Source organism: Chenopodium quinoa, unplaced genomic scaffold (genome assembly GCF_001683475.1).
Source record: "Chenopodium quinoa cultivar QQ74 unplaced genomic scaffold, ASM168347v1, whole genome shotgun sequence".
Lineage (NCBI taxonomy): Eukaryota > Viridiplantae > Streptophyta > Magnoliopsida > Caryophyllales > Amaranthaceae > Chenopodium > Chenopodium quinoa.
Genome location: NW_018743199.1, coordinates 5,234,588 through 5,305,812, shown reverse-complemented (window position 1 = coordinate 5,305,812; position 71,225 = coordinate 5,234,588). Strand labels below are relative to the sequence as shown.

General features: G+C 36.4%; 5 protein-coding genes and 1 long non-coding RNA gene across 15 annotated transcripts; 2 read left to right on the top strand and 4 right to left on the bottom strand.

Moving 5' to 3' along the window:
* Positions 1-2,172: 2,172 nt before the first annotated feature.
* On the bottom strand, positions 2,173-5,158 carry LOC110733675. The gene is made up of 3 exons (XR_002513661.1): positions 3,452-5,158; positions 2,797-3,024; positions 2,173-2,688 (listed from the first exon to the last, which is right to left on the bottom strand). It is a non-coding gene; the product is annotated as an uncharacterized LOC110733675 (long non-coding RNA).
* A 1,063-nt stretch (positions 5,159-6,221) lies between these two features.
* LOC110733673 (double-stranded RNA-binding protein 3-like) lies at positions 6,222-10,723 on the bottom strand. 7 transcript variants are annotated; one of them, XM_021913756.1, is made up of 7 exons: positions 10,520-10,723; positions 9,196-9,262; positions 8,492-8,614; positions 8,062-8,160; positions 7,241-7,530; positions 6,761-6,971; positions 6,222-6,653 (listed from the first exon to the last, which is right to left on the bottom strand). In XM_021913756.1, exons 3-7 carry the CDS (start codon positions 8,559-8,561, stop codon positions 6,538-6,540), a joined length of 786 nt encoding a protein of 261 aa, XP_021769448.1. In that variant the 5' UTR covers positions 8,562-8,614; positions 9,196-9,262; positions 10,520-10,723; the 3' UTR covers positions 6,222-6,537. The 7 variants fall into 7 exon arrangements, with proteins under 7 accessions (XP_021769448.1, XP_021769449.1, XP_021769450.1 ...); XM_021913757.1 differs by having other exon boundaries at positions 8,492-8,576; XM_021913758.1 differs by having other exon boundaries at positions 8,492-8,537.
* Positions 10,724-17,590: 6,867 nt separating this feature from the next.
* Positions 17,591-19,261, top strand: LOC110733672. The gene is made up of 6 exons (XM_021913754.1): positions 17,591-17,957; positions 18,045-18,204; positions 18,307-18,435; positions 18,511-18,654; positions 18,769-18,969; positions 19,069-19,261. The coding sequence occupies exons 1-6, from the start codon at positions 17,911-17,913 to the stop codon at positions 19,180-19,182; spliced, it is 795 nt and encodes a 264-aa protein (XP_021769446.1). The 5' UTR covers positions 17,591-17,910; the 3' UTR covers positions 19,183-19,261.
* A 128-nt stretch (positions 19,262-19,389) lies between these two features.
* On the bottom strand, positions 19,390-23,831 carry LOC110733671 (protein FAR1-RELATED SEQUENCE 7-like). 4 transcript variants are annotated; one of them, XM_021913750.1, is made up of 7 exons: positions 23,338-23,831; positions 21,706-22,813; positions 20,459-21,461; positions 20,291-20,380; positions 20,132-20,215; positions 19,983-20,048; positions 19,390-19,895 (listed from the first exon to the last, which is right to left on the bottom strand). In XM_021913750.1, exons 1-7 carry the CDS (start codon positions 23,570-23,572, stop codon positions 19,413-19,415), a joined length of 3,069 nt encoding a protein of 1,022 aa, XP_021769442.1. In that variant the 5' UTR covers positions 23,573-23,831; the 3' UTR covers positions 19,390-19,412. The 4 variants fall into 4 exon arrangements, with proteins under 4 accessions (XP_021769442.1, XP_021769443.1, XP_021769444.1 ...); XM_021913751.1 differs by lacking the exon at positions 19,983-20,048; XM_021913752.1 differs by lacking the exon at positions 20,291-20,380.
* A 3,238-nt stretch (positions 23,832-27,069) lies between these two features.
* Positions 27,070-50,556, top strand: LOC110733670 (formin-like protein 6). The gene is made up of 17 exons (XM_021913749.1): positions 27,070-27,483; positions 29,699-30,399; positions 30,704-30,925; positions 31,068-33,022; positions 33,119-33,248; positions 33,880-33,951; positions 34,309-34,407; positions 34,595-34,636; positions 34,869-34,949; positions 35,031-35,081; positions 35,211-35,292; positions 35,371-35,465; positions 39,227-39,298; positions 47,202-47,318; positions 48,902-48,970; positions 49,705-49,771; positions 49,942-50,556. The coding sequence occupies exons 1-17, from the start codon at positions 27,411-27,413 to the stop codon at positions 50,130-50,132; spliced, it is 4,119 nt and encodes a 1,372-aa protein (XP_021769441.1). The 5' UTR covers positions 27,070-27,410; the 3' UTR covers positions 50,133-50,556.
* Positions 50,557-56,740: 6,184 nt separating this feature from the next.
* On the bottom strand, positions 56,741-60,713 carry LOC110733669 (probable WRKY transcription factor 40). The gene is made up of 4 exons (XM_021913748.1): positions 60,402-60,713; positions 59,889-60,221; positions 59,450-59,566; positions 56,741-57,273 (listed from the first exon to the last, which is right to left on the bottom strand). Exons 1-4 carry the CDS (start codon positions 60,504-60,506, stop codon positions 56,929-56,931), a joined length of 900 nt encoding a protein of 299 aa, XP_021769440.1. The 5' UTR covers positions 60,507-60,713; the 3' UTR covers positions 56,741-56,928.
* Positions 60,714-71,225: the final 10,512 nt, after the last annotated feature.

Below are 71,225 nucleotides of genomic sequence, written 5' to 3'. Positions count from 1 at the left end.
CACGGGGCCCGGTGGCGAAAAAGTCTTGAGGCCCTAGGGGATACATCTCAGGGCTATATAATGCCGTTTGGAACCATATATGACCATTATTTGTTGTCATAAATGTCCGTGGTAGGCTTGAGTACACGAAATCGATAAAAGTTGTGAACGAGAAAATTGACCGTTTTAAGGCAAATTGGATGGTTCCACCCACCTAATTGTACTCCCGGAGGATATTAGGGACCACGGTAAATGTATCGGCAATTTTAATTTCCGGGCGAAAAAAGGACAAAAAATTCCAAAATTAAAGGCTATTATCCACGCTTTTTGAGTTATTTCGGAGGTTACTGGATCCGGTGGCGAAAAGTTTTGAGGCCCAGAAGCTGAAGGAATAATAGAGAGAACACAGTTCCACACAAATATTTTATATTTATATGGAACTTTGAGCTTCCAGAAGGATTTCGGCTGAAGGAGAAAGAAAGAGTGACTTTGATTGGATTTGTGACAGAAAAGTATGTTGTTTTGGTTGTGAAAACTCCAAACTTATGAAAAAGCCATCTGAGCTGATCTGGAAATAAAATAGGGTCAATTATTGAAAGAAGGGTACTCAAAATTAGAGTGATGATATGATTGGGAAGTAGATACTTTATATCATCAATATACCAATTTCCATTTCTTATAATGTTGGAAACTCTCCAATTACATTTAGATTGTGGAATATCTGAATCAATGACCTGATATAAAGGAGCTGACCCCACCCCAATAATGATACCAAAGAGAGGTATCCTCTCCATTTCCAATTCTGATAATGACACCCTTAAAAAGAAGATCTCTCCCCTTAAGAATATCCCTCCACATTGAAGATTGAGAAGCATTAGGGATACAATCTTGAAGGTGACTTCTTCTAGCATATTTATCTTTTAAGATTTTAACCTAAAGCTTATCAGGATTTGTCAGATAAATTCACCCCAATTCGGCCATGAAAGAAAGATTCCACTATTTTAAAGACCTAAGACCTAACCCCCCTAGGGCAGTGGGAAAAATGATATTGTTCCATTTGGTTCTAGGAGTGTATCTGATTGAATCAGATCTATTCCAAAGGAACCTTTTACACTGTTTTTCAAGATCTTGAAGGATGGAGCAAGGGAGAAGACTGGTTTGCATAACATGAATAGGATATGAACTTAACACAGATTTTATAAAAGTACATCTACTAGCCATGTTTAAAAGTTTTGTCTGCCACCTCCTTTATTTTATCTAAGGTTTTAGTCATTAGTTCCCAATAGTCACCTTTCTTTAACTTATTTGGACTAATGTTAATACCTAGATACTTCCCAAAAGAACAGCTAGACTTAAAATTACTCAAGACAGCTAACTAGTGTCTAACATTATAATCCATTTTTGGAGGGAAAATAATGCTAGATTTCAAATCAGACACCAAACTCTTCCAAAATGTGCATCATATTGGTGAGGTTATTAACATTCCCAGTCCCAAATAAAAACACATCATCAGCATAGAAAAGGTGGGAAAGACTATGATTTTTAAAGATCTTCAAAGGCTTCCAAACCCCCTTATGAACACTTTCCTTAATTAATAAAGATAATCTTTCCATGCACATAACAAAAAGATGAGAAGATAGGAGATCTCCTTGTCTTATACCTCTAGAAGGATGAAACTCTTTTGTTATCTCCCCATTCCAAAGAACAGAAATAGAAGTGGAGGAAACACAGTGCATAATAAGCTTTATGGTAGAAACAGGAAACTCAAAGCACCTAAGAGTGTCAGCAATGAAAGACCATTCTAGACAATCATAAGCTTTGGCTAAATCCAACTTAAGAGCCATGATGTGTTTATTTTTCCTACACTTATGAAATAAATGAGCAACCTCTTTAATAAGTATGATGTTATCTTCCATACATCTGTTTTGAATGAAGCTAGATTAGAAAGGACTAATGACTCTATGTAAAATAAGAGATTATTTTAGTGACAAGCTTGTAAATGGTATTACACAGGCCAATAGGCCTAAAATCATTCATGCAAACAGGACTGTCTTTCTTTGGAATAAGGGAGATGGTAGAAGAATTAAAGATAGACAATAAAATCATGGATTGAACCACCCAAGTCATTCCAAAAGTGCTGATAAAAAAGAGGTTGTATACCATCTGGACCTCGACTTTTAATGGGATCCATCCTGAACAAGAAATGATTTATAGATAATAGTTGATTGGCTGATAAAGAAACTTTAATATCTAAACATACTCACAAATAAAATCAAACAATCAGGTTGTAATCATTATGCAAGTTGTATAGAGTAAGGCTTGTTGGCACTCAGACCAACCCAACCAGAAAACAATTACTCCATATTTGGGAAAAGAATTACTTATTGAAGAAATGTCAATGTAATATGAACAACAGACAAACAAGTTAGACCACCAAAAGAGTAATTCACCGGATGTTGTGCCGCAAGCTCCAGATTCTCAAGCTCATTTTGCTTAAACATTCACCAAAATCAACTTACTTCACCAATAATCAATTGTGGGATCAATAAATAATCACCAAAATCAACTTACTTCACCAATAATCAATTGTCGGATATCATTGTCATTCCATCTTAAGAATTCATATCTGTTAAGCTCAATATCATCTTCCTTCCAGTCGCTCATTTGTTTGGACTTGAGAAGTTGATGAAGCTTGCCATATACAAACGCCTGCAAAAATAAAATCATTCTTCACATTTAACAGCATAAATAGAAATTAAAACCATGTTTAAACTTCAAAAAATTGAGCTGTTTGTTTAACAAGAAAGCAGAAATTACCTCGACAACCGGGAAGCAACATGTGTTGTATCTTTGGTCATTAGAAACGATCTTTTCAGCATTCTCAAAAATCTTGTTGAGCATCACTTGCGCCCAACAAATCTTTTCAAAGCTGACCAAATTTTCTACCGCCAAGAATTAAAAGGAGGCTCCAAAGCCATCCGTTGGTGCATTTACAAAAAAACTCATTAAGTAGAAACTTAATAGCTTCCTAAAAATTTCTTCATCCTGCTTACCGTAGACACCCATTTGTTAATTTACAAATTGTTTCACGTAATTTGTTAATTTACGAACTATTTCATGTTATTTGTTAATTGGCGGATAACTTATATATAATTGTTATTATCATGTTCCTTGATTATATTTATTGTTATTGCTTGATCACGCCTTTTATGCATGTTTAAAGGGAATTTGTACTTGTAATCACGCTTATATAAGATGATTAATAATCTTGTTTAGGGTTAATTTGATTATAATTCAAGTGATTGCCAATAATAGGATTTATTTGTGCATTAAATTCAACAAACATAGATTAAATAGGTTTAGGGTAAACCTATTGATTGCATGTTAGTCAGAAAGCGCACATGAATACGATTAGAATAAAGTAGAGGCCTATTATTAGACAGGTTCAATCTCTTTTAGGTTGGATTTGTACCTTCATCCCCGAGATACCAGTTATGGTTCCAGACATATTGAAGTTGACAATCTCCTGGATCGTTAGAGGTGTAACCTTCACCTCGTGAACGGTTTACAAGTTCCTAAAACTTGTTGGCGAGTCTTTTGCTCTAGTTTCCTTCCCTTTGGACGCCACCATGCTTAAGTGTATGATCACAGTGGGGTTCAAGCTAGGGATAATGCTTGAAATATTCCCTACACTTGCTTTCAACTGTCAACTGAAGTAAATAAAAAACAGTTGTAATACGCCCAGACCTACAGCTTTTAACTTTACCCCCTTGTTGGAACTTAGTCGTTGTCGGGGTTTTTTCTTTCTTGCTTTTCGCTACCTCAATGCTAGATTTATATCGCTGGTATAACTCATCATACCAGGTTTGAGTTTGCATATAGGTTTTTTCCTCAGTAAAGCATTCACCGGTTTCACGCAAACCGGCGATCTTTACTATATCACCAAGACTGAATGATATGGTCTTATCTTTAACTTTAAAACAATTGTTGTCTTTATCATAGGTTTGCAAAAACCTACATACAAGAAAATTTGATGTTTTTTTTTTCTTTAAGATTTAGCAACTTATAAAATTGAGAATCTAACATCAAAATTTTCTTCTTGGTGTCTAATTCTAAGTCTGTAATGACTGTTATAGAGCATCGGCAATCGAATTTCACCATCCTTTTTGAATTTAATTTCACCATCCTGAAAACACATATTGTCTAAGTAGGATTATGTTTGACGGAAATTGTCTAACAGAGTAAAATCAGCAATTGCATGCATATGAAAATCAGTCAAGATAATTTTATAATGAAAAACAACACGACTAAAAATGCTAAGGTGACAATTCAAAAAGATTACTAATGTACAAGTTCTTACAGATATTGTCTAATTAGGATTATGTTTGAGGGAAATTGTCAAAAACTTGTAACATAACAAACTCAGCAAACATCTTTTTTTTTTATCTGGGTATTCCCAGAATCAACACAATCAGAGTTGGGAATTTGATCAAGCACAAAGTTATTTATTGGATTTTATTTTAAACTGAAAGAGATTTCTCTTTCAATTTTAACCGTAATTTTAATCTGTCTCTAGTAAGTTTCGCATTATTACTAAATCAAATTTCTAAAACCTTGAAAATACAAATCAAATTTCTGAAATGTAACTCGATCCAAATGTGTTCAAGTAAATTCGAAGAACAATTCAGAAGCATAATTAAGCTCAATTAAACACAAAATTCAAGTAAAAAACAAAATAATTTAAAACCCCCAATTCAATTACATTTTCGAACCCTAATTACAAGTAATTTGATTTGATTTGCAAATATCAAACAGACAACAAGCTTTGCATGCAAAGAAAGAAATATAGCAAAATTAGGATTAACATTCATGGGAAAGCACTTGATTATTGAGCAATTGGGGCTAAATAAATTAGAGCAAACTTACTGTTTGCAAGGAGGAAACCGTGAAGGGGCAGCGGCGCAGCGAAGAGTACGAGAGGAGAGGAGAGACTCAGGGAGGTTGATGATGGTGAGGTGGTGGTGATGAAAGTTCAGAGCAGCCACAAAGAGAAGAGAATTGGGGGGTCTGATGGAATTCGTGGGTTTGGGGGAATTGGGGATTTTTGGTTTTCTTTCCTTTTTATTTTTAAGTTTTGTTATTTTTATTTATTTTATTTAGTTTTATTTCTTTTTATTTTCTATTATTTAGCTTGTATATAAATACCCTTTTGGGGTTATTTTCTCTTAACTTTCAATCAAAAATTATTTTACCCTAAATTAGATTAGTCTAGCCTCTTTTATTTTCTCACTCTGTTAGTCCACTAAGACCGGTATAGAGTAAGGCAGTACAACACTAGCACTAGCTAGGGATGTCAGTGGGGCGGGTCTAGTAGGAGACCCGCCCCATCCCCATCCCCACCCCGATGGGGCGGGGATGGGTCTAGCTTTGGCGGGTCGCGGGGCGGGGATGGGTCTAAAATCCATACCCGCCCCGCCCCGCCCCGCCTGAGCCACTTCATACCCGACCCATACCCGCATTATACCCGATCCATATTTATATATTAAAATACTTTGTATATATATACAGCAAAAAAAATAATAATAATAAAAAAAAATAAAACACTGATTTAACTAATGAAGTTTCCAGATTTCTTGAGAAAAAAAAAAAAACCCACCTAACTTCTCATTTAGTCATTTTCATTTTCAAGAATCAAACCCCAGCCGACTCTATCACTCTCCTTTCTACTCTCTCCTCTCACTGTACTTCCTCTCGCCGCCGAATCAATCACCAACTCTGAATCTCGCTGCTGAGTTGTGCGCCGATCAACTCTCCGACCAACAATCTGATCTGCACTTCTTCCTATTCGGTACTCTCTCAGTCTCTCTAACTCTCTCTGTTTTTTTTCCCCAATTATTTTTTCCCTTACAAATTGTTGGATGAAAAATAAGTTGACTAATCAACTAAGAAATTAAGAAACCATATAGATTTTGGATGATTAAAACTACAAGTTTGATTTTTGTATAGTTAATTTGATTTGCGTCTGTTTTAGGTAACAAAATAATTTTTTTTGATGAAAATTAATTCGGCTAATTAACTGAATAATATGCTATGATATTTGATTACTTGTTTTTTTTTAGTTTGACATTTTTTTAAGCTATCATAGTGGTAAATCAAATGCTAAAACTGTAAGTCTATAAGCTTGAAATAGCTAGGGTTTATGCCTAGCACGAACCTGCATGTACTCACAAACTATAAGCTTGTTATGTTTAAAAGATACCATATTCACATTATATAATTACTTGGGTTCTTCTACACTGAAAATATATTTCTTCAATTACAAGACATGGAAGGTCATCTAATCGTTACTAAGCTATAAAAAAAACTTTCTTCTTTTTTCCTTTCTTGTTAGTCATTTTCCTCTTATCACACTTTCTTTTTGAACCACAAGCTGATGTATCGACAGGAAGTGGCACAGGTTGAGAGCATGTCACTAGTCCTGGCTTTCTGAACTCGTGTTTGGTTGGAACATGAGATCTTTCTCGGGACACAATCGCCACACCAGTTTCACCCGTACCTTCAAAGTCTCGTTCTTGAAATGGGGTCAATTGCATGTAAAGAGTAATCAACTGCAGAAATAGATTTAGCCTTGGATTTTACAATCTCTGACAGGTGCACTCCTTCTCCGGAATTATCTGCACAATTTGGAAGCAAGTAAAATATAGATTGGTGCATCACTGTTGCAAACTCAAATGTGTATGTGTGCGGGGAGAAGATAAAATGTGTAAAATATAGAAGATACCTAAAATAGATAAAATAGCAGCACGTGCAACTAGCTGCTCAGCCTCTTTCTTATTCGCAGTAGGTTGACCAACATATTTCACTCCATTAAAAACCAGAGATGAGACAAAAACAGGAACAATGCTCTCAACCCTAACAGTGTCATGAGTGGGCCTTTCTTTGTTCATCCTTACAGCGAATTCATGGAGTATAGACTTGCAAAATATCTTATCCTGAAACATGAAAAGAACAAGAAAAATGACAAAAGGGAATATTTGACTCGATTAACTTCTTCACTTAATTTGCAATATGAAAAACTAACATCAATTAATTTTACTACTTGTACAACATCCAAGGATATACCACCTTATGAAAGGAAGTATTTGTCATATGTATTAGTATAGATTTTCTAGATTTAAAAAAACAGTAGCGATCATTTAGGAAACCCTAGATTGTGAATTGTAAGGAATTATGAAGAACAAAATTTTTGATATGCATGAACCTGATGAATAGGAGGAAAACACCCGTCAGTTGTCTTCTCTGATACACGCTCTTTAATCTTCTTAGTTATGCCTTCCAATGCAAGCCTTGCAGCATCTTGCTCAGCTGCTTTTCTAGTAGAAAATGAATTAAGACACGTGTATGCATCTCCATCTACCTCGACAGTAGACCTATATTGAGGAGTATGTGGTGGTCCTCCTTCATTGATGGTATGATATACTGGAAATGCTATTACTTCCCTTTGGGCAAACTCCAGCAACCGATTCTTATATAACAAATGCTCTGGAATACCTACATTAATATTGTAAATGCTATCAAGTTTTTTACCACTGGCTATTGCACAAAAATCAGCATTAGTTGACTAGCAACACATAGATGATTGATACTCCATATTACTGACTTGCTTTTTCTAGAAAACCTTATAATATACAAGCAGTGGCGGACCCAGGAATTTCCGACTGGTGAGTCACAATCGATAATCAAATATGTAAAATAAAATTTCACAATGACATGTAAGGAGACATTTACTTCCTAAACTTGAAAATAAACAACACGATTGGAGACCAAATTAACTACAACGGATGTAGCCTAAATACATATCAGTCCGCAACATGTTTTACAGGATGATCAATAATTTTGAAGCAATGCCTCAAGGCGTAAAAGCAATCCTTTTTTGGCACTTCAATATGATTCAAGCATATGATCAGGAATAAAAACGAATAACAATTGATTCACAATACAAGTATACAATATTCCCAGCATGAAATAGACTCAAGAATTACAGAAATTGCCCGAATTAAAACCAAAATTACAGAGACTCACCCATATCCAGGCGAAGAGGAACTGAGGTCTGAGGAAGAGGCGAAGAGGAAGATGCGAACTTGCGAAGAGGAAGAGGCGAGCTGGCGAAGTGGGCTAGGGCTAACTCAGACGTTAGAATTTTTTATTTTTTTTATTTTTAAAAAAAAAAAAAAAACTTAAAATTTTTTTTGGGCCCTGGTGAGTCACTTGACCCACCAGGCACAAGCCCAGGTCCGCCACTGTATACAAGCATTGATTGAAAATATCCCACTTTTCAACAAGGACACACTCCAAGGACTAAAATCACTCATTGTTATGGGGATCAGATCTACAACAATTTAGGAAATGACCCAATCCAAATAGGAAACAACGAGCAAATCTAGGGGAGAAATAGGAATAGAAAATATGAAAAACTATAAGTAAAGAATCTTCTTAAAGTTTTACAACTTACCCTTTTGTTGTTTCAGTTGTTGGGATGACATTAGAAGTAAGCCAGACTGGGAAACAAATTGGGCAGCCATTATAGTCAATTGCAGCTAGAAATGAAATTGTCCGCCATTATAGTCAATAACAGCTGGAAATGAAATAAAAAAAAGGATTTGGTTTTCTATCTAGAAAATGTAAGGTTAGGAAACAAGAAGGGAAAGGGAGGGAAAGGGGGAAGAAGGAAGGAGGACATAAGGAAGGGGAGTGAGAAGACAAACATGTCATTTCCTTCCAAATCTCTCCAACAACGGGAGGATTTGGTTTATTAAAGAGGGAGGGATATTGCATCCTTTTATTTCCCTTCCCTCCCCCCATGTGTTATCCAAATAAGGGAGGACGGTTCCCCCCTTTCCTTTCCTTTCCCTTCCCTCCATTTCCCTCCATCCAAATGAAGTGTAAATCATCTCATTTAAAACTTCAATTATATTCTAAAGCTTTTTTGTGTAATGCATATAAATCCCATTTATGAAATTACAAACCCTATGTTAATGGCACTCGACTGAAAATAATCTCAACCATTGTGACCATACCAAACACACACATAAATTCCTAATTCTCTCTTCTTAATTCATCAATTAAATACAAGAACTAATAGAATTACAGATATAATTTTATATTAAAATCATGGAAAAGAGAAACAAAAGGAGAAGTGAAAGGAGCGAGGAACACCTCTGAAAAGCGTCACAAGTGGTAGGATGCGGGGTGGTCCGGCGTCGAAGGCTTGGAGCAGCAAAAACTGAGAAAAATAAAGAAAGAAAATGATGGAAACCACAAAAATCAACCTAAGTCACTCAAAGCATAAAAAATTAGCAAATGATCACGCCAAACACACACTTAAATTCCTAATTCCAGCAAACATATATATACGTTCAACCCTAAAATTAACATCCTTAATTTCACTTCTCATTAATGTTCACGAGTTTCTATACGCTAAAATAGGAACAAACAATAATCAAAGCCAAAACACCCCAAGTCACTCAAAGCATAAAAAATTGATCACGCCAAACACACACTTAAATTCCTAATTCCAGCAAACATATATATACGTTCAACCCCAAAATTAACATCCTTAATTTCACTTCTCATTAATGTTCATGAGTTTCTATACGCTAAAATAGGAACAAACAATAATCAAAGCCAAAACAAGGCAAAGACTTCATAATAAACTGATTTTTTCATTCATTCATCCAAATTGTCATTACATCATATCATTAACCTACTACAAACTACTCTATTTAAGGGATCAAATGCTAAGCTTAACCACTATTACACTCATTACTATTGAAACAATTGCACAGAAAAAAAGTAAATAATAAGCTGATTGTTGTTAGCTTGTTGGCCACCTATCATGCTAGCTTCTTTCACCATCACCTTCTTCATCCTGTCATGTTCCATGCAAGCTACCCTAGCCTTAAGAACACTCATATCAGAAGCCAACCTCTGTTTCTCACTCACCAGAACATTTGTGACATCTTTCTACCACTCAACCATGTCTTCATCGATCCATTCAAAAAAGTCACAACCCCTTTGCCCTGTTTCAAAGTTGTAAAATTTACAACTCCTAAATCGTCTCCCAGGATTGTCACGGGTCCATGATGTCCTTTGCACCAATAGAATCCCACAATTGCACTTAGTTCTCTTCATTGCTATGGGATTAATTAAACAACAACACAAAAACGAAAAGGGATCAATCTAAACAAATTAATAGTTCTTATCTTGTGCGAATCTTCCTCAATTACCCTCCTCACATAATTATGGATAAATTTTGGGATAAATTAAATTAAGGGACGAAATTAGAAATTGTAAATTAGGTGTATAACACAAAAACGAAAAGGGATCAATCTAAACAAATTAATAGTACTTATCTTGTGCGAATCTTCCTCAATTACCCTCCTCAAATAATTAGGGATAAATTTTGGGATAAATTAAATTAAGGGATGAAATTAGAAATTGTAAATTAGGTGTGTAAGTATTACAGATCAATCGAAATTACCTGTTAATTGGCGGGTGGACGAAATGGCGTCACGAACCCAGGAAGATGAGGAAGACGAAGAAATGCGCTTTTAAGGAAGAAGAAGAAGACGAGTAGAGTGAATTTTGGATGAAATGGCGTCACGAACCCAGGAAGACGAGGAAATGCGCTTTTGAGAAAGAAGAGGAAGACGAGTAGAGTGAATTTTATTTTTAAAACAAGCCCAAACCCGCTTCACTCTAATGCTACTGCTCTAATTAGTCCAATTGTCGGATTATATTCAGCGGGCCCAGCCCATCTTTTGGGCACGCTGATCCGGCCCATGAGGTCAAGGGCACCATAAAGCTTGACATGACATGCGATTTTTAATTAGTATACACTAGACCCTAGTGTAGGTACCATAACCTACACCCCCTACAAAACGCAGCGTTTTGCGTTTTTCCCCTACCCCCACAAACTACAGTAACTACCCCCACTAACCACAGTAAAAAAAAAAACTATCCATATCAAATTATTCTCTCTCTAAAAACCATCTTCTTCATTTTTGTAGAATTTCTCTCTCATCAACACCGTCGAATCGGAACGAAATTCTCTTCAAATTATTGCAAAATTGCTTCAAAACACTTCATAATTACTTCAAATGTCTGATATTCGAGATGAAATTAAACAATCGCAGCAGCATTTTGATAAAGAGTAAGTAATTTTGTTCATTTGATTACGATTTTAGTACAATTTTTGTATGAAGCATAATTTTGGTTCTTTTCCTTGTGATTGTAGAGTGATTTTGCAAAAAAACGCTTTAGAGAAGAACATGGAAGATAAAACTGGAAAATCAGAGCAAAATGTTACCAAAGAGTAAGTAATTTTGTTCATATTCTTGCGATGACAATTATAGTGCGATTTTATGTGTGAAACCTAATTTTTGTTCAATTTTTTGCAATTGTAGTATGATTTTGGAGAAAAATACTTCACAGACGAGTAATTTGTTGAAAATTTCTGAAGAAATGTATGAACCCTAACTTTTGTAAAACCTAATTTTTGTTAAAATTTTTTGCGATTGTAGTAATTGTTCTAAGATTTTACTGAAAATAACTAAAACATTAACAATTTATTAAATAAAACAGAGACGATGATGATGATGTACCTCTTCAGTCAAGAGTAGACAAATTGAAAAAAAAACCGCCAAAATGATCCAATTGTAGATCCGGAACTTTTAAAAGATATTGACAAGTCAATTGGTACGGATTTAACAATGTCTCCACTACCAAGGTAATTAGTCATTTACAGAATATATTATGTTCATGTCTAATATGCTAGTTGTATTTGATAAAATTGGTTTTATCTTTGTTTAATATGTTATTTGTATATGATCATATTTGATACTCATAATGTTCATTTATAGATATAGTTATGATCATATATTTATATTTGTTCATATGAGTATTTATTGAGATTTAAAAACAAAAGTACATTTCATTGAAACATCATTGTATATGATCATATTTGATACTCATAATGTTCATTTATAGATATAATTATGATCATATATGTATATTTGTTCATTTGAGTAGTCATTGAGATTTAAATAACAAATATACATTTCATTAAATCATCATGCACATATATAAATATGATAATAATCATTTCAGTGATATGCATTCAAACTAATGTCATGTAATTAATTTATAATGTAGTGATGTGCCATTTAGAGTGATACACTTGCTTCAATTTAGAGATGGGAAATCTGAACCATTAACTCTAAAGAAGGTTATACAACAAAATGAATATGGTAATAGTTATGAAAGATACACTTTAAACAAGTAAGTTTATATGTATAAAATAATTGTTTTTACATTCAATTATTGTACATTGTATATATATACCAAACTTATTAGGTAATTCTTAAAATTTTAGTGAAAAAAAAAAGGTTCGAGTGAAATTTGTTATGTCAAAATCAAGACCACCAGAGACAAATCAAACAATAAGGTATAAAAGCTTTATACAAAATAACTAATTATCTTCTTCATTGTATAAATTAGTTCATACTTTAATATCATATTATATAAAATAATTCTGTTTTTTTTAAGTGAACAAAGTGAGAACATTCCTGCTACTAATGCAACAACTAAGAGTGTGTCTGCTACACATAACACAACTGACAAAGAGAGCAGGGATGAAAGGTATACTAATGATCAATTTTATATAAACAAATGTTCATTTTTATAACAGTATATTTTATGTACAATTTATGTGCATTTTTTATTTAAAGTATTTCTTAATATTGATTTCAGCAAGCAAGAAGAAGTTCAACCAAAAGTGCAAAGCAATCCAGTAAAGAATAGTCTTGGCCAAAAGTAAGAAAACTTAAATGTTCAATTTAGATAGACTATATGTTCATTTGAAAATCAGTACAAAAAAGTTTGCTCATGGCCAATAGTAATATAAGTTATATGTTCATTTTTTTATTTACTAATCAAAATTGTAAATTCAAACATATTTTTAATGAAATATCAGAAAACCCAAAGATGATTCAAGAATAACAACATTAAAGGACAAGATGCAAGAAATACATTTAGACATAGAGAGAAACCCAAAGTATGTTTAAATTTAAATAATTGAATTAATTTAATCAATTAATGAATATATTTCAAAGTTAATATCATACATTTACAGAAAGTACAAAGAATCGACAATCAGAATTATGAGAAATCTCAAAAGAATGGAAAAGGCAAGCAAGGAAATCAGGAAAGGTAAATGATCATATTTATTGAATATTTTTGTTTAATAGTCATAAATATCAATTTTAACAATACTATTACTTTTGAAGGTGAAGCAAAAAAGAAAGAAAAAGGGCCAATAGAAGAGAAAACTGTGGAAAAAGGTAAAAATTTTAAAATGTACATTTTTATTACAAAAAATGTTCATATTGGAAAAGCATAATATTAAATATTCAATAAGATTAAAAAAATTAAATTTTAACTAAATAAATTTTAATAGAAGTACAAGAAGGAAAAAAAGGGACTGAAAAAGAGAAAAGCCCTAAAGACAAAACTGTGGAAGATGTCTTTCCAAAGACAACAAATGTAGAAGGTAAAAATTTATAAATGTACATTTTTATTACATAAAATGTTCATATTGGATCTACATAATATTGAATGTTCAATAAGATTAAAAAAATATATAAATATTAACTAATTAAATTTTCATAGAAGGACAAGAGGGAAAAAAAGAGCCTGAAAAGGAGAAAATCCCTAAAGAGAAAACAGTGGAAGATGAGTCTACAAAGACAACAGATCCGAAAGGTAAATAGTGGAAAATGTACATATTCATTACCTGAAATGTTCATTTATATTGTATATAGTAAACTTTTGTCATCCAATTTAATAATGTTTATTTAATCTTTTATATTTGATCATTTCATATGCAGCACAAATTGCACCTGATTTTGTTCAAATTGAGGATGAAACTTATCTTCTAGATCAAGATGATGATAAAGTTTCCACAAAACTTAGTGAGGAGACAGCTCCATCATCACAAAAAAGTGATCAGTCAACCAAAATGAAAACAAGATACAAAATGGTTGCAAGGAAAAACAAAAACAAAAGCCTTGTTGTTGTGCCAAGTGGTAGAATTACAAGGAGCCAAGGTAATCATAATACTTTTCTGTTACACAATAAATATTACACTTTCAAATATACTAACATAAATTTTTTTAAAAACAATAGATGTTCTGTTAGATGAATCTAAAAAGGGAAGCCTGAAGAAGGATGTTGAGCCTGCTAAAGAAACCGCAAAAATAGGACAGAAGAGAAGAATGTCTACAAGGAATTTTCCTATTCAAAAGGAAGCTGATGCACCACCTCCAGCACCTACTCCAATAAAAAAAATGGCAGGTGCTCCTGCTGAATATCCTCCAGACCAAGGCAAAAAGGGTAAATGTTCAATCTTAATGTATAGAATGATCATTTATGATGGTATATCATTAATGTTCAATTTCAATATATAGGTGGGAAAAAGAAAACTCTAGAAGTGAAGAAAACTTCTAAGGTTGCTGGCAAAAGAAAAGCAGGTATATAATGATATATTATAAATGTTCAATTTCTATATATAGAATGATCATTTGAGAAAACAATTTTGTTCATTTTATCATTTGCTTACTGTACATTTTCAATACTTAAACAAAATTATATATTTAATTTTCAGATGTCAGTCCTGCCAAGAGAAATGCTGGAAAGAGAAAAAAAATACAAGAAGTACCATCAGATGAACCCTCTCAAGATCCTGACAGTGATGATGATAGTGAAGAGTCAGTTTATAGAGCAGAAGAAGAGCCTGTCAGTGAGGATGATTATGAGGTGGAGGAAGAGGAGGAAGAGGAAGAAGTAAAGCCAAGGAAGAAACAGGCAAAGAAAGGGAATTCAGTGAAGGCAAAGGTTGAAAAGGAGGAGCAAAAGATGGTACTGTATGATGAAGGAAAGATTGAAGGTAGGAGAAAAAAGAAAATGAAAACTGAAATGGTTCAAGCAATAGAAACTGATGAAGTTGAGGAAATTCAGGAAGATGAATTTGAGGAAGAGAAATCTTCAAAGAGAGGAGGACATGTGAAGTTCATTGCATGGATAAAAAAGATGACACCTACCCAAAAACAACAAATTATTGATATAGGGTTAGGATCACTTCTTGACATTAGTTTACCTCAACTTGATCAAAAGTTCTGTAACTGGTTATTGGGAAGTTTTGAAGAAAATAGCCAGTATTTTGAACTACCAAAGAATGAAAAAATAGAAATTGAGGTAGAGGATGTTAGGGTAGTTTATGGCTTGCCTACAGGAGAAATTCCAATTGTTGAGCCAAAGTCTGATAAAATTAGTGAGGAGTATGCAGAATTTCTGAAGAAATGGAGAAAATCATGGTCAGGAAAAACTCCATCAGTGAGTCAGGTATGATCAGTTTTAAATGTTCATTTTAAATACATTAAATGATCAAAAGTATAAATGTTTTGTTCATTTTGTTTGCAGATTGTGAATGGATACATAAATGATAAATTCACCAACAACAGACCACCAAGTGAACATTTCATTACTAACTTTTTAGCAGTGGCTGTGAACTGCTTGATGAAATGTGTATCAAACAATCAATGCCATTTCAAATTTCTTTATTCTATGATGGACAAAGAAAACATAAAAAATTTGAACTGGTGTCAGTTTGTATATGACTCACTTATCAAATGTCATGTTGATTGGAGAAAGCAGCAAGGCAAGGGGTTCTACAAAGGCCCTCTTCAATTTCTGATGGTATATTCTTAGATACAAGATGTTCATTTAAATTTAAATAAATGCACTTTTTTTTATTGTTTATGTTCTGTTCCATGTTTTCTTTTTTCTTGTAGTTGTTCTATTTTGATAGAGTTCAGAGGTTAGACAAAAGGCCTCCAAGAACAATTCCTATCATATCTGCATGGAATAGAGACATGGTTCTTGAGAGGTTGAAGATTGAATTAGAATTGGGATTTGGGAGAGGGAAAATTCTACCAAGGATTGCTGCAGAAGTTGAAGAAAGTCCTAAGGTTATAAAATGATCACTTTTGTTAACATAAATGTTCATTTGTATAATCTGAAATGTTCAACTGCATAATTTTTAATATTCATTCATATAGGTTTTTATGGATGATTTTGTTTCCCTGGTAAAAACAACTTGTTCAAACCTGTCAAAGCTTTCTTCAAAATTGGTGAAGGCAAAGGATATCTTCCCTGGAAATGACTTGGTGAAAAAAGTTGATGAAGTTTTAGGAAAGGTGGTAGCTAGGGAACCATCAATTCTAAGCCAAGATGAAGAATTCTTTGGCAGTGAGGATTTCCTAAATGCACTTGCACAAGCTGAGAAGAATCTGATGCAAGGGTCTGAAAAGCAAACAACTGAGAAGCAAATGACTGGGAAGAAATTAACCAAAAAGGGAAAGGAAAAAGAACAAGAATATGACATCAGAAAAGCTTTCAGCTTGGGGTTGACTCCACCTTCTCCAGCCATTGGTAAATTCTAACTAAAAGAGACTATATATCCTAATTTTTATATGAAAAATTCTAAATTTGTGGTCTAAATTGTCCTAAACAGAAACAGGGCCCACCTTTTCAACACTTGGTGATATAATTGAACAACCAATAATTTCAACAAATGGTAATATGTTCATATATTTAATAATAATGTACATAAACTTAAGTAGAAATGTTCATTTCTAATTATTATGTGTAAATACTATTAACTTAGTGTATCTCCAAAATGATGATTTATAATACAGCTGGAGAAAAGGATGTGGGTAAAACTTCAGCAGCTTCAGAACAAAGAATTGAAGAATTTTCTAGAACTGGTATAATGTTCAATTAAAAAGTGTAAAATGTTCATTTACAAACAAGAAATATTCATTATTAATTGTATTATTTTGTTAGACGCAGCAACTGGTTCAAAACTTGATGCTGACACTAGGTCAGATAATGAAGGATTGCCTAGAACAGGTATAATGTTCAATTATAAATACTCAAATGTTCATTTACAAAGAAATTATATTATATCTAATTAAATTTTTTCTTAGATGCAGGATCTGGTTCAGTGGTTGATGCTGACCCTAGGTCAGATGGTGGTGAAAAAAGTGATGATCCAAAAAACACAGTTGGAGGTGGAAAACAAAACAAGGAAGATGTTTTTGAAAAAACAAAAAATGATGAAAAAGTGGAGGGGTAAAATCCTGAAGACATGTCTTACTATTAGGGTTATGTAATGGTGTAGGATAAAATATCTAGATGGAACAATTTAACTTATGTTACTATCGTGTTGTAACTTGAAACTGGTGTTTCTCAAACTATTGTATGTGTGAACATTATTTTGTTGAATATGTAATATGAATGTGTGGTTTATGTTAAATCAATAGGTTTATGTTAAATCAATATCTTTCATTTTATGAATTGAAAATGATTCAGGGTGTTACATAAGAAGCTTTTATTTTATTAATATGTACTGACATTGTTTCACTTTTCAGTGAAAACAAGAAGATTGTTGCTTCATCCTCAAAAGTCACAAAAAGGTACATTATTTATATTAAGTAAATGTTCAAAAATAATAATGAACATTTTCATATACCTAAATGTACATTTGTGTTATGTAATATGACCAGGAATGATGATAAGAAAAAGTCAATTGCAGAAAAGAAGAAAAAAACTGAAAAGGAAAAGGTTGAAAGGTATAATTTCAAATTTATTTATATACACTCAAATGTTCATTTATGTTCCTCATAATTTTCTTAATTTAACAATATTTTATATTGAACAACAAGACCAAAACGCGAAAAGAAAACACTTCCTCCTGCTTTCCGATCTCCTTACTTGGTCAAGTACAAGGATCTGTTTAAAGATGAGAAAGCCATGAACCAAATTGCAGTAGACTTTGCTCTTGGTGGAAAAGATGAAAGGTAATTACTTACACTAATTAAACTTAAGGTTTAATATCTTTTATAAAAATATGTTCACATTCATATTATTAAATGTTCATAATGCAGTGCACTCTTATACTATGATGGCTTGAATCTCATCAATAGAAATGAAATGAAAACTCTTGGAGATGATGTTGAAGTGACAAATTGTGTCATAGATGGATGGGCAAGGTTTCTTAATCATAAAAAGCCGAGAAACAAGATTTATTTCTCAACAGTGCTTCATGTTAGTCTTTCTTCTTTTTTTATATTATTGATTCTATTTTCCTATGATAAATAATTGCTAAAAATTCATTTAACTTCTATATGTTTGTTTGTATTTCAACAGCACATTATGTGCACAAATAAAGTTTGTCAAGAAGGATCATCAATGAAGACAAGAATTAATGCCTTCATAGAAAGAATTGACAATGAACTGAAGTTGAATAAAATTGACAGCATTGTTGGATATAAACAGGTATTAATTCTTGTTTAATACAAATGTTCAATTACCTTCAATATATTGTCCAATAACATTATATAATTTGTTCAGGTCTTCTTCCCAGTATCAACTTCTCAACATTTTTTTCTGTTGTGCGTCAATCATATAGAAGACAAAATTCATATAATTGACAATAGAAAACTACCAAAAAAGGTATCAGTCCAAGCAAAATATGAAGAACAACCAAAAATGATGGTGAGATAATATGTTCATTTATAGTTGACTACATGATCAATTATATTTTATTAATTGTTCATGTCTTCATCATAATACAAACTTCTAAACAATTTTTACTCTTTTTTCTATCAGTTAAAAGGATTGGCAGAGTACATGAAACACCTTGGATATCAAGATGCAAAAAGAATTGAAGACTACACAGTTGTTTTGGAAAAGATGAAATGGCGTAGCAACAATGACTATACAAACTGTGGAGTTTACATTATGAAGCATATGGAAACCTTCACTGCTGATCCTAATGAGAGCTGGATTTGTGATTTAAAACCAAACAATGTAAGAGTTATAAATGATCAATTATTTAAGATATAATATTCATTTATGAAACAGTAAAGATTGTTTAATTAAAATTTGACAATTCATTTTGTTCAACAGGTGGAACAAATTAGAAATCTAAGGCTCCAATACACAGCAGAACTGATGTTATTTGAAGAAAACACTGAATCAAGAGCAAATAGAAGGAAAGCTAGAAAATTTGCAACTTTGTAGTTTCAAATGTTCATTTACAACTATGTATATGTTCATTTCTTATATATGACTATTTTTTTTTTTTAGAAGTAGACTTATGGATTTTATTTTAATATTATTGTAATTGATATTTCATTTTAATCTTTGAATGAAAGTTTTTTATATAATAGATCGAAAATTCAAAATTACAAAATAGTAATTAAATCAACATTACAAAAAAGTCTAATGTTTATAAAGTTCTGGAATACTAATTATTTATCTTTATTAGCCAAACGTTTAGCTACACTTGTATCAAAAAAGGCTAACAACCTATCATATTTAGAAGAAATCTTTTTAGAACCTAATTGAACATTTCTTGATTGAAGAATTGGAACACGAGCACCTTGATCATTTCTTTGAACTGTGGGAGGAGTAACTTGAACATTCTGAACAGGAAATCCTTGATCATTTATTTGAACCGTAGGAGAAATAACTTGAACATTTGTTGATTGAACATTCCTGGAGTTGGATATGATCATTTCTGGATTGGTGTTTGAACAATTCTGAGTTTGATTTTGAACATTCCTGGGAACAGTAGGTTGAATAACAACAGGAGATTTTGTTGACGCACTAGTATGAATTGGAACTCTTGGATTAATTTGAGAGTAAGTTTTAACACCAGAAGCACCTTCATTTGCACCAAAATTAGAACAAGGTTGAACAGCAGAAACACCTTCAAGATTTAAATCCTTCGCCTTTAAAAAAATTAAATTGATCATTAATAAACCAGTATATGATCAGTTACAAACACTTATACAAACAAATATGGAAAAAAAAAAAACCTTAGCAATAGATGAAATATCAACATCAATAGATATGATAGATGAAAGAGAGCTTTCACCAGTAGCCTACAAAAAAACCAAAAAAAAATATAAAAAATAAAAAATTAAATAAAAAAAAATTATAATATAGATCATAAATGTTCATATACCTGATCAAAATCATTGGAAATACTATGATTTGATTCCTTAGAACTAGAAGGAATTTCTTCTACAACAGCTGATTTTAAGCCGACCTATATTTTTAAATTATAAAAATCAATATTAATAAAATATAAATAAAATGTTTTTTTTGGCACATTTGAATTTACCTGAGCCCGTTTATTGCTCAAAACAATCAATTCAATGGGATCACTAATAGAATTAGCATAAGTAACAGCACAACCGTTCTCATCAAGTTCCTATTTAAAAAAAAAAACATAAATGATCATTTACGAAAACTGAAATGATCAATTTGAAAATATGAAATGATCATATACCTGTACAACTGCTTGCCCTATACCCCTTTTGTAAGGAGTGTACAGAGACTTTTTCCTCTTGAAATTACCCTTTGCCTTGTTACACTGCTTCTCCAAGGTACTCTTAGGCCTTACATTCCTCTCACCTTTAGGCCTAGCTTTTGGAGGATTCTTGATCTCAAGATCAACAATTTCAACCTCTTTAACAGGTTCACTAAAGTCAATTACACCTGATACACTCTCAACCTTTTCTTTTAACAGATTGAAATAACACTCAACCTCTGCCCTTGCATTCAAAGAATTCTGACAACTTGTTATCAACTTAACAAACTTTCTGATTGTTTGTGACCTCCAAACACTAGTAGCCACAACATTTGTCCTCAAAGTAGGTTCTTCAATACCATGACTACACATGGCAGCCTTTGTCCATCGTTTCATTATATACTCTTGTGGAATATTACGCACACAATGCAAATGATATACTCGAAGAGAATGAGAACAAAGTAAACCAGTCTCACTAAAGTACATGCATGTGCAACAAATTGCATGTGTTTCCTTATTAAAAACAACTTCATGCTTAATTATATCCTTCCCAGGCCTCCAAAGAAGATATGAATATTCTGGAAAACGCAAACCATTATCAACATGATCATAAGCTGTCCCCCTAATGAACTCCTCTTCAAAAAGAACATAAGCTTGAATAGTGTACAATGATCTTGCATGAACTAATATACCAATATTAGCAAAAGCTAGGTGCCTATTACCCCTCAGAGTATTGTAATCTCTTGCACCTTCCTTACTTCTCCACTCAGAAATGACATCAAGAAAAACATGATAAAAATCACATAAACCTTGAGTCTTATTAAGACGTTGTGAAACTGACTTATTAGTAGTTTCACTACGTTGAGAAGACAATATACCACCAGACCAATACTTCTTAGAATAAGCAGGACACCACATTTCCTTTATTTTATACAAATCACATAACCAATCATCATTTTCACATTTGTATTTATCACACATCCTGTATAACAGAAATGATCATATATTAATTTAAAAATGAACAAAATATAAATTAAAATATGTACATTTGTGTAAAGAATAATGATCATAAACAATATGGACACTAATAATATTATGATAACATACATAACAAAGTAAATTGTATGATCATATGTAAAACACTAAATGTTCATATATATATCACATAATAATCAAATATATCACATAATAAAAATAAAAAATAAATATAAAAAACAATAATTTACCTTTTCCAGAAATATTCAAATTCAGCAGGAGTTTCACAATACTTCAAAAGATATCCAAACAAATCTGTAAAGCCTTCCAAAGCTCTCAATGCTCCAATGTGTTTCTTAGAATTTTGTTCAAGATGCCATACACATAAACGATGATGAACAGTTGAAGGAAAAATGTTTCTTATACCCGCTGCAATCGCTTGTGCTTGATCAGTCATAATTGTAATGGGACTTTTCCTCCCCATTGAGTGCAAAAATGTATCAAACAACCAATCAAAAGACTCGGTGCGCTCATTAAGAATAAAACCCATACCAAACATGACATTGTTACCATGATGGTTCATCCCAACAAATGGAGCACATATCATTCCATATTTATTAGTTCTATAAGTTGTATCAAAAACCAACAAATCTCCAAAGTAATGATAATCTCTCATCATCCTACCATCACGCCAAAAAAAACTAACTAAAGCACCACTATCATCTTGTTCAAAATCATAATAAAAATCTGTCTCATCCACATGTCTCTTGGCAAAATATTTAATCAATTGGTTACCATCACATCCTTCAATTTGGGCAGCTTTTTCAGATGACAATGCATTATAAGCATCAGAAGCAGTAAAACAAAGATTAGGAGATCCCCCAACCTCCTTCTTTAGAACCCTCAAAGAATCAGTAACTTTGACTCCACTCAATTTCATTGTTGAAATGAAAAGAAGCTGCTCTTTATTCACATCTCTTTGAGACCTTATCAAATGCCTTTTTTCAGGAGGAATCATAGCATGATTATGAACCATTTCATGTCTTGTACATGTATAGACCCCTAAATGATCAATATGAAACTGCACAAAAGCTAAACAACCAGTTCGATGATCCAACTTCTCATAAATCCTTTTATTCTTACACTTATTATCTTTGAATCCCTCATTACAACAAACAAATCTTTTCATCAAAAAAGAATCATCTCTTCTTCTCTTACTCTTCCCAATTCGAATTCCAAAACCTTTCCTAAAAGCATATTCATTATACGCTTCGAAAGCTTCATCTTCAGATTTAAATTCTTTATCCTTTAATTCAGACTGTTCTGCTTCTAAATACATAATATCATCATTTTTTTCCACTGCACAATATACAATTATAAATGATCATAAAGAGTTTCATGAATGAACAATAACAAATAAGTAAAATGTTCAATATCAAAACAGCACATGATCAATTGCAAAAAGAATTTCAGCACATAATATTTTGAACAATATTTTCATTATTTACCACTACACATAATATCGATATAAAAATGTAAAAATAAATGATCAAAAATGACTTTAAGACTGAACATAAACACATTAGTAACAATGAATAAGAAAACATAAACGATTAATTGAAAGTATAATCTACAAAATATACGACAAAAACACACAATTCTAAAACACAGAGAAAACAACAAATGAAACAACAAATGAAGCAACAAAATGTTCATACAAAGTACAACAATCCAAAAACGTTCATCATAATGTAATCAAAGTAGTAAATTCAAAAATCGAAAGTGAATAATAATACATCAATTAAGTTCAAATTAACAGAGCATTATAACAGAACAAATTAGGGATAATTAAAAATTGAAAAATTATGATCACAATTACTCACATTGTTGCACAAACGAATCAACGAAACGAAGTCCAGAAGGAAACACACGCTCGCAATCGCGATCAAAATCAACGCAATCTCCAGATGCAGAATTCGCCATTGATGATCGGTAACAATTAACGAATTCGTTCAAAAAATCAAATGAAGAAGATGAATTAGCGAGAGAAAAATGTAGATCAAAAATGGAGGTTGGTTGATCAATTGAAGAGAGAGAAAAAATAGGGTTTAAAATCATATATATACATAAATTGAATAATAAGAATCAAAGGAAAAAGGAAAAAAGAGGAAGAAAAGAAAAAAAGAAAAAAAGGAAAAAAAAAAAAAAAAAAAGGAAAGAATCGCAAAAGGAAAGAAGCTGCACATGAGAACTCAATACCAGCTACAAAACGACGTAGCATAGGGGGGGTGTAGGGAACACACCCTACACTAGGGTGTAGGGTAAAATTTTCATGCGATTTTTGGTAAAGCTTGCCTCGAACTATCCCGACTCGAGAGACCTTATTTTGTTGCTTAGGCCCGGCCTTTACTATTATCAAATTGGACTATTTACTGGACCAGGTACCCACTGGGTAGGCCTGTACAAAACTATTTAAGAATTCGAAAATCCGATCCGCAACCGATCCGAATTTTAGGATATCTGATCCGAGTTTTCTTTTCGAATCGGATAACCGATCCGAAAAATCGAATATCGGATACAATTTCGGATATTGGTTTTTAAATTTTCGGATATCCGATATCCAAAAAATATCGGATATCCGAACCGATATTCGATAATTTAATGGGTAAATATTTAAATTAGATGTATTTTTAAAAAATGAATATTCCTAAAACAAATCAATAATCAGACAAACACCCCACTCACTTTCAAATTTCAATTTCTCACTAAAGTAAAAACCCTAAATTCCTCCCTTTCTCTCTCTACACTCACTTGCTCAGGCCGCCACCCCAGACCCCTCCTTTTATAGCCACCGGCCGGATAATGGGTATCAACCATTGATTCCTCCCCTAAATTCGAATTGCTCTGATTTTGTGGTCGTTTCTTGCTATGCGGCTTTGGCGGTTTGGTGAATGGGTAGCGTCGCTGCTGCACAACTGCTATTAGTGGGCGACAATGGTGGTTTGAGGCAGGGGATTGTGTGGGTGAGAATGACGGAGACGGAGGTTGACCGGTGGAGTTGGGGGTGTTTATTGTGGGATTGTTGTGTATGGTGGCGGAGGAGGTTTTGTTGGTGTTGCGGCTAACAAATATGTTAGGACAAAGGGCTAGACAAAGGGCAAATATGTTAGCACAACCCTTAAAGGTAATATATTTACCATAATAACCAACTTTAATTAATATTTTGAATTTCATATAATATTATATATTCCATTCATTTATTAAGTAAATTAGGTAATATGATTCATTTATTTTTCACAATACTAGAAAATATACATGTGAAGTAATAAAAAAAAAGTGACAGCCGAGACAACGCTTGAACCACACACTATATACAAATAGTTGAGCATAATTTTAAAATTAAAGAAATACACAAATTAACAACTCGAGACAGGCACGGGGCACAAACTAGTTTTACTTAAAAAAAAGGGAAAAAAAGAGAGTAAATGATGCCACCTCATTTACCCTATGTTTGAAACATTCATAACTCCTTTGAAGATGCTCAACTATCTACTCTCTACTCTCTACCTTTACTATCTGTTTTGCCATTCTCTCTTCTCTTTCATCTCAATCTCGATTCTCTCTTCTCTCTCTGTTTGGTCATCTCAATTTCGATTTTCGAATTTGCAGTCTACAAGTATAGTCACTTCACTTCTTTCCATGCCCGACAGGGAAATTAATCAGTCTAGCTACAAGTATAGTCATTTCTCCTCTACTCGTCTTCTGCTGCACAACAAATACCAATAAATATGTCTTCAAACTATCAAACCGAAACCTTAAGTGGGAAAAAGAGGAGAGAGCCAGAACAATCTGATTCCAGCAGCTCATCCTTCGTGAGTAATAAATTTTTGCTTTTAAATTTATTATCTAATATTTGTTTTTGCTAAATTGAAGCATGGTTTTGTTAAATGTTTATGATTTTGAATTGAAATTTTATAGGAATTGCATGCACTCTAGTTTATGTGATCAACACTTTAACGTGAGAAGCCCATTACTTAGTGAGAGACAAAGTTAAAGAGGTAAAGTTGTAAGAAACGACTTGTTCCAATTTGAAACCCCACGCCTAAGCTCAAACCCCACGCCCAAGGAAGAACCCCACGCCCAAGGAGAAACCGTACCCCACGCCTATCCTGATATCCCACGCCGAAGATGAAACCCCACGCTCAAGATGAAAGGCCTAAGATCAAACCCCACGCCCTAGGAAGAAACCCCACGCCCAAGGAGAAACCCCACGCCTATCCTGATATCCCACGCCGAAGATGAAACCCCACGCTCAAGATGAAAGGCCTAAGATCAACATCAAACCCCACGCCCTAGGAAGAAACCCCACGCCCAAGATGAACCCCACGCCCAAGATGAAACCCCACGCCGAAGATGAACCCCACGACCTAGGAAGAAACCCCACGCCTAAGATCAAACCCCACGCCCTAAAAGAAACCCCACGCCCAAGGAAGAACCCTACGCCCATCATGAAACCCCACGCCCTAGGAGAAACCCCACGCCTAATGTATCAACCCTACGCCCAAAACTCAAACCCCACGCCCAAGGAAGAAACCCCACGCCCTAGGGGAAACCCCACGCCTAATGTATAAACCTTATGCCCAAAACGCAAACCCCACGCCTAAGCTTAAACCCTACGCCCTAGGAAGAAACCCCACGCCCAAAGTGGAACCCCACGCCTATCATGATACCCTACTCCCTAGATGAAACCCCACGCCTAAGATAAAACCCCACGCCCTAGGAAGAAACCCCATGCCCTACAACGAAGCTCAAACCCCACGCCCAAGGAAGAACCCCACGCCCATCATGAAACCCCACGCCCTAGGAGAAATGGGTACGGAACAGGGGGAGCAACAAGCGCGCCCGCGCCACCAGCTTGCGTGGCCGCGCCATTGTCGCGCGCGTCTGCGCCCGGGAGCAGGGCAGCTCTCTTTCCCTCCATAATGATGTTCTTCGTGCGCTCCACTTAGTGTGCTTGATAAACACGGAGTAAGGCAGATTCCAAGGGACCGCCATGGTGGGTTCAACACCGAGAATGGTGCCCCCACAGCTTGAAAGCACGCCTTTAGGAACTTGGAACTTGCACATCTTCATTCTTGAGCTTCAAATGGAAGGCACTAGGCATCCTATTCCATACAAAACTCGGGGGAGGAACCTTGGGAATCCTTGGACAACGATCCTAAACTGAAAATTATACATTTTTGTACACAATTTTTTACATATTTTTGAGGGTATAGTTGGTAGCACACTATTCCTAAGAGTTATTTTCTACTTTTTATAAGGTAGAGATATAATGAGATATTAAACCATTTAATGAGATTATATAATTATCTTTAGGATGATAAAATTTAAAGATCATGTTTTGAATGACGTGATTTACTATTTGATACTTTTTATAAGGGTAAATTCACAATTTGAGTTATACATTTACAAAATAGTAGACCGGGTCTATTCCAATTAAAAATGTTATTCAAAATGATATAGTAGACCGGGTCTATTCCAATTAAAAATGATATAGTAGACCGGGTCTGTTCTAGTATTTGTATAAATCGTTACCAATAAGTCAGAGAAACGGTAGTATTTGAAAACTCCACGACAAAGCTCAGATCTCCCCAATTTTCGACATTTTATCTATAATCCAAAATTCTAAAATTCTTTCTCTTTCATAGCCCACCACGTTGTGTTCCTCTCTTTGAAAGCGAAGTTATCTGCAGTTGTTGCAAGTGTGAAGGAGAAGAAAATAATATTTTTTTTTTAAAGAATACCCTAGTAAATTGGAGCTTTCTTAGTTCTGCAGCAATTTTTTTAATGATCTGTGAAGTTGTGCGTGTATATAACGATCTGGGTAACATCAGATGAAATGGGTTGACATTATTTCTTGAAATTAGTTGTTGGATTTTGATTTCAGTTGCGAAAAATGGCGCTTTTTAGGAAGTTTTTCTACAAGAAACCACCTGATGGGTTGTTGGAGATTGCTGAAAGGGTTTATGGTACGTCTTTATTATTGGTTTAAATTTGCAATTTTTTGATTTTTTTTTTCCCAGCAATTTTTAGAATGATTTGATACGGAGTTTGATATTTTGTGTTGAATTTGATGTGATTGTACTCTAGTATGCTTTTATGGATTTGATGATTTAAACTTAGAATTGAGGCCTAGAAATTGATGGGGTTTGTTGGAAATTGCATCAACTTTTTGATTGCTGATTAAGGGTTGCAATTATTAGATAAATGCGAATGGAGGAAAAGGATATTTTTAGACAACCAAGGGAGATAAAAGACTTGGTTCGTGCAACCAACTTCATACTTTGGCCTTTTCGATTACCGCTTTGGTGTTGTTGTATGGTCTGACTAATCACCTTTGGGACCTGCATTTGTTTCTGTTGAGCTTTGGTTTAGTTGATATTAGTGAGGGTGATTTGGAATAACTCAGATATGGATCTTCTTCTGACTCGTCTATTACACAAGTATGATGCTAGGGAGGAGTTTGTGTTGTGGTATCATTGGATTATAATTGGTTGGATTGTTGCTCATGAATGTGGAATCGATTTAGCTAATGGCTGGAATTGTGGGAAACTATCTCTAGTCTTTGGTTTATCGTAGCAAGGCTGTAAATTATTGGGAATTCAACATTTCCCTACATTAGGTGGGTATATATCAGGTTTCAGTAGCTTACTTGCTGGGTATTATCCTTGCTAATTGGATCTTCAATGCTTTTTCTGTCATTATTACTGGGGTATTTGTAAGTATTGTCTGGTTTTAGTCATATATAATTCTCAACTGATGCTGCTCAGTTTTGGCTGAGTCTTTTCCTTGCTAGTTATTTTCAAATGGCTGGTGGTTATCTATTTGTCTGTTGCATAGTCTGGTTTTCTTAGATTAATTAATCAATGTTGCGTAGTCTGGTTTTCTTAGAATAATTAATCAATGTGGATTGGTTTTGGATAATACTTAATCTCTATGTCTGTGCTTTAATGTATGTTTTGTGATATTTTGTATCTTCCCTATGGGATCATGTGGATAAGAAGTTTCATTGCATTAAATAGAGTAAGGGTACGAGCTATTGATTCTAGATTTCTAGGTGCTAGAGCCTAAACATCAGATACTAACTAACATGCTTTAGTAGTTGTCTACTTGTATAATGTGGAATAGAGTGTAATGAAATCATGATTTTTACATTCTTGATAAGAGGCTATGAGCTTTGAGGACCTTGTATTTTGCCCCTTTTGGCTCACTTGTAAGTTGTGAAGTTAAGACAACTTATGCTACTCGTCCTTTTCACCTTATTTAGGAACTTATTACTTATTCTTATTAGAATTAGACTAAATTGACCAAGGCTAGAAAAGTTAAGACCTCACCGGTGTGGTCTAAATTTAGTCAAGTCAAGATATTGGGTCTGTACCTTCTTCTTATATTAGTGTGCAAAAATGGTCAAAACTAGTAACATCAAGATATCAGATCTGTTTCTTTCTTCTTATATTAGTGTGCAATTGCTAATATGGTCAAATTTTAGTCAAAGGTGGTCTAAATTTAGTCAAAGGTGGTCTAAATTTAAAAATAATATTCTCGTTGGTATCCTGGAAAATCGGGTGAAATTGTTTTATGGAAGAAATATGAACTGTCAAAAGAAATTATACGGAGTAAATAGCTTTGGAGGGAGTAGCATTTGCTGTTTGTTTATTTGAAAAGTTGTTCATGATTAATTTGGGTGGGGAAATAAGGTTTGTGGAGTGGTTTTAAATTACTTTTTATTATTGTAAGGAAAGAAGAAGATGGAAACTTATGTAAGACTTATGAATAGTTTTTGCATGTGGGTTTTTTCTTTGATCTTGAGATCTGATTTGTCAATCTGTGCCACACAGTTTTAGGCATCGTGTCTTCCTTTTTCATTTTTGGACTTGAACATGTTACTAGGCTTGGTTGTATTGATCAAGTTTCCTTGTGAATTTGTTTTGAATTCGTGAATTTTTGTGTTTGCTTAAGTAATTTGGGTTTGGATGAGGATTGATTTCCAACCAAGCTTTTTGTCTTCTCATTATGCATCCTTGCCTGTTCTCTCTAAATAATTTTATCTGTAATTTTTAGAATTCTGTTATTCACCTGTTTGATAAAATGCTTTTGTGATATTTGTGACACATGTTTGATTCTTCTAGTTGAGATAGCTGTTAAAGCTTACTGTCCTGATAATGAGCTTTTTTTGTTGCTTAGTCTTTGATTGCTGCTTTACAACGGATGTGGTGGAGGATGATAATTATCAAGGCTACATTGATGGAATAGTTAGTCAACTCTATGGTCATCTACCTGATGCTTCGTTCATGGTTTTCAACTTTCGTGAGGGAGAAAACCAGAGCCAGATTGCGAATATGCTGTCGGAGTATGACATGACTGTAATAGATTATCCTCGGCAGCATGAAGGTTGTCCTTTGCTTACATTGGAGATGATTCATCACTGTCTGAGATCTGGTGATAGCTGGCTCTTGCTTGGTCAACGCAATGTTCTTTTAATGCATTGCGAACGAGGTGGTTGGCCTATTTTGGCATTCATGCTAGCCGCACTCTTAATCTACAGAAAGCTATATAATGGGGAACAGAAGACACTGGATATGATCTACAGACAAGCACCTCGCGAGCTTTTGCAGTTGATGTGCCCGTTAAATCCAATTCCCTCTCAGTTGAGGTATCTTCAGTATGTATCAAGGAGACACTTGGACTCAGAGTGGCCTCCCCAGGACAGGTGCCTGACTGTGGACTGCATAATGCTTAGGCTCATCCCTAATATTGATGGGGTGGGTGGTTGCCGACCTATTCTTAGAATCTATGGACGAGACCCTTCACCTGCTGCTGACCGAACTCCTATAATGCTATTTTCAACTCCAAAAAAAAGTAAAATTGTTCGGCAATACAAGCAGGTAAAAAATGGCTAACGATTTATCTGTTTGTCCTTGTGATATGTTTTCCCTTGATGTCAATCTTTCACTGGCCTGTGCTTCGACTGGGTTGTAAGGTGTACTTTATTTTCTTATCTTCTTCTGGTTGGTGATGTTTTCTGTATATGCGACATGAGATATTTCCATCTTTGATATTATGTCTCATGAGATTGCTAGTCCTTCTTTCTCTGTTGTCAAATACTAATTTTTTATTTTAATTTTTATTTTTAAAATGTTATGCGTGACGCCCTTCACTTATCGGTTTCTTCTTCTGATTATATTCCAGGCCGAAAGTGAATTGGTGAAGATTGACGTTAACTGTCATGTTCAAGGGGATGTAGTGCTTGAGTGCATAAGCTTGGATGATGATTTGGAACGTGAGCAGATGATTTTCAGGGTTATGTTCAGCACAGCATTTATCAGATCCAATATTTTGATGCTTAATCGTGATGAAATTGATACCTTGTGGGATGACAAGGATAAATTTCCGAAGGACTTCAGAGCTGAGGTACCCACGTTCCAACCCCTTTTGTTTTTGCTTACTCCACTTGTGTGTGTGTGTGTGTTTTTGTTGTTGTGAGATTCAATGATTAACATGAGTATATAAGATAAAACTTGAATTATGTTTTGGTTTTTTTCTTTTCCTGAAGGTTCTTTTCTCAGAGATGGACTCTGCAACCTCTGGCACTTCTATTGATATGCCTGTTACTGAGGAGAAAGAAGGCCTTCCTATTGAAGCATTTGCAAAGGTGCAAGAGATTTTCAGCAACGTGGATTGGATAGATTCAAAGTCTGATGTCGCACTAAATGTTCTTCAGAAAATTACTTCATCAAAAGAACTCAAAGAGAAATTGGATATAGCTTCTCATGAGAGTAAAGAAAGTCTTGTGGGTAATTTGAAATCACTTGTCCAGGAAGACAGCATCATGGGATCCTCAAAAGGGACTCTTGAGAGGCAATCCCATTTCTCTTCTGAAACAACAGTAGAAACCCATATAGGCTATATAGTTGGACAGAAGTCTGATGCTCATAAAGAAGGTGTTTCAAATATTGTCCTAGAAAATTTGGAAAATGCTAGTCTGCCCGAGAAATCTAGCATTATTGTAGTATCACATCCTCAACAAATTGTTGAAAAGCTCTCAAAACAGTCCTCTGGTCCTTCTCCAGATGATATTGTGGTTCCAAAGAAGGGTCTACCAGAGGACTTGGTTCCTGTTCTTCAAAAAACTACTCAAACAAAGATAATATCCCCTCGTATACTTCAATCTTCCCGTTCAAGTTCTGCCATATATAGCAATTCCATGCAAGGTTCTCCAAAACCTATGCAAAGATTTCATAGTTCACCGTCTTCACTTGGGATTACAGCGCTTTTGCATGATAATGATACATACAAGAGTGATGCGGTTGCTCATCAGGAGGCAATATCTCCACAATCAACGGCTACTTTGGTCGCTTTTGTACCCGAAGTATCTAAACCTGGACAAAACGTTCTCTCATCATCTGCATTATCTCAACCACCAGCCCCTCCGCCATCTTCTCCTCCTTTACCTCATATTCATTCAGTATCACAACATAAAGATTCTCCACCAGCATTACAACCCCTTCCACCTGTAGAATTAGAAAATGATATTGTTTGTCGTACAAATCCATCGTCAATCCCTCCACCCCCACCCTTGCCTTTTTTTAGATCTTCAACTGTCCAGAACACATCATTTCCTCCTCCTCTTCTTTTTGTGAATGCAGGAGGCGCATTATCAGCACCACCTCCTCCCCTCCCTCTGCCAACATCTTTTGGACAATCTCTTTCTTCAAATACTAGGGTTCCCTTGTCAACACCACCACCTCCACCTCCTCCTCCACCTGTATTGCAGTCCCCATGTTCTAGTGCTAGGAGCACATTGTCAATCCCTTCTCCTCCTCCTCTGCCTCCTCCACGTCTTCCTGAGAATGTTTCTTCAGCTATAGATTCAGATTCATCTATTAGCAGCACACGTGGACCAGTCAAAGCTCCTCCACCTCCACCTCCTCCATGTCTCCCTGAGAATGTTTCTTCAGCTATAGGTTCAGATTCGTCTAATACCAACGCACGTGGACCAGTCAAAGCTCCTCCCCCACCTCCGCCTCCTCCACGTCTCTCTGAGAATGTTTCTTCAGCTATTGGTTCAGATTCGTCTAATACCAACACACGTGGACCAGTCAAAGCTCCTCCTCCTCCTCTTCCCCCAAAATTGCCTGTTTCTGTTGCTAGTCCTAAAATGTCTTCTCTAGTGCCTCCACCACCTCCACCTCCTAAAGGTGCCTCTTCTAATGTTGGGTCCTCAACTTCAATTAAAACTCCACCGGTGCCACCTCCACCGGGTCCTCTTGGAAAAGGAGTGGCAAGAGCTAATAGTTCTGCTCAAGATTCTCAAGTGGCTGGTAGCAAAGGACCAGTTCCTCCACCCCCTGGACCCACTGGTTTAAAGGGTAGGGTCCCACCTCGTGTTACCCCGAGGAATCAGGGTCAACCAAAAAAGAATGTAAAGCCGTTTCATTGGTTGAAATTAACAAGGGTAATGCAAGGAAGCTTATGGGCTGACGCTCAAAAACCTGATGAGGCTTCCAAGTAAGTGTTTGATCCCTGCTTGATAATTTTTTTTAACTGCACAGTTTAGTCCAAAGCTTTCTGCTGAACCCTTGTAATAATTTCAATATTTGACAGAGCTCCAGAGTTTGATATGTCAGAACTTGAGACCCTCTTTGCAGCATCTGTTCCAAATGCAGACAAGGGTATCACTGGAGGGCAATCGGGTCGTCGTACTTCAGGGTCTAAACCTGAAAAAATTCAGCTGGTAATTTGTGTTTGACTTTCAATGTTGGCTAGTAATAAAAAAATCATTTTTTTTTGCTTGCTATTCATTAGTTTTCTTAGAATCACCTATTTTCAAATCCAACATCTGATCTGGAAGTATTTGGTGGGAAATTTAACGAATAAATAATTAGATAGTAATTAATCTTTGGCTTGTGCTCTTCATTATAACGTAGCATGTATTAGCTACTGAAAGGTTAATGAAAACAGACTAGAAGCATGCAATCGGTAAGTTGTCAATTAGATACTTAATGGCCTCCATCATAGTATTTGGCTTCTTTGGGGCAAGGCTTGGACATCTGAGCCTCTTGAGACCCTACCTCAGTGTGAGTCATACTTGATGAATTTGTTGAAGAAGAAAGTGGACAAGTGGTGCACTACATTGAATCAAAGCATTCCCAGTCAGCAAGCTTGTTTGGGCTAACCTTGTCTCCTCTTATCTAGTGGCTTAATTTCTTGGCTGTGCTTTACTTATCATCTACTCTGAGTCTTGACATTATGTTATGTGCCTCTGCTGCCCTAGCAAACTAATGTATTTTGCTTTTATTTTATTTTATTTTATTTATTTATTTATTTATTTATTTTATATATCTTTGTCCATGGCTTTTCTGCAGATTGAGCTTAGAAGGGCTTATAATTGTGAAATAATGTTTACAAAAGTGAAAATTCCTCTGCCTGATTTAATGGTAAGGTCATAACTGTCGGCATGCAAATAAAGCCTAGGGTTTGATGATAATTTCTATTGTAGAGAATTAACAGATAACTGAGCTTGCTGATTATTGTCACTCAGTAGTAATTAGGGAATTACTTGGCTGTGGTTATGATCACATTAACAGTTGTGGAACCACTTTGGCAGGCAATACGGATGGTTTGAAACTGTCACGGCATATTATGATGGTTGTGTTTAGCTGAAAAACCTATAGTATGTGGTGGCACATGTCACTGCAGCCAAGATTTATTTTCCTAGTAGAATATTAAAAACAGAATGGGTTTGAGAGGGTTTTTCATTAATTTTTTCTTTTTTGGTATCAACTTTATTGCAGAATTCAGTACTTGCTTTGGATGATTCAGCTTTGGATGTTGATCAAGTGGAAAATCTTATAAAATTTTGTCCAACAAAGGAAGAAATGGAGCAACTGAAGGTAAGTTATTAGACAGAGGCAATTTTGATTTGGAATGATCCATTAATTTTTTATCTTTTGGATATATGTTTAAATTTTATTGTCTGTATTATGTTGTGGGATTATATTGTCCTTTTAGAAATCATTTTTTTTATTTCTTGAATATTTTGTCTTTTTTAAGTCTTATGTAAAAAATTCTCTGGTTCAGGGATACAAGGGTGATAAGGATAATTTAGGGAAATGTGAACAGGTTAGTCAATTCTTTTTCTTCTTCTATATTTAATCTTTTAACTTTGCACATCAATGCTTTTGAACATTATGGGAGACCAAGATCAGTGAAGCTCAAGATGACATAGTACCAATTAAATTAATCCGATGCTTAATATATGGTTATGTTGGGGATTGATTTAATTTGGTTGCTGCTATATAATGTTAAAATAGGCCATTTTGATTTATGTATATTCTTTTTAATTCTGAAACAGTTCTTCTTAGAGTTGATGAAGGTGCCTCGAGTGGAGTCGAAACTAAGAGTTTTTTCATTTAAGATACAATTTATCTCTCAGGTTTGTTGATTAATTTTCATTTTGATCTAGTTCTGCAAACTTTGTCTAGATTGTTAATCTGTGAATTTATAATACTTTCAGGTGTCTGATCTTAGAAAGAATTTACAGATAGTGAGTTCTGCTTCTGAAGAGGCAAGTATTCTCCATGAGCTCTTTGCTTTTTCCATCGCCTTGTTGGTGGTTGTATTTTTTTCTTTAATTTCTTTCTCGAAGTGTCTATTACATATGTGATTATGCAATGACATGGCTTACCATTTTCAGATCAGAACATCAGTAAAGTTGAAAAGAGTCATGCAAACAATTTTGTCTTTGGGCAATGCATTGAACCAAGGGACTGCTCGAGGTGGGCTGAGGTTTTTTTGATTCATTTGAATCTCTTTCTTATATTTTTGCCTTTGAATATCCATGAACATGCCTGCAGGTGCTGCTGTTGGGTTTCGACTGGATAGTCTCCTTAAACTCACTGATACGCGTTCTCGGAATAGCAAGATGACACTTATGCATTACCTGTGCAAGGTAAATCAACTTTCCTAAGTAATTTTGCATTATCTTCTTTTGGCATTAGACATAGTGTGGACAATTGACTCTTGTGCCTGTAAGCGCAATATCCTTTTTTTTTTATTCAACTGGCTCTACTCAATTTGTTTATCTTGTACATCTTTGCTATGAATTAGATGGCAGTAGAAGTAATATGGAAAATATAGCTTGTGTGCATGTTAACACACTAATCTTTCCCCCTTTATTTTGAACAAGGATTTTCGTAAAGTGCTTTAGTAGGTATATGAAAATGTGGTTGTTGGAATTTATATCAGCATGAGTTAGGTATTTATTTCTTTTTTACATGAGAAAAAGAATAGTTCGTGAAGCAAAAAAGCTTTAGGCTAGTTAGCTTTCGCTTATGTGTATGCTCCCTCTGTCCCAAAATATTCTTGAAACTTATCATGAATTCATGATATGTAGTTTTAGGAGGTTATCTGTTGTTTGGTATCAATTTCTCCCTTTGTCTTTGAAGAAACACAACTTTATTCTCATAGACATTACTTTTGGTCAAAGTAGAAAAATGGAGAGAGGGAGAGAGAAAGAGAGAACACTTACTTTTTGTAGTGGGTAAAAGGAATTGTTAGCACATGACACTGGCTGTTTTCAGCCTCTCTTTTGATATTAATCCGTACCATACTGGTAGTGAAAGGTTCATTAGAACTATGTGAAATCACTTCCTTGATGAGTTGTTTATTTTTCTTGGGATTCAGTAAGTCTGCATGAGATTCGATACCTAGTTACTTCAGATGCTCTATCATTATTACTTCTAATATTTCCATTTAGTATACTCTTGTGTTTTCGATTTTTCATCTTCTTCCGAATTCCCTTCTGAAACAATCATGGGAGATGTTCTTTTTCACGGATTAGGGGAAGAGTCCGTTTGCGAGCTATGAAGGATGGATGGTTATGCTATTGGTAGAATGTTTTAAATGGAATCATATTTACGCTCTTCATGGAAATATGTCACGGGCTTCTTTTTTCTTTATGGATTTAGGATTGAAAGGATATGTGGAATAGAAAATTAGAGAGGAAGCCCCATGTCTCTTCTCCTTACTTATGCACTCAACAGGCAGCACTAGGGGTGAGTGTAACAGCTAACAAGGTACCTTGTCAAAATCCTAGGAACAGAAACCGAAATCGGATTTTGTTGAACAGGTTCCTGAAAAAATGAGAACTGGTGGGTTCCGGTTCAGGTATCCTGTGTTTTATTTGTACTAGGGATTCTTACACGCGCATCGCGCGTAGTGGCTAGCCCTTTGAGGAGAATTATTACTATTGGTCTTTTTGTCTTATAAATATTTTCATGATCCTATTAAACAAGTCATCATACAATTATATACTCCAAAAAAAAAAAAAATATGGAGAGACTAAATGATGCTTTAAATATTGAAATAAACACAAATAATTAATCTATTTAGGGAATTCAAGAGACAATTTTAATCATACAATTATAAACTCTAAAACAAAATATATGGAGAGACTAAAAGATACCTAAAATATTGAATAAACATAAATAATTAATCTACTTAGGGTATTCAAAAGACAATTTTAAGGTTTTTGAATTCAATGAGGACAAATACGTAAAAGAAACACTTTTAGGGATATAAATGTCCATGCACTATTCATAAGAGATTTCTTAAACTTTTTATAAGGTAGGGATACTTAATAAATTGGTTCAAAAATAAAAATTTATTTTGGATACTCACGAGTCACAAAGTCAATAGCTTAAAATTCTTATAAATCACAAACACAACTAGTTGTTTAGGGTTTATTTAATATTGGGCTCATATGAATCAGGCTTTATTGATCGGTTCCGATTTTGGTTTAGGGTACTTGGAACTTGAACTTGTGTTAACAAGATACCTTACAAGTTCTTGTTCCAAAAACTTGAGAACTAGTTGCAACAAGCTCCCAATTTTAGTACTCGGAATCGGAACATGTGTTTCAGGATTTTGCTCATCCCTAGACTCATCACTATACATGATGCCTAAGAGAGTAAGAAGTTCAATAACAAATTCCCTCTTTACTAGTACTAAAAAGTAGTATCTATCATGCTGACTAATTTGCAATTACTTCAAACAATTATGATTCCCTTAATAGGTAAGTGTAGATGAGGGACTGATTTCGTTTAACTTGTAAGGCTTTTTATTCTTTTCATGAATTATGTTTATTTGTATATGTGGAGTTATGAGGGGAGTAATTATCTATTATTATTATTATTATTATTATTATTATTATTATTATTATTATTATTTTTTTTTTTTTACTTTTTACAAAAATATGATTTATGAGGTGGTTACATATCTTTGGATTAGTTTTTTTTTTTTTAAAACAAAAATGTTTATCACGACCTCATGGGTGTCTTGTAACTTTGGGAGGAATATTGTGGTTTTTTGGAGACCTCTTTGCCAAGTTTTTTAGATTTTTGGTAGAGAATAATGATAAAATCTTTTGGAGTAAGTGCCAGATAGGGTTGTTTACTATGCATTTCTTTGGTTGTGTTTTATGGAAGGGGTTTTTGCCTAGCTTGTAAAAAATAAAAAGTGGCATTAGAATTTAGGAGGTATTTTGGAATTATATCCTCCTATTTTTTTAGATGATTGATAGGGCTCAGTACACTTTTTAAGAAAGAGGAGAGAAAATGTATAGAAATTCTTTAATTAAGCTTTGTTTAAGAGTAATCAATTGATTAATTAAACCTGCCAGCTCACCACTAATCACCACACCAACCAGTCACCACAACAATCAAGACTTCATCGTCAACTTCTTCTCCGTTGTCTTATCCGAATTCTCCGCCGCCGTCCATTTCTTCCTCATTTGCAACCCATTGTCTCTCCTGGCCCAAAGTCCAGACCACATGCTCTTCCGCTGACTTTGATTTCTTCATCTTCAACCCCTCTTATCTTTCTTTCTCTCTCTCTTCCTTCTCTAGATTTAAACTCTTTGATTCTCTTTCTTTCTTCTCTCTCCAAAATACCAAAAAAGTGGTGGTGGGTTATATATGTACATTTCCGATTGGCGGTGAGTGATTTCAGTGGAGGTGGCGGTTTGGTGGAGGGCAGTAATTTCGGCAAGGAGAGAGAATAGATCGAGCTCAGGGTGAGGGTGGTTTTCAGCGAGTTAGGTTGTCTGTTCGGTGAGGAGGATGGTGAATTTACTGCCTGTGTGTTTCAGCTGGAACTCTGGAAGGTTATTCATTAGATTGGGATGGTGTTTTGTTAGACTGAGGTGGTTGATAGTTGATGTGGTGGACTAGGTGGTGGTAAAAACTATAAAGGACTGGGGTGGTGGCTTGATAGGATGATTGATGGTGGTTGTGGGAGAGTATGTGTAATTATCAAAACTACTTTACTTTAATATGTGTGAAAAAACTTTCCATTTATGGTAAAGGTCAAGTATTGGTGACATTTTCATTTTAAGAAAGTTGGTTAAGTAAAGAACGAAAGAACTATAATCATAAATTATACTCCCTCTGTCCCTAGTTATTTGCCCTGTTTGACTTTTAGTGGTCTTCAAGACTTGTTCTTAAACCGGATTTATCTCCATTTTCATTTGTGTAAAAATTTGTCTGCTTCTTTGTTATGCATTTTGAATTGGAAAATTGTTTATTGTGCTAAATTCAGACATTCAGTGAAATTTGTTTGGACAACTTTTCAAGAGTGGCCTCTAAATTAGGCTTTGTAATATAATATTGTATTAAATTTGGCGCACTGTGGGATTCTTCTTGTTATCTGCAGATTCTTGCTGATCAACTACCTGAGGTATTGGATTTTCCAAAAGATTTGGCCAATTTGGAGGGGTCAACAAAGGTATATAATCTTTATTTCGTTCTTATTCTCGTTATCATACATTTTTATTGCTTAATCTAGTTTGTAAGAAGGGATAATAATATGCCAAATGGTTTTTGAAATTATGTTATAACTAACTATGTGCAAATCCTATTTTCTCAAGGTAAGTGGTACCATCATCCTGTTATTGTGTGAATATTTTTAGGTTGGATAGGTTCCTATATGAAGTAATGAACTGTGTTTTTTTGTTTACAATTAAATAATTGCCATTTTCTCAAGGTAAGTCTCTCTTGTAAATCAGATACAAGCAGGGGAAGTAGAGTCATTAGAGAAGCTACATTTCTCTTTGCTGAACATGTCAAGTGTTTTTCTGGATTGGAATTCAAGTTCAGTTTTAAGTGTTAATGGAACTCACAGAGGGAACTATGCCTCCTATTCAATCGTAACTACAGACTTGTTCATATTATCACCAGTGACTTTGCTACATTAAAATCATCAGTTTCTCGAAATTTTCTCAAGGCTGACCTTATGGTTGTTCCATCTATCACTCCTAACAAAAAACGCTGTGATATTTTCCTGATATGCCCAATATTGTGCCCCAGTTATATATTGATGGTATGGTAACTGTAGCATTTAGTGCACTAAAGTGTACCCGACTACCTGTGCAAAATGCCCAGGATATATAGTACATAGAAAGATATTAGAAAATATTATAAAAAATTATGTTTCAAATACAAAAGTTGATTTTGATATAGTTATACAAAAAGTTGATTTCGTGCATCAGTACGGGTACGTTTTAGTAAAGTAAAATGGATAGTACGTGCGAAAGAAAAAATAATAAAAAGTAGTAGAAATGAAAGTCACATAATTATTTCTTCTACTCATGTTTTGCACTGGAATTGTACTAGCTCTGAGACTGCCGCTGCTGTAATTGTTAGCTGCACTGCTGTTAGCATGCCACATCATTGCTGCTTGACTGGGAGTTTGAACAACTATTCTCATTTATAAGGAAACTATTTGATTCATTTGAAAGTAACTTGTTGCTGTAGAATCCACTGAAGAAGTCCCCTGGACAATTTATTATATGGAGGATAACTTCCCTTGAGCAAATTGAAATTTAGGGTTCTATTGCAAGACAGTCAAACTAAGATGCTGACAAGATATTTTGTTAAGAATCTAATGGCCTTCAGGCCATGAAGTCAAACCTGCACCCTGTCCATAGTTCCCTGCTGTAGCATAAGTTGAGAGGATCTGACGTGTAAGAGAAATATATATAACTTTGGAGCATTTCCACTGTATACATGACTATGTGTGTTCTTTTAAAGCTTATTCTGAAATCAGAGCATGACCTCTGCTTTATTTGAAGTTTTGAATTATATTTATGTCACCCTTCAGCGTGGTGCTGCTAGGAATTAGCCTGACCTGCAAGCTAACCCAGCACACAGCAATGTAGCAGAAAGAGGAAGGAGGATAGATTGTATTGATGATCAACAGATAACAGTCAATACACCTTTCTATCAAGAGGAAAGGGCTCTCCCACTAAGCAAAGCTTAACAAAATTCCTAGCATAATTATTACAACAGAAATCCCTCCCTTAAATAAGCTTAGCCAGCTAAACACATGCTAAAGATTCTTCTCTCTCTATAACAAACTTTTCCCTAACAGAATTATAAAAGTAATTGACTCTTCTGCCCTTGCAATGTCAATTGTTGTTACTGCCCTTGCCATGCTTCTTCCTAGCGTATGTAATAGACTAACTTATTGCAATTATAATTTAAGACAATTTGCAAGAACCAAGGCTTAAACTTGAGTATTTGATTCACTGATGATTGAATTACAAGGGATAGGCATAACTTGAGGTTATGAATCTCACAGTAGCTTGAGGCCACAAGTCTCTCATGTGTTTTCGCTAATTTCTGGATAGTCTCTACTGTCCCCTAACTACAATACATATACTCAAGACTTAACTAGAACATGTGACATTAATTAACTAAAATAGAAACCCACAAAGGTTATGATTAAAGGAGGCTGCCTTCTTTCCTCAACTTCCCCTTAATTGGCCTTGTCCTGTTGTTCATTGTTCCTTCTCACAATTGACCCTTGCTGCTGCCCCTGTTTTGCGCGCCTGGAGTACACCAAAAGTGGTGGTTGAATTGGTCCGATAGCTTTGTTGACCTTATTGACCCGTTCCATAACATCACTCCCCCTGTGAGCTTCACCTTGTCCTCAAGGTGGAAGGAGGGAAAGCGCTCATTGACTGCATCGAACTCTTCCCAAGTAGCATCATGCGCTGGCAAACCCTTCCAAGTGAGCAGCACTTCAAGCACGAAAACAGGTCCTTTCTTAATGGTGCGCACCTCAAGCAATTCTGCTGGTTCCACCAACAATTCCAAGTCGGGGGAGAGTTGGGGTGGAATCGTGGGCGGGCAGGTAGAGTCCCCTAATGCTCGCTTGAGTTGTGAGATGTGAAATACGGGATGGATCTTGCAATGTGGTGGTAGTTGTAGTTTATAAGCTACTCTGCCAATGCGCTCCAAAATTTCAAAAGGCCCATAGAATCTGGCAGCCAACTTCTCAAATGGTCTCTTCGCAAGTGATTTCTGACGATAAGGTTGCAATTTAAGGAACACTCTTTCCCCAATCGAAAATTCCTCATCCTTCCTTTGTTTGTCCGCGTAACCCTTCATTACTTGCTGGGCTCGGTTCAAATTCAATCGTAGCTCGTCCAATATCGCATCCCTCTCCATTAACATTTCTTCAAGACTGCTAACCATGGTTTGACCAGCCCTTAAACGCCACAGCTTGGGTGGATCTCTCCCGTAAATCACTCGAAAAGGTGTCATCTTAGTAGAGGTGTGGGGTGAGGTGTTATAAGAATACTCCGCCCACGGGAGCCATCGAGCCCAACTCTTTGGTTTTTCCGCAATGAAACATCGCAAATACATCTCCAGGCTCTTGTTCACGATCTCCGTTTGACCATCGGTTTGAGGATGGTAGGACGTGCTTCTTCGGAGATGCGTTCCTTGCAATCGAAACAACTCCTTCCAGAATATACTCATGAAGAATCGATCTCGATCCGACACAATGGATGCCGGAAATCCATGATGTCGGACAACTTCTTTGACAAAGAAATCTGCTACTTTGAGGGCGTTAAAGGGGTGTTTGAGACCAATGAAATGGGCATACTTCGACAAGCGATCCACCACTACTAACACCGCGTCGCTTCCTCGGGATAAGGGAAGACCCTCCACGAAGTCCATTGAAATTTCCTCCCAAACGGCCTCGGGAATAGGGAGCGGTTGGAGCAATCCCAACGGCCGCTTAGTGATAGTCTTGCTTCGTTGACAAACATCGCATTCCCGAACAAATTTAGCCACATCTTTTCTCATCCCGGCCCAAAACCAATCGGCGGTGAGCCGGAGATAGGTCTTGAGCTCACCGTCATGGCCACCAATGGGGGTACTGTGATACTCCTGCAAAAGTAAAGCAATATATTTTGAATGGTTAGGCAATACAATACGATCTTTATAAAAGAGTCTATCCCCTTCAATGTGAAACCCTTTAGGCCCTTCTTTCCCTTGTTTCAAGCCCAACATAATCTGGCCCAATCCTTTATCATTCTCCAACTCCTTCTCAAGATCAGTCCAGTCCACATAACAAGAGTGAACTAAAGACCCAAACTCAACCACTTCATCGTCTTTCTTCGTCCCCTTCACTGGTTTGATAACCAGAGCTTCATCCTTGCGTGACAACGCATCAGCCACCCTGTTGGCGGTGCCCGGTTTATACTGAATGGTGAAATCGAACCCCACGAGTTTCCGAAGCCACCTCTGGTATTCACTACTCACTTCTCGCTGCTCAGTTAAGTACTTGAGGCTCTGCTGATCCGTGCGCACAACGAATGATCGACCCAATAGATAATGGCGCCACTTCGCCACCGCCAATGAGATAGCCATTAACTCCTTCTCATAAATCGATTTGGCCCGAGCTCGCACCCCCAAGAGTTTACTAAAGAAAGCAATTGGGCGATCTCGCTGCATCATTACTGCCCCCAATCCGTATCCGGAGGCGTCGGTTTCCACCACGAAACCTTCGCGGAAATCAGGAACAGCCAGGACCGGGGCTGTGGTCATGGCGGTCTTCAGGTTCTGGAACGCTGCCGTGGCTTCTTCCGTCCATCCGTAATTTTCTTTCTTCAATTGAGCCGTGAGGGGGCCGGCAATCTGAGCATAGTGTTTGACAAACTTGCGATAATAACCCGTTAATCCCAAAAATCCCCTAAGCTCACGGAGATTCCTCGGGGTTTTCCACTCTACAATGGATCGAATTTTATCTCCATCCATGGAAACTCCCTGCTTCGATATGACATGACCAAGATATGCAATTTCACCCTTCCCAAATTCGCATTTCTTATAATTTGCATATAATTGATTTTCTTCCAACTTTTGAAGGACCAACTGTAAATGATGGACGTGCTCTTCCACTGCCTTACTATATATTAAAATATCATCGAAAAAGACCAAAACAAACTTCCTTAAATATGGCCGAAAAACGTCGTTCATAAGTGATTGAAACGTCGCCGGCGCATTTGTGAGGCCGAAAGGCATCACGAGGAACTCATAATGCCCCTCGTGTGTCCGAAAAGCCGTCTTGTGAGTATCGCTCGGTCGAACCCGGATTTGATGATAACCGGATTTCAAATCGAGCTTGGAGAAAACCGTTGCTCCATGTAACTCGTCTAATAGCTCATCAATAACCGGGATTGGATATTTATCGGGAACGGTTTCCTTGTTGAGGGCCCGGTAATCTACACAAAACCTCCACGAGCCATCTTTTTTTTTTCACGAGTAAAACCGGACTTGAGAAGGGGCTAGAAGACGGTTTAATAATCCCAGATTCGAGCATTTCCCGGATAAGCCTTTCAACTTCATCCTTTTGAATTTGTGGGAATCTATATGATCTCACACTAATTGGGTCGACCCCATCTTTAAGAACAATGGAATGCTCATGGCCCCTTTCTGGTGGCAGCCCATTAGGCATATTGAAGACCCCTTTAAATTGGCCCAAGACATTCATCAAGTAAGAAGGTGGGCTAACTTCAGTTGGGCCCATTTCTTGTGTTTCAGCTTGGTTGAATTCGACCCAAAGGTCTAACTTCTCTTTTTTAAGCACCCTCACCATGGCCTTTAACGAAACTTGGGTCTTTTCGAGAGTAGGGTCTCCGGTAAGGGTCACCGGTACACCTCCGATGTTGAACTTCATGATGTGAGTACGCCAATTAGTCACCACCGGACCTAACTTCTCAAGCCATTGAACTCCTAAAATTACCTCGGCACTCCCTAAAGTGAGAGGAAAAAAATCCTCAATAACGGTGATACCTCCCCTCAATTCCACCTTGACTCCCTTACACACTCCTCTACCACGAATTGTATCCCCGTTTCCTAAGGATACCGCAAATTCCCCACCTTGTGAGATGGGTATGGCCGCTTGCTCTACTACCGAAATAGCTAAAAAATTATGAGTAGCCCCGGGATCAATCATCACCACTACTTCTTGCCCTTTTACTACTCCCCTCAACTTCATCGTTTTTGGGTTGTGTATCCCGATCACCGAGCACAACGACATGCCTCCAACTTCTTCCGACAGGGTGTCACTTCCCAACTCCGGCCCTTCGTCCTCCAACTCGACTTCACCCTCCGCGACTAACAACACACTAAGCTCCTTTCTCTTACAACGATGCCCTACACCCCACCTTTCATCACACTTAAAGCACAACCCTTTTGCCCTCCTTTCTGCTAACTCACTCTCGGTCAACCTCCTCGTAACCCCGGAAACACTTTGACTTGGGCCCGACGTGGCCCGGCCCAAATTCACGGACCCTTGGGACTCAGGAGCCTTGGGCCAGGGTTTGGGCGGCCCACTGCTGCTGGGCAGCCCGTAGGAAGCTATGAGGCCTCCTTTACTGAAGGTTGGGTTGCCTTGCATTGGGCCAGAGTTTGAGGGCCCAGCCGTTGACCCACCTCTCCAATTACTTAATGGCTTCTTTCCCAGCTGAACCCGATTCTTCTCTTCTATTCTTCCTGCCATTTCCATGGCTCTTTCAAGGTTAGGCGGGTTGAGGAGTCTCAGCTCCGATTTCACTTCCCTGTTCAACCCGTGGATGAATTGCCCTAACATGATACTCTCCGGCACGTCCTCTAGCGGCGCCGCCATCTCAATGAATTTCCGACGGTATTCTGCCACCGACCCCGACCCTTCTTGCGTCACCGCCAGCCACTGTTCGTGGAGCGTTCCCGAGTGGGAAGGTCGGAATTCGCTCAAGGCCCTCTGCTTGAGGTCCGGCCACCCATAAAAAGGCCGCCGCTTTTGCTCCCACTGGAACCATTTCAGAGCGGCTCCATCCATCGCCACTACCGCTACCTCCATCTTTTCCTTCTCCGTCAATTTGTAAAAATCAAAGTACATTTCGGCCCTCGCCGTCCAATTATCGGGGTCTGACCCGTCGAAGAGTGGCATCTCCAACTTCCGGTGCTTCCAGTGACCGCCTCCGCCACCGCCGCCGCCCTCTCCGGCTCCTCTCCAGCGCCAATCCCCTTGTTCAAAGTGCGGCCAGTCTTGCTCTTCGTACGGCTTCTCTCTACCTGGCGTGAGGTTATTCCCCCCACCCAATCGCGGGCTGTTCTCTTCCACCACCGGAATAGGTTGCTGCATTCCTTGTGCTTGAGGTTGCCTCGTTTTCTCCAGTTCCTCCTGTAATTTGGTGATCTTCTGGCGATCGATTGCGGCTTGTGTATCGACCGTGGATCGGAAGCGAATCAAACGTTCCTCCACCTTATCAACGGCGGCTGTTACGTTCTCCTCGGTTTTCTTCCTTTCCTCCGCGATTTTTTGTCTCTCCTCCTCCATGGCAGCCCTTACGGCTGCTGTTACTGCTCGCGACAGGTTGTCGTCCGGGGTTTGTAGTTTCTCCACGATGGTAGCCATCTGGGCTTTCAGGTCTGCCAGCGTTCCCTCCAGGGCGTCCACCCTCTGCGAGGTGCTGTTTTCCATCTCTCTTTTTTTTTTTTTTTTTTTTTTTTTTTTGGCTTACAAGGGGGGTGGTGGATTCCGGTGACCACGGCCGCAGGACCACCGCTCTGATACCAAGTTTGTAATAGACTAACTTATTGCAATTATAATTTAAGACAATTTGCAAGAACCAAGGCTTAAACTTGAGTATTTGATTCACTGATGATTGAATTACAAGGGATAGGCATAACTTGAGGTTATGAATCTCACAGTAGCTTGAGGCCACAAGTCTCTCATGTGTTTTCGCTAATTTCTGGATAGTCTCTACTGTCCCCTAACTACAATACATATACTCAAGACTTAACTAGAACATGTGACATTAATTAACTAAAATAGAAACCCACAAAGGTTATGATTAAAGGAGGCTGCCTTCTTTCCTCAACTTCCCCTTAATTGGCCTTGTCCTGTTGTTCATTGTTCCTTCTCACAATTGACCCTTGCTGCTGCCCCTGTTTTGCGCGCCTGGAGTACACCAAAAGTGGTGGTTGAATTGGTCCGATAGCTTTGTTGACCTTATTGACCCGTTCCATAACAGCGTAAGTGAATATCACTGGAGGTCTGGAAGGATCTCTAGAGGTGCTTGATTACTAACCAACTAGGTGGTTAGTAGATCTGATCTTGCGCTGTTGCAGTAAAAGAATTGTATTGTATGCATGCATATATTGTCAGATACCTTTGTTTCAACCCAATATTTTTTCATGATTTTTCATCCTGTATTATAGGAGGAGCTGTATATTCTCACATCCTATATAATAGAGGCTATATATGTTCTCGTCCTTCATAATAGAAGCTATAATTTACTTCTCCTTTATCAACCAATGTGTATGCATGAGATTTATCGACATTTACTTTGCAGATACAACTTAAAATCTTGGCAGAGGAAATGCAAGCTATTAGCAAAGGGTTAGAAAAGGTTGTTCAAGAGCTGACTGCCTCAGGAAATGATGGCAATATTTCAGAATGCTTTTGCACGGTTAGTGTTTAGTTCTTACTTTGTATTCCTTTGTGCTCATTTCTGTTATTAAAGATCATATGGCTCCCTAGGTTAGGTGATCTTTGGTTCATCAGCTTAGATCAAAGCACCATGAAATATTGAATTTCCACTCTGATATTTCATATGGACTTTTCTTAAATTGTCATTTATTTTTATTTTAGATTATTGTTTAACCCGTGTTGAGACTTTTCTTGTACTTTACTGTGCCAATATTTTGTTTGTTATTGAATCATAAATGTGCCATTTTTTAGGCTAAAACTATTTCATTAATTGAAAGTCATACTACAACATATGTATCTTCTTGGATCAAGTAAATTATCCCTTCTATAAAATTATGATCGTTGTATATCAGATCTGTTTGTTCTTCATGCCCTCTTTCATGTCGCTGCTTCATACAGCCTTAATAATGAATGTGCGTAAGTCGCAGTAAATAAGTGTTTATTATGGCTGAATGACCTTTGCACTCCTTGGTTTGCCTTAGAAATGAAGAATTTGCTATGCATGTTGCCATTGCTTCTTGAAACTGCCTCATTTGTGAATACTAATAATCTGCTAGGGCAGTCTCAACAAGAAGATTGAATTGCTGAAATAAGGAAAGAATAAATAGGCAATTAAATATTTATGTGTTGATAATCAAGCCAAATTACACCAAATACAGGCTAACCACTCATTTGAGAGGAATGACACTCCCACTCGACAAACCTGTAATCAAATTTCAGAATACTTTCTTTGTCAACTGCTTGCTTATTTATAACATTACTGACTTGCACAAAACTCAGATACATTCATACGTAACTAATATCTTTACTGAACATTTACAAATACCCCCGTAACTAACTCAGAATTTATTCCTCTCTCATTCTCTCACTATCTTATAGAATATGTTTGTATGTTCAGGGGTCTGTATAGACTGTATTGATTTCCTGCATTATCTTTGCAGATTTGTATCCTCTTGTGCAGATTAGTCTATTGTGATTTTTTTTGGTGTTTAAAGAGCCACAGGAGTGGGTGATGAGAATCGATAACAATAATTTATTGATTGATCTCTTTTGAAGATAGTTTGTTTGTTTCCGATACATCGTGCTTAAGCTACAGTTCACCAAAAACTATATACCCCGTTTCACTGTTTTAGTGTGTTATCTTGGGAACATGAACATCAATTGCTGTAAAGATCACATTAAAAACATAGATACGTCGCACTTATAATGCTCTTAATTTGCCACTATACCCTAATGACAAATTTAAATTTAATTTGTGTCCTGCTATCCTGGATTATGTTCTAGTCTGTTCTAGAAAGTTTATCTTTGTCACTTTATTTGCATTCTATAGATATTCAATAGTCCTTTGTTTTTACTGAAAATGTGAATAAATCCTCTAGTACCAGCCAGAGTTGACCTGCTTGATTTGATTAGTGTGCAAATGAGCTAAAAATGTTATATGTTCTCAAAATCTCAAGACATCTCAAGATTCTCGACTGCTGATTTGCTAAACATAGTGATTTACGAAGTTTTTTTTTTATTTAATTATCTTTCTCAAGTTCTTTTTAACTTCTTGTTGAACAGATCTTGAAGAGGTTTCTTTCTTACGCGGAGGGTGAAGTGAGGTCTTTGGCGTCGCTTTATTCTATCGTGGTATGTTTATGTTGTTCCTTGAGGCTTCATTCTTTTGAACTTATTGGAGCTTATATGGATTTATTGATCGATCGATCTCATTTTTAGTTTTGAATTGAACTTGAGTAGCTCTTATGTGAACTTATACAACAACAATAACAACAGCAACAACAACATCATAGCCTTAGTCCAAAAATGAGTTGGGGTCGGCGAACATGAATCATCATAAGGAAATGTCCGAGAAGGAAAAAGAGTATAGCAAATAATCGATTGATTAAAAGCTGGAAAAAGTGCGTAAAGTAAAGAGAAAGAATTAACAAATAAAATTTATGAGAGTTTTAAAAGAGAGTAGTAAGGGGATAAAAAGGGGAGGAAAAACATCATCTTATGTGAACTTGTTTCCATGGTAAAAGGACTAGTAAATTGTTTTTTCATGTTAATAGAATGAGATTTATGAGAATAGATGTTTTGAACTAAGGTTTTTGGCTATTAAAGGAATAGATCTCTGCTTTCTTGCTAGAATGCTATGAAGTATATTGTAGCTACCTCCATTAGCTGATACAAACATGTAATGAAATTGCTGCTCTTTTTTTAAGGGCCAATTGGTGTTCTTTTAACTAGTGGTGTATTAAGGGAACAATCACTCCATTTGGCTACTCTTTTTCGTACCGAAAAAAGCTTACATAGGCCTTAGCTAAAATTCTCTGGTTTAATTTATGACATTGTAATTAAACCCTTATGATATATGTTTTCAGGGTAGAAATGCTGATGCTTTGGCTATGTATTTTGGTGAAGATCCAGCAAAGGTTCCATTTGAACAAGGTACAGATCCATACTTGCCAATAATGTGTCTTTGAAGTGTCCCCCCCAAAAAAAAAAAAAAAAAAAAAGAAAAAAAAGAGAAAAAAAAAAAACATTTGGATGTGATTATGATTTTTATCTGCAATACTAAGAGCCACTCAAGTATTTTGTTATTGATGTTTTGGCTGCAGTTGTGTCAACCTTACAGAACTTTGTTAGGATGTTCCATCGAGCACATGATGAGAACTGCAAACAGCTTGAGTTTGAGAAGAAAAAGGCAGAGAAGGAAGCTGAGAATGAAAAGTCGAAGATGAATGCTCGTGCGAAGGACCCTGACCACCATGTGCAGCAGTTGCCTCGGAAATTTGGCACCGTGAAATGAGCAATCTACTCATAGCCTAACCCAAGGGCCATCAATTACAAATCTCTTGGTGATTCTGCCAGAGGAGAAGCTAGTATGCTCAATGTTGTGACTTGTGAGGAAATACACAAAACTTAAACAGGGAGCTTTGTGACACAGATTATTGTTAATGTACAGCGTAATTCATTTAATTGTAGTTAGAAAGGTTAGATTATATGGCTAGTGATTTGATTATTATGGGTTCTTTTAGAGCCTTAGCTGTAAATTTACCCACCTTTGTTGGGTACCATTCTTTGAAGAATATGTATATCAGGGACGTCAGTTTTTCATAGTCCCCTATACGACCGAGGTGATTGTAACAGATGAACAACACTATTGGTGTAAAAACATTTACCATCTGAATATTTTTGTGAGTTATTTTACAGCATATCAATTTTCAACTAAAGTCTCATATTCTAATTTGTCTTTGAATTCTATTTTAGCTAACTGCTGAGTCAACTGACTTTTGTGATACTTAGAACGAAACTGATAAAAAGAACAGAAAGAAGAGCAAGTCTTAGGCACTGTTTGATTCACCTTAATTTTGCTGAACTGAAATTATTTTTACTGAACTGAACTTATTTTTACTGAACTGAACTTAATTTTACTGAACTGAAATTATTTTTACTGAACTGAAATTATTTTTTACTGATTTTCTATTATAATTCTTCTTTGAGAAAACTGAATTTTACTGAACTGAAATTATTTTTACTGAACTGAAATTAATTTTAATGAACTGAAATTATTTTTACTTAATATTATTTTTTTACGGTGAAGAGAACAGGGCCTTACATGTGCAATTAGATAATGGTAAGAAAAAACTTATATGAACTTAAGGTGCATTTAAGGATATTTTCTGCTTAATTTTAAATTAAACTTTCTTATTTCTCTGCTTTATTTTAATTGCAACATACGACACAAAATAGGGTTTAAATAAGTAGATGGTGTTGTCTATCAAATAACTTTCCATTCTACTATAAAATAGGGTACTAGGCTAGTCTATCACTGTAATTAACTAATGAGATTTGTCCTACTTTAACTTCCTATAACGTATTTACTGTTTTATTTGCTTGTCTTTAACACTTAAAAAAATATACATATATAAGTGAAACACTTAAAATACATAGAAAGTAATACTCTCTTCATTTTAAATTAAATGATATTCTATTTAAGTTACTTCATCCCAAATAAATAGGAGAGTATATAATTAGCTTATAACATGCATCTACATAATTGTCAATTGTGTTTCACAAAAATGAATTTTATTTTTTTAGAAGTCTCAGCCGTCTTCACAACTGAACCATTTTCTCTATTCATACTAAAGATGATATTTTGGTTCATATCCCATCCTATTATTATGATCAAGACAAAAGTCGATATTGATTGACTTTTTTTTTTGAAAAATTTCTCCCATCACCTCAATACTTGTATTTATACGTATCTTTTGTGTAGGCTGTCATTCTTTTAATTAGTTAGTGGTTGGGTCAATTGGTTTGCCATCAACTTTATAAAATATTGTCCTATTTGGGCCAAAAAAGTCAGAAGTCAACTATAGGTTGAAGTCAAACCCAATCTGTGAACATTATGGATATATTGGATATTTATGCTCGGTTAATTTACTTGTTTATCTCATCTACTACTCTTTACTATACAATTAATCACATTGTTTTCCTGTTCATATAACTCGTAAGTCATCTTGATGGCAGGAGATAATAAAATATACAGAGGTTTTACAGTGTGGCATACCACATGGTGTGACAGGGGTTACTTGTAGGGTGTTACTGATTTTGTTAGGGGTTACTTGTAGGTATTACTTGTATTTGGGTTACTTGTATGAATTATTTGTAGGTGTTACTTGTATTTTGGGGTTAGTTGTATGAGTTACTTGTATTTTGAGTAACCCCTATAGGTAACCCCAGACCAAAGCCCCATACCAAACAAGTAACACTCTACAAGTAACCCCTGATCAAAACCAATAACACCTTACAAGTAACCCCATAATACAAGTAACACTCTGACCAAAACCAGTAACACCTTACAAGTAACCACAAAATACAAGTAACACCCTACAAGTAACTTCTGTCGCACCATGTGTCCAACCACATACAAAAATTTGTATAAAACATAATAAGTTGATAAATTAAGGAGAAAATTAAGCTACTAGCTAGCTACCTTATCCTCAAATTAATTAGCTATTAAATAATGAATACCCGATGATCAATCTCAGCTCCTAAAAATAAAATTAATCAATCATGATCAATTTTAGTAAAATCTATCATGTATGTGAAATTGTGAATGCTTAATTATTAAAGGTTGAGACAATAATGTACGATTACTGAGTAATAAATTAAATATTAGTGGTTGGGACGAATGATTCTTAATTTAAATGTTGTAGGACTATTGACTAATTAATATTCATATTTGCCGTACCAGCTTAATTAATAATACTAAATATTACTTGTGAAAGCCAAAAAATTATTACTCCGTAATATTAAAACAAAACAACTAAGATTTCCTTTGAATCTCTCTCATACAAACTTGTTGCTAACCAACAAATTCGTCACTCTTGACTTCAAATAATGTATGAAGAATCAATGGAACTAATTTTGAATCCAAAAGATGAAATAATAGTCCGTATTAAATATAATTATTATGATGTCACGAATGATGAAATGCACCAATTTATTGTGGGGAAGAATGGGAAGAAGACTTAGGACTGAATTTGAAGACAATAGACCTTGAAATTTTAGAGAACTTAAGTTGTTATTATGAAATATTTGATATTTTTTAGTCAAGGTATTCGGCTACTCCGTGTATAGAAATTTTAGAGAACTTAAGTTGTTATTACACGAGTATAGAAAATGTTTATTAGTTCATCATTGAATTCAATTTTATGAAGTATTAAAAGTCTTCGACATTTATCGACGAGCTTTCAATATTTATAACAATAACATTAAAAGTTTTATCACGACTCGTTTGGTAAGTGGCAGCAAACGGTGAAATGAGCATGAATTACGGAGTAGTACATAAGATACGTTTGTTTTCTCGAAAAATGTACATAAGTTTGTATGATACTCTGTAACTAATACAACTATTAGATAGCTGATGTTCATTTCTGATAGAGTATAAAACATTTTCCTAGGCCTCAATCATTAGCTGATGGTTGAGGCCCAGAAATATGTTTTATACTCTATCAATTTCAATGATGTTGGAAATGAAATTGTACAATAATTTGTATGGAATTAATTGTAATGTACATGATGTGTTAACTACATTGTGAACAACCAATACAATTTGCTAAATTGTACAAGTACTCTGTATATTTCCTTTCACTAATTAATATCCATAACTTCTTGTCGACCTTTTAAATTATGTCAAAGGTGTACCTGGATTGGATAGAGTGTTCGGTACTCCAAATCGATCAATTTCAAGGGTTATCCACTCCTAGAAAGAAAAACCATGAATTTTTTTTTAAGAAAGCTACAATCACCAACTTTAAATGAAATACATACCATATTCAACCATGTCTCTATTTTTATAAGGATAGATGGATAAGAAATGCAAAGATCTTAGAAACCCTAGTACGATACGAGCAGTGTCGATCAAATGAGCTCCGTGAATGTTACTCTCATTTATTTCTTCCCCACCAACACATTAACTTAATCATTTGACTATTGTGATCTTTGAGAACGAACTAACTAGCTTTAAATTGACAAGCAACTACATTTATATCCTTTAATTTTTTTGTTTCTATTCTTTTTTATATTGATGGAATAACTGTCCAATTGTCATAGTTATCTCAATATATATTCTTACATAACACTAATACTCTATGAGTTATTCTTTTTGTTCATCTTTTTAACTATTAACTACTCCCTCCATCCCTTAATTAGATTCCTATTTCTCTCTATTATGTGAAGAATAATGCTAGAAATAGAAATTTAATTAAGGGACAGAGGAAGTAGTGTTTAGCCCGAGCAATACCCCAGGTCGATATGTTAAATATTTATGTATTATAATTTTCATGTATTATTATATTTTAGGTAGATGAATTTTACTTATAATATTTTGTATGTACGGAGTACATAATAATGTTAAATATTTTTATTTTAAATTTAGTCTAAAAATTATTTTTTTGTGTAAAAGTACAAGAAAAACACTCTCATGGTCTACATTAAATAAATTTAAGAAGAATCAATCAATTACATTATACTAAAGGCGAATTTAGAGGGACACTTAGCAATATAATATAAAGAATTTTCCCTCCAAGATAACATACTAAAAAACCTTATTTTTATGTTTGTATCTAAATTTTGATTTTTGATTTCTACACAATATAACTAATATATAAAGCTAAAATTTTAGCCAGGTCACAAAATAATGACACTTGACATTCCAACTTTTTGCCAAGTGTCGCGCCACCTTGGATAGATTTAAATAGACTTCATATGATAAAAAAACCGTCAAGTGTCGCGCCACCTTGGATAGATTTCATAAGACAAAAAAGATTAGGTAAGAATTCTATTTTCAATCAAATTAGGATAGAATTTTAGAATAAGATTATTAGTTTAGAGTTATTTCTTCGATAAAATACCAAATAATAAATTTATAATTAGGCCACAAGACAACATCATTTAGCGTTTTAATTTTTCGCCAAGTATCGTACCACGTTAGATAAATATAGATTGACTTTGAAGCAAAAAAAAAAGTTAATTTAGAATTCTATTTTCAATCAAATTGAATTATAATAGTATAATTTTATCTTAAAAGTCCATAAACTACATAAACTTTTTAAATATCACATTGCCCATTATAGTTATTACATATCTAATTATTTTCTATCACATATATATCATACCTTTTTTTTTTTTGAAACAATATATTTCATCCTTTTTTTTTCTTTGGAAGAAATATATTTCATACTTTTTAATTAATACCGAGTTATACTTTTTTGATAGAATTTATTGTAAATATAATTATTTGAAATCGTGCATTGCACAGGATTTAATCTAGTAAGTTAACTAAAATATTAGATACTCCGTAGTAAACTTGGTATGATTTTTTATTCATTTCCCAATGGACCAATGTTCGATTCTTGACATATACATTCTTTTTCAATTGACATGTAGCATTCATATTTCTAATTGAGTGATATGGCATGCTTTTGGTGGAAGAAATGGGTGACATGTGACATGTATCCTTGATTACAAACGTCTTTTAATATATATATATAGTATAGATTTTTTGTGGGATAAAAAATAGTCAAAGTGGAAAGAATAAAAAGAATTCAACGGATCATGGAGTATGTAAGAATCAAATATATGGTCCGACAAAATTAAAGCAAGCAAAATAAAGGATGAAAAACACATGAGTAAATTTAAGTTTACAAGTCTGATTTACTAAAATTAGTACTCCTTAAAGCAAGAGTAGTAGTAGTAGGGAATTAGAGATTAGTGGAAAAATTTAAATATTTTTATTAGCTCAAAAATCAAATATGTGTTGTTGCCCTTGATGTTTTGATGATAACATAAGTCAAATTAATGGACTAATGTCTTGATAAGTTGTGTAGTTTATTTGGACCAAGTTATAGGATGATTCGAGGCAAAGGAACAAGAGCATAAAGAGACTGAAACTTGTTGAAGTGTTCCTTTGAAGGAACATAAGCTTCGGAGTAGAAGCTGAAGAATGAAGTCTAAATATTTTATGTTTTAGATTTTATGTAATTGAAAGTAATTAGAAGTTGATGACTAGTAGACTGCGATTTGAATTTAGTTTAAGATATAATTTTATGGTTGCTTAATTATAGGAAAATCAGTTTTGAGAAAATATCTTTTCTGCTTGATATTTGAATAAATATCTTTTTATTTTTCGGAAAATATCTTTCAAAAATATTGCAACTAACTTCCTATACTTGCGCTACTGATGATTGATTAAGTCTCCCACTAAACAAGGAAACCGCTTACTATGTAGTTTAACATGCCCTGAGTTTTAGGACACGACTGAAGTACCGGAAGTAGTGGAGTTTTGTGGTGTTGATGTGCAGCACTAGTGGCTTTCCTTAAGCTAAGTTTTTCTATAAATGCTGAAGTTAATTTCTGGAAAAACTTCACCCTTGCTCAATCATATTTTCTATCTTATTTGTTTTCTAAAAGTGTCAAGAGTCGCATTCTACTTTAAGTTGTTAGCTTTCTTGATTACTTTCATTAGAGTATCTTCTTTCAAGATTTGTAATTGGGAATTGGAATTTTGAGTGAACTCAGCTCTAAAAGAAGTCGGAAGAGAAAGAGAAGATAAGAGCAGCAAGTAGAGGGACTTGCTACTAGGAACTTCAAGTTCATTGAGGAACTTGAAGATATAGTCTTTAACTTGTAATAAGTTGATTGCCCTATTCTAATAAAGAATCTTTCCTAAAATTCCAAGTGTCGTGGTTTTTCTTCTTGTTAGGGCCAAAAATTTTCCACGTAAAATCTTTTTGTGTGACTTTCAAGTTCCTTTAGCTAATTCCTCCCATACTACAATTCACCCCCCCTCTTGTAATATTCTTCTAAAGTAACATGTACCGTGGAGAAAAATATAATAACTTTTGCACATTTTTTTTCCTTCTCATTCTTTTCATTTTATTAACCTTCTCATGACATATTGTCTAAAAAGGAATAATCTTAAAACGCAATAAAGTAATCATGAGCGTACATAGTACTACACATACCGTCTTAAAATTATACACAAAAGTTCAATTATTCTAATTATAGTAATATACTACTCGTACGTAGCTTATAATTTATAACCATTGTTCACAATAGTTATTTTCTGATACTTTTCCAGAAATGGCAGCTGCTAATGCTGAAGTAAAAGAAGGATCTTTAGTTAATGAAGATGCCATTTGATCTACAAGTAATCTCTGCAACGCCTTCTCCGTGTTGTTGGAATAATTATGGTTGATCAAATCAAGGTTTAGAGTAGGGAGGTTACTAGGAGATTGTATTACGGCCTTATCATTTACAGATTGATTTGAGCTTAACACGACATGTTGATCTAAATGATCCCTTGAATATGGTTGAGGATGATTGTGTTCGCCTTCATAAGTTGCTACTAAGATAGTTGGATCATCTGCACTTCTTTGCACCTGATTTTACATGCAAACAAGTTTTAATCAAAAACATTATCATTATACGGAGTATAATATAAGATAATTTATGTTGTATTGTTGTAACCACTTCTATTGGCACTTAGCCACTGATGATTTTTTTTTTCCTCCTTAAAAGGTAAGATAAAGAGAAGCATTAGGATACTCTCCTCAATATTAATTGGTTATGATTTATGAAGTGAATAAATTGAAGTGTAATACGTAGACGTACGTACGTTGTACGTACACTATGTTTGAGTGTGTGGCATGGTGCTATATAGTAGTGGACTCGTGGTCCTATTGAAGTGATAAATACTTTCACCTTTGAATTCAAACTAAGTTAGAGGGTTAGAGACTTCTCTGGCTAGAAGGCCTAGGACGCAAGTGTGTTTATGTAGCACTAAGGAATAAGGATAGACACTTGTTTAATGTTTAACCTCTTTAACTTTAACTAGTCTTTTGACTCGTGCAATGCACGACTTATTCATAGGTATATAATGTACTCCCTCCGTCCCTTATTTACATGTCTATATATTTCTAACATTTATTACTCACATAATAAAGAGAAATAGACATGTAAATAAGGGACGAGGAAGTAGTTTTTTGTTTTATAATATGTTTCTAATTATTTATTGGTAGAAGAAGAAGAGGTGGAAATTAATTATAAATAAACTTTTAAGATATATTAATGTATTTTATTATATGTTAGAAAGAACATTAAAAGATTAAAAGGTAACATGTGGCTTTATTCAACCAAAAAAAAAAAAAAAAGATGACACATGGCTATGAATGTAGGATGGTTTGTGTTTTTAAATACTAGGTATAGATCTCGTTCAAAACGATACAAGGTATAGATAGATACATATGAAGATAAGGTTAAGGGTTTGGCTTGAGTCAGGCTTAGAGAAGACTTCCCTAATCAAGTGTATTTGTTTTTTTTTTTGTAATTGAGTTTGGCTTAGCTTGATTAATAATTTAATAAATCATGCAAGCACGGAGAAACCGTCCCTCTTAATCCTTTTTGAGATAACTCTTATGAATTTTTGGACAAATATACTCTATAAAATGTTTATCCTCATTAATGTTAATTTTTTTATATTGAAGTTCAAGGATAGTGTGGGGACATTTATACCCTAAAAAATACGTGTTTACATTTTTTTCGCACATTAATGATGCCAACAACTAAAAGTGTGACATAAGGTCAAACCGAAAGAGCTTTCCAGACATGAGTTAGCTATGATGCGCACATTATACGCGTTAGCCACCCTAATTACTAAATAATTTTAATCGTGTATTTAATAAATACTCCGTACAATATAAATAAGTTAGCTATTTGCAAAAAAAAATGTACTCCATATTTATTAAAATTCCATTTTAAAATGTTGGTTATTTTTTTTTTACACATAAAATGTTGTTTCTTATACGTACAAGTAGTGCAAATTTACAATAGAAATTTAATTAGACCATGACCATCATATATCAAACCAAACCTCAAAAAAAAAAAAAAAAAAAAAAAATCAGACCAAAACACCTAATGGTTGGTAAAAAGAACAAATTCTAAGAATGTAGACATTATTATGGATTTAAACACAAATTTTCCAAAAAAAACAGCGGAATAAGCTTTTGATCATTTAATAAAAAAGGAATGGCTTAATCAAACTATCAAGGCCTATCTACCTATGTCCTTTGGGAGATGGTTGGCAATTGTCATAGTCAACAAAATCTCAAAGGCATTGTTGACTTTGAGAAGCTAGCTAGCTAAGACAGTCAAGAATTTGTGCTTTATAGCCTTGAGATCAGTACAGTTAAAAAGTTCATAATAGTCCTGTATGGTTGTATACATGAATTTATAGTTTTGAGTTTTTTAACGTGTATTGAGTTCTATCTTTGAGTGTTTTACCTTCTTTAAAAGTCAATCATTTAGATTAAAAACGTTCATTAAAGTCATATTTGATTCGATATATAATGGTAAGACTGATTCTAAATAAACTCTAAAGAAACTTAAAGTAGATTTTTCATTATGTGACAAGAAATACTCTTATATGTTATTTTGAAGAGATGACCTTGAATGTTGTACGGTACGCTAGTTTAATCTTCATTTTCACTAGTGAAATCTAAAATCTACTCCATTATTGCCATAAAATCTATAAAACTTTAACAAATGGTGACAACATACCTTCTTTTTTACTGGACATTCAGGAGCATTAGCACATTTATAGTAAGCTCTAGGAGACGGATTATCTCTTGTTACTTTCTGCCCGTATTTCCTCCATTGATATCCATCTTTCACTATCTAATTAACAACACAAGTCAACAAAAAATTAGCAACTAAAATCTCATAATCATAATCATCAATAGCAGTGAAAACTACATATTCCATCCGTTTACTTAAGTTGTTATTTGTTGGAACTTGTCATTTAACGACTACAGTAGAAAAAAAAAAAAAACATCAATCACGTAGAATTTTATTAGATTTGTCTCGATATTTAGCGATTCGTACGAGTCTTTTTGTAATAAAAACTGAAAAGGATTTTATTGAACAGTGGTGAATATTGTAAGTCTTGTGATTAAGCTAAGAAATCATGAATTAATAGTGATGAATTTTATAGACATACCAAGCTTGTATCCGATAAATCGGTCCGAATCAACATTTTATTAGTGATCTTAGGCTTGCTGCTAAGAAGCCTTACTCTTTTTAATGAATCATCATAGCTAATACAACTCTGCTCAGTGTTCCCCTGTATTCCACAATCCGTTGCTTCAAAAAACTTCCTCTTCCTTGGATTCTGATCTTGTTCATTTTCGCCTTTTGAACTCGGACTAATCAAACCCATCAGCTGGTTTTGCAACGCACTGTAATTCTCACACATGGATGCCAACAGTTTTGTGAGCCTTTTGTTCTCATTGTTCATCCTGTTAAGCTCCTCTTCTAAACTCCCACTTTTTCTCTGTTTTTAAATTGATAAATTACACATAACAACATTAGATAGTAGCACGAATAAAAACAAATATTAGGACTAGTCTGTTATCATTGTAACGACTATCAGTTTAGTAAAAATAAGTTTAAAACTGAAACTAGCGGTCAAAACTAACAAAACCACGATAGTTAGATACGATAAATGACCAACCTCATCCTCGTGTATCTTGTTATCGATTTCAGGGGTGTTACAAAGATTAAGGTTAAGATTAAAACCAAGGGAAGTGTCAAGAACCCAATTAGATGATGACTCCATATAGGTGGAAGTAATCCAGCTTAAAGGATTTTTGAAAGAGGTGGTTAAATTGAAATATATAATAATGTTGAGTTATTAAATAAGTATTGGATAATTATAATGTGAATGCTTTGAGCCACTTTGTGAGTGTTTATATAGTAGAAGAGTTGTAGAGAAGAACACAAAAAAAAATTGACTAGTAAACTGTAAACCCCCAGGAAATAGTGCATAAATTTCTTTAAGTATTAAAGAAAAAGAGAAAATAGGCAGTTAATAGTACTACAATTCTAGGGTGGAGCGGCAACGAATTTTGGAAAACATAAAATATGCGTCCAATACGTGTTCAACATTTGTTTGAAAGTCAAGCATGAAAATACTAGGTCAATCTACGTTTTCTTCCTTTTTTTTTTTAATTATTTATTTAGAAAAGTGTTAAACGTTTCAGCATTAATTACACCCTAAACAAAATTACAACATTTAGAAGTAATTCCTCCGTCACTTAATACAAAGTGTCTTTCTAATATTTATTACTCACGTAATAAAGAGAGTAATATAATTTAGGGATAGAGGGAGTAATATAATCGTACCACGTAATTATGGAGGAAGGGTCTGCTCTCTTCATATTATTTTCAGTTCAGTTTACTTCAGTTTTTAATTTCCTTCTCTCATAAAATATTTCAGTTCAATTCAGTTCAAATCAGCTCCAATAAATTCAGTTCAGTTCAGTTTAGTGTAATATGCTGTTTGTAAAGAAACGGGGGTAACCCATATTTTATGATTTACCACTTATAAAAGTTAATGCAAATTAAATTGTAAAAAAAAAAAATATGCGAATGCCAAACTATTACAAATTTTATGAAATAAAAAAAATGCAAGTATTTAATTATTGATAAATGTGCATGCAAATCACCTTTCAAAAAAAGCTCTATATAAATTTAAACATATTTTGCGAAAGTTTAAAACAGCCGCATATTATAAGTGTTCACACCACTTGATTCATTTATGATTCATGTACATTGTACACTCAATCTTTTCTTGTTTTAATTCCATTTTCCAGAGAGTGAGATCTAAAGAGTTGAAGTGAATGTGAAAATTGAATATTCAAAACAATGTCGACAGAAAGGCCAAATAAATTTATGTGATCACACGTACGCGTACAACGTCATATTTTGATGAAAGTAGTTTCATATGCATATATCCATTGTTAGGGGTTAGCATAACAGGGTACCCCATAACAGGGTACCCCGTAAAAATTCCAGGAAACGGAATCGGAACCTATTACAACAAGTTCCTCAAAATGGGAACCGGAACCAGAACCTGTTGAACAGGTTCCTGGAACTTGGGAATCGGAACTGAAACCTACAGGTTTCGATTCCGATTCAGGGTACCCTGTATTATAATATACTCATTAACTTTTTCGCGGATTTTTTAATAAAAAAACTGGTTGGTCACTAATTTATAATGTTTGCAACTTGCAAATAAGAAAAACTAATAGTAGTTGTCTAACAAATTTAATATATATATTTTTATAATTGTATTTTTGATATTTATTATTAAAAAAATTGAGTAAGAATTAGTGTATAATTTGAAATTAAGTGATACTTTTATCAGGTATAGGGTACCCTACAGGTTCCCGTTCCAAAAAATTGAGAACCTGAACTGGAACCTGTTACAACATGTTCTCCAATTTGCTACCCGGAATCGGAACCTCTTGTACAGACTCCGGTTCCAAAACCTGCGATTTTTAAGAGGTTCAAGTTCCTATTCAGGGTACCCTGATTTTTTGCTCACCCCTATCCATTGTACTTGACGAACACAGTTTTAAAAAAGGACTTTAGATGTCTTCTATGGTTTGTATTGTGGAAGTGTGGAACACATGTAGGCTCGTCACCAATTCTATAGAGTCTAACGGAGCACTCCCTCTGTTTTGTAAAAAATGTACTACGGAGTATTTTTATTTTATTTTATTTTTATTTTACATTCATTTCATAATAATTACTCCGTATAATATTTTTTAATTTCACAAACTCTACTTGAATAAATATTTTATTATTGCTTTTGTATACTAACTTTATTTATACACTCCCTCCTTCCCTTAATATAAAGTCTCTTTTTAACATTTATTACTCACATAATCTCATTATAAAAGAGAAAAAGACTTTTAATATAGGGATGAAGGGAGTACTTATTATTATTATTATTATTATTATTATTATTATTATTATTATTATTATTATTATTATTATTATTATTATTATTATTATTGATTAGGGGATTTTACTCCCACCAATCGGAATGCGCCACGTAGGCCAATCAAGTCCTGCCAAGTGTCCCCCAGTTGGAACTGTCAGGGCTTGCCACGTGGCACACGCTTATTCGTCCACCTTGGACCTATTATGTCATGACACGTGGCATACTCCATGCCTAATGGAGAAACCGGCCACCCAGGCCCAACTTCCGAGGGAAGCCCAATCAGCCCTAGGTTAACCTAAACCTAGGATGGGCACATTTCCCAAGGTTATAAATACCTCCCTTAATCCTCATTAAGGGGGATTACACAAAAAATCACACATTAAACACTCTCACCTAGAGAGACCCAATCACTTTAATTTCCGCATTAATTACTCCTTAATCAAGTACTAACTTGACCGTTGGAGGCGGAGCTCCCACCACCAGGAGTCTCCGTTGTTTTGCAGGTACAGGTGTCCGGTTCCAGTCTCGGAATTGTAACTCTCCCGCAGGACATCAGAAAACCCCGAAACATTTGGCGCCGTCTGTGGGGAGAGTACTTCTGAGATGGCATCCAAGTCTGTACCGACTCCTGAAGAGAGGCGTCCCCTGGACGACCCACTAGTTCAGTCGGACCACGATACTGAGAATGAATTTGAAGTTGAAGCTCACACAGCTTCAGACGGGACCCTAAGGGCCCGACGTACCCATCATACCGAAATGAGGGAACGGGAACATCTTCATACAGGAAGCGAGCCAACAGGCGCACCGCCTGTTCGGCAACAGCCGACTGACGGGTCTGCTCCCATCACAAGGAGTGAACTCATGACCTTTATGAGGGACTTCAAGGGAGAAATTCAAGAGTTGATCAACAAAAAGCCGCCTGCTCTGGAAAAGGAGCAGTCGGCTAAGAAACCCTCCACTTCACAGAAGAGGAAGCCAGTTCAAGGGCGAGAGGCGACTCCTCATCCTAAATCTAGGAAGCGGGAGCCGACTGCCCTTGATTTCACAAAATACCGTTTTCCTACTCCAGGATAGGAAACCTGTTCGCCATATTCAGGCGGACGGGTCAAGGAAATCATACACAGACGCTCGGCTACTGCTAGAGCAGAAGAAGAGTGACCGATTGTCAGAGTCGGCCTCTACTTCAAACTTCCAAGACAGTCTGCGAAATACCTCGATGAGGCATACTCAGTCGTATCATGAGAGTCAGTCAGGCGGCACCTCCCGTCAGTCCGGCTTTCATAGCGACCAGGCGGTACCAAACTTACCGTTTGTACCGCAACCACAGTATTTCTTACAGCCACCTCCGTTTGGTGGACATGCAGCAAAAAATGTCCAACCTATGGACTGGCAGCTACGGTTGCTTAGACTTGGTGAACAGCCGTCGGCCTTCTCCAAGGAAATTACTGAAGCCGCTCAGCCGGCCAAAGTGAAGAATGTATTAGTAGGCGCCTATGACGGCACTACTAACCCAGAAGACCATCTTATGACCTTCACCAACCTGATGTACCTTCAAGGGTTGGATGATCCCACTTGGTGCAAGTGTTTCCCAGCGACTCTCAAAGGAATCGCACAACAATGGTTCGGCAACCTGCCGACTGGTTGTGTAAATAGCTTCAAGACGCTTGCTTATTTATTCACCTCCAACTTCGCCATGAACATCCCTGCGAAGAAGACGACCCTTGATTTAGGAACAATTCAGCAGGGCGAGAAGGAGGGGCTTCGTTCTTACATCAGGCGGTTTAACCTGATGAGAATACAGATTCAAGGGTTACCGGATGAAGTAGCCTATACTGACTTTTTCAGAGGTCTCAAAGACGGGTCGACCTTCAAATTTGATTTAGTCCGAAAGAGGGTGGCGACTCTTCAAGAGGCCTTGATTGAAGCGGAAGCCTATATACAGGCGACTGATCTTTGTAGTACGGCAAAACAGTCAGACGGGAGAATGTCCGACAAAAGAGAAGGACGACATAAACAGTCGTCAAACAAAGATGAGAAGAGAAAAGAGGTCTGGGCGGCTGATTCCTCTAAACAGCCGGCCCAGAAAAAGAAAAAAGAATTCAAACCATACTCCCCAAAGTATGCGATTAACAAGGATAGCCAATTTATCCTAAAGGAAATCAAGGGACGGATCTCAATTGAGAAGCCGGTCCCCATGAAGGGTTCTGCAAACTATCGGAACCAAGATAAATTCTGTGATTATCATGAAGATGTTGGTCATCACACCAATGATTGCATCAGTCTCATGCGGTATCTGGACCGCCTGGCTGAGCAAGGTGATCTTGACACTTATGTCAAGAAATCTACGGGGAACACTTCCTCGAAAAAGCAGTCGGCCAAAAAGAAACAACAGGCCGACTACTCCGATACAGATGATGCAGTCGTCTACACCATTGCAGGCGGCTTCTCAGGAGGCGGCCCCACTATTAGGGGCAACAAAGACAACATCAGACGGTTAGATGTAAATTCCGTTCACCAAGAACGGCCCTCCAAATATTCATTTCCTGAGATTGTCATCACTAAAGAAGATCTAGGAGGGGTAAGAGGGCCGCATGACGACCCTATCGTTATTGAATGTAAAGTGGCCAACCATAGAGTTGGCCGAATCCTCATAGATACCGGAAGCTCCTCAGATCTCATCAGTAGCAAATGTCTGTCGAAACTAAAATATCAGACTAATTGCATACATCCGGCATCCCACCCTTTAGTAGGGTTTGGAGGAGGAGTCGTCCACCCACTGGGACGAGTGGATTTACCCATCCGCCTGGGCGAAAAAGGGGAAGGACGACACATGGTAGTCCGGTTCCTGGTAGTAGAAGAACTCTCGGCCTACAACATGATTCTGGGACGACCAACCCTGAATAATTCCAAGGCTGTTATAATCCCATCTCTTATGTTGCTCAAGTTTGAGAGGGATAATGGAACAGTCGGCTCCCTAAGGGGAGATCAGAGGATGGCCCGAGAGTGCTATCTCTCGGATGTCAAGCCCACTGTTATGGCCACTGGGTCGACTGGTGGAAAAACAGACCTTGACAATGTCAAGAAGATTGCGCCTGTTCAAGACGCAGGCGGCAAGAAGAGAAAAGCATCCCAGACAGGGGCCGCAAGAAAAGACAAAAAATAGCAATCATTGGCAGAGGAGCGGTCGGATGAATTCCTCCCTCAGCCGGCTGGTGAGCATACGGACTTGATCTTAGACGACTCACGTCCTGAGCGAACAGTCAAAGTTGGGACGACTGCTCTGAGAGACCTTGGTGCCGACTTTCACAAACTATTGAAAGAATACAAGGACATCTTTGCATTCGAAGTCCACGAAATGCCAGGCATTAGTCCTGATCTGGCGGTACATAAACTGGCTGTGGATCCGAAAAAGAAGCCGGTACGGCAGAAGAAGCGGAACCATGGCGAAGAAAGAAGTCAGGCGGCAGCCGCCGAAGTTAAATTACTTGATGCAGGGTTCATTCGGCAATGTTACTTCCCAGACTGGGTTGCAAATGTGGTGCTTGTTAAAAAGCTAAATGGCACCTGGCGAATGTGTGTAGACTACACAGACTTAAACAAGGCGTGCCCCAAAGACAGTTACCCTCTGCCTAAAATTGATAACCTGGTCGACTCTACAGCCGGCCATGCTTTGATGAGCTTTATGGACGCCTACTCTGGTTTCCATCAAATTCCTTTATGGAAGAAAGATCAAGAGAAGACGGCCTCCGTCACTGATCAGGGGTTATACTGTTACACGGTCATGCCGTTTGGTCTTAAGAATGCCCCGGCTACCTTCCAGCGAATGATAAAAACTGTGTTCTTTGATCAGATTGGGAGAAACGTCGAGGCATACATTGATGATATGATTGTCAAGACTAAACTTCAGAAAGATCATCTGTCGGACCTCCGAGAAACTTTCGCCACACTCAGGCGGCACCATGTCATGCTCAATCCCAAGAAATGTGTCTTTGGAGTTGAGTCTGGGAAATTTCTCGGATTCCTTATCAATCAGAGAGGAATAGAGGCGAACCCTGAGAAGGTGCAGGCGGTCATTGACATGCAGTCGCCTCGTACCATCCGAGAGGTTCAGAAGTTAATAGGTTGTCTGGCGGCCTTGGGAAGATTTCTAAGCCGATCAGGCGACAAATGCTTATACTTTTTCCAGGCAATTAAGAAAAAGGCAAGGTTTGAATGGGGGCCGGATGCTGAGGCCGCCTTCCAGAAATTGAAAGTTCACTTGCATTCCTTGCCGAGGCTGGTCAGCCCTTTGCCCAAAGAAGTACTCTACATGTACCTGGCTGTCTCTGATCATGCGTTAAGCGCTGTTCTCCTTGCTGAAAGGGACGGCTGTCAGCTCCCGGTCTACTTTGTCAGTCACGTACTGAAAAATGCCGAGTTGAAGTATCCCTTAGTGGAGAAATTTGGTCTTGCACTCTTCATGGCTGTTAAAAAATTGAAGCCCTACTTTTTGGCACATGCAGTCGTCGTGTATACAGACCAACCTATCAAGCGGCCACTGACCATCATGGAGTCGTCAGGCCGAATGATTAAATGGGCCATAGAAATTCAGAGCCTCGAAGTTACTTTCGAGCCTAGAAAAGCAGTGAAGGGGCAAGCCTTTGCTGATTTTATTGTTGAGATGACTCGTCCTTCTGACTCTCAAGTTCCAAACCAAGTCTGGAAGGTATATGTGGATGCAAGCTCTACTTCAAATGGTTGTGGAGCAGGCGTCATATGTCAGTCGCCAGAGGGCGACAGGTACGAGTATGCTCTACGCTTCAGTTTTCAGGCCTCAAACAATGAGGCAGAATATGAAGCTTTAGTAGCCGGAATCCGCATGTGCAAGGCGGCAGGGGCAAGAAAAATAGACGCCTGTTCCGATTCACAATTGATAGTGAGTCAGTACAATGACGAATACGAAGCAACCCATCCGGCCATGATCAAGTATTTACAGGCGGTCCGACAAGCAGTCGGCTCCCTTGAGGATTTCCATCTGATCCAAGTGCCGAGATCAGAAAACAACCAGGCGGATGCACTGTCAAAATTAGCATCATCCGCCTCCTCTGATACTCCTCGAACTGTTTTTTGGGAAGTAATGGAGAGGAGAAGCATTGAGAAAGAACCTATTGGAATCTTAGACAGAAGCTCAACCTGGATGGATCCAATCAGGGCATATCTGACAAACGGTACCCTGCCGGATGATCATCAACAGACGGCAGCACTGAAAAAACGAGCAACCAGTTTTGAAATAATAAAGGGAGAACTTCACAAAAGGGGGTACCTTCAACCCTTCTTAAAGTGTGTTACTCCAGAAAAGGGGCGAGAGATACTAGACGATCTTCACTCTGGTTACTGTGCTTCTCATATAGGCGGTAGGACGCTTGCTCAACGGACAAGGCGGCAGGGCTACTTTTGGCCTACTTTAGAAGCAGATGCAATGGAGATGGTGAAAAAATGTGACAAGTGCCAAAGGTTTGGCAAGCTAATTCACCGTCCGGCTACTGACCTCACTACCATTCATAGCCCACTACCGTTTGCTAAGTGGGGCATGGATATTCTGGGTCCATATACGCCTGCTACAGGCGGAAGAAGGTACATACTGGTTGTCGTCGACTACTTCACTAAATGGGTAGAAGCGGAGGCTGTAAAGGGAATCAAGACGAAGGATGTAATTTCATTCATTTGGAAAAATGTCATCACTCGGTTCGGGGTTCCCATGTCTATGGTTTTTGATAATGGTCCCCAATTTGAGACGCCTGTTCTCAAAAGCTGGTTGGGTGACCAAGGAATTGCACACTACTTTGCATCTGTCGGCCGTCCACAAGCAAACGGCCAGGTAGAAGCCTTTAATAAAACCATCTCAGACGGTCTCAAGAAAAAGATTGAACGAGCAGGCGGCCTATGGGCGGATGAATTACCACATGTTCTCTGGGCCATTAGGACGACTGAAAAAGGGGCGACTGGAGAAACTCCATTCCTCCTAACTTATGGTGCGGAAGCTGTTCTTCCAATAGAACACTACGAGCCGACTCTTCGAGTAATGCTATATGACGAAGAGGCAAACTGGGAAGCCATGCGCCTGGCATTAGACTCACTTCCTGAAAGGAGGGGCAATGTTGTCTTGCGCCATGAAATTTACCGCCTGAGAATGACTAGATCATACAACAAAAAAGTACACAGGCGTCCACTCAAAGTGGGGGACTATGTACTTAGAAAAATGGAAGCAGTTGGTAGGGCTAATGAGTCTGGCAAACTAACTCCCAACTGGGAAGGACCCTACCGAATCTGTGAAGAGGTCAGGGACGGTACCTACCGTCTGGGAACACCAGACGGACAACCGTTGCCTCGAACTTGGAATGTAGATAATCTTAAGAAATATTTCTTTTGAATGATGTAAATAGTCAAGGGCTACTTAATAAAAGTTTGCGTACTTAATATTCAATTTTGTACTAAGAGGGGCACGCCTACTAACAGTCGGCTACTCTCCATGTTTAATTTTTACTCTTCAGAGGGGCATGCCGTCTGTACTTTTACAGTCGGCTACTCTCCATTGAGTATTTCTCTTCAGAGGGGCATGCCGTCTGTACCTTTACAGTCGACTACTCTCCATTGAGTATTTCTCTATCTTCAGAGGGGCATGCCGCCTGTACCTTTACAGTCGGCTACTCTCCATCGAGTATTTTACTCTATCTTCAGAAGGGCATGCCGTCTGTACCTTTACAGTCGGCTACTCTCCATTGGGTATTTTACTTAGCTAAAAAAGATTAGGGCCTGGCCGACCCTGTGCCTAAACAGGCGGCTACCCTCCTCTTACTTAGCACCTACGTTCACCAAGAACTAACCAAGGCCACAGGCCGAATGATCAGACCAGGCGCCAAGCCAACTGATCCAATCTTTTATACTAATACGACCTGTCCCAACATCATAGCAGGCGTCCGGCGGCATCCCTCCGGATGAAATTCGTCGCAGAGAGCAGCTCCCTTTTGGGTGGAACATTGCTCTATAAACTAATTAAACGGCACCTATACGACTGTCCCCAAGGGCAACCACGTAGCCGTTTTTTGAGACAAGGATAACTCTCAATGACCAAACCAGTGGTAGCAGTTGACATCTGAGTCAGATGACCGCCTGTATTACATGGGATAAATGCAGGGGGTACCTCTTAAGTTAATAGCCAACAAACATTGGCGAATCAAAAGGTTCAGTCGGCCTCCGCCGCCCGGTACCTTTACTACTCAAGCAGGAGTGACGGCGACTGAGTAACACCAAAGTTAACTCATAGTCACTCTCTCAAAACTTAGTATGGAGCCTAAAAGGTATGAGTCGTCCGCCTGTTTTTAGCAAACAGGGGCTCTCAACCACTACTCCTGCTAGGTTAACAACCTCTTGAGTTAATAGCCAACAAACATTGGCGAATCAAAAGGTTCAGTCGGCCTCCGCCGCCCGGTACCTTTACTACTCAAGCAGGAGTGACGACGACTGAGTAACACCAAATTTAACTCATAGTCACTCTCTCAAAACTTAGTATGGAGCCTAAAAGGTATGAGTCGTCCGCCTGTTTTTAGCAAACAGGGGCTCTCAACCACTACTCCTGCTAGGTTAACAACCTATGAGTTAAAAGCCAACAAACATAAAGGGGAACAACCGGTATCCACCGCTTGATACCTCTACTACTCAGTTACTTGGCGACTAGGTAACAATCATGTTTACTTGGTCAAACCACTTTCCTACTTGGTTAATTCTACAAATGACAGGACCGCCTGCCTAAAGGGGATCCAGTCTTTAGAATGGTTCGAATACCGATTGGATAAATGGCCGACTGATCGTCTAGCCTGGAAACAGACAACCAGTCGTCCAGGGGCATAGGCGGCATGACTAACTATCCGTACCTGTCTACAACTGTCGGCCATGTAAAACAGTCGGTATAGTGTACAATTGGATATCAGAATATTCAATACTTAAACAAATTTGAAGCAAAACAAAAAATTCATTAAAAAGAAGCCGGTCATCAAAGACCGGCAAAATATTCAGAGCCCCGGCCCCCTGGCCGGGTAAATACAAAACAAACGGCACGCAGGCCGTGGAAAGAAGACATAAAGCTTAAGAAGGGGGCAGATCTTCAATATTAGCAGCTGCCGCCTGGTCAGCACTCTTCTTGCTGGACTCGGCTTCAGCTGCATCCTTTTTTGATGCATTACCCCCAAGCGGCACAAGCGCCACTACCGGCTCCTCCTCCTCCAACGCCTCCTCCAACGCCTCTTCCTCAGCAGCCGCCAGGATCTCTTGATTATATATATCAGAACACTGGCGGTACGTTTTTTCCCATGAGGCAAAGTCGGCATTGGGGAAGAGGCGGCCCCAAGTCATGCGCTGGATTTGAGCAGAGTCTTCCATCATCTCCCGGACCAGCTCTTTCTTTTCTTGCTCCGCCTTTTCCGAGAGCTCCTGAGTAAGACTCTTCTCCTGGGTCACCAGGCGTACCTTTACGCTAGCCAAGGATTTCTCCAAGGTTTCGTATGAGGACAT

Coding starts and splice junctions, on each gene's coding strand:
- LOC110733672 (XM_021913754.1), top strand. CDS start 17,911: ATGAACCAAATTGCAGTAGACTTTGCTCTTGGTGGAAAAGATGAAAG. Junction 17,958..18,044: donor CTTGGTGGAAAAGATGAAAG/GTAATTACTTAC, acceptor TTCATAATGCAG/TGCACTCTTATACTATGATG. Junction 18,205..18,306: donor ATTTCTCAACAGTGCTTCAT/GTTAGTCTTTCT, acceptor GTATTTCAACAG/CACATTATGTGCACAAATAA.
- LOC110733670 (XM_021913749.1), top strand. CDS start 27,411: ATGGCGCTTTTTAGGAAGTTTTTCTACAAGAAACCACCTGATGGGTTG. Junction 35,082..35,210: donor TGAGTTCTGCTTCTGAAGAG/GCAAGTATTCTC, acceptor TACCATTTTCAG/ATCAGAACATCAGTAAAGTT. Junction 39,299..47,201: donor ATTTGGAGGGGTCAACAAAG/GTATATAATCTT, acceptor TTTACTTTGCAG/ATACAACTTAAAATCTTGGC.
- LOC110733673 (XM_021913755.1), bottom strand. CDS start 8,561: ATGGCTGCCCAATTTGTTTCCCAGTCTGGCTTACTTCTAATGTCATCC. Junction 6,972..7,240: donor GTTTTCCTCCTATTCATCAG/GTTCATGCATAT, acceptor TTCATGTTTCAG/GATAAGATATTTTGCAAGTC. Junction 6,654..6,760: donor TGCTATTTTATCTATTTTAG/GTATCTTCTATA, acceptor CAAATTGTGCAG/ATAATTCCGGAGAAGGAGTG.
- LOC110733669 (XM_021913748.1), bottom strand. CDS start 60,506: ATGGAGTCATCATCTAATTGGGTTCTTGACACTTCCCTTGGTTTTAAT. Junction 60,222..60,401: donor ACAAGATACACGAGGATGAG/GTTGGTCATTTA, acceptor ATTTAAAAACAG/AGAAAAAGTGGGAGTTTAGA. Junction 57,274..59,449: donor AATGTCCAGTAAAAAAGAAG/GTATGTTGTCAC, acceptor ATGTAAAATCAG/GTGCAAAGAAGTGCAGATGA.
- LOC110733671 (XM_021913750.1), bottom strand. CDS start 23,572: ATGATTTTAAACCCTATTTTTTCTCTCTCTTCAATTGATCAACCAACC. Junction 20,381..20,458: donor TAGGGCAAGCAGTTGTACAG/GTATATGATCAT, acceptor TTTTTTAAATAG/GAACTTGATGAGAACGGTTG. Junction 20,216..20,290: donor TGAGCAATAAACGGGCTCAG/GTAAATTCAAAT, acceptor TTAAAAATATAG/GTCGGCTTAAAATCAGCTGT.